The 71,415-nt window shown below is 42.6% G+C and overlaps 3 protein-coding genes and 1 long non-coding RNA gene across 6 annotated transcripts; 3 read left to right on the forward strand and 1 right to left on the reverse strand.

The window, feature by feature from the left end:
- Positions 1 to 563: 563 nt before the first annotated feature.
- LOC135932183 (uncharacterized) lies at positions 564 to 9,884 on the reverse strand. 2 transcript variants are annotated; one of them, XR_010573315.1, is made up of 3 exons: positions 9,703 to 9,884; positions 9,462 to 9,583; positions 564 to 1,061 (listed from the first exon to the last, which is right to left on the reverse strand). It is a non-coding gene; the product is annotated as an uncharacterized LOC135932183 (long non-coding RNA). The 2 variants fall into 2 exon arrangements; XR_010573314.1 differs by having other exon boundaries at positions 9,462 to 9,586.
- A 12,238-nt stretch (positions 9,885 to 22,122) lies between these two features.
- Positions 22,123 to 30,195, forward strand: LOC134616385 (zinc finger protein 32-like). Its single transcript, XM_063461244.1, has 3 exons — positions 22,123 to 22,313; positions 22,420 to 22,769; positions 26,769 to 30,195. The coding sequence occupies exons 2-3, from the start codon at positions 22,598 to 22,600 to the stop codon at positions 27,794 to 27,796; spliced, it is 1,200 nt and encodes a 399-aa protein (XP_063317314.1). The 5' UTR covers positions 22,123 to 22,313; positions 22,420 to 22,597; the 3' UTR covers positions 27,797 to 30,195.
- Positions 30,196 to 30,613: 418 nt separating this feature from the next.
- Positions 30,614 to 35,303, forward strand: LOC134616390 (zinc finger protein ZFP2-like). The gene is made up of 3 exons (XM_063461253.1): positions 30,614 to 31,057; positions 32,372 to 32,685; positions 33,516 to 35,303. Exons 2-3 carry the CDS (start codon positions 32,514 to 32,516, stop codon positions 34,424 to 34,426), a joined length of 1,083 nt encoding a protein of 360 aa, XP_063317323.1. The 5' UTR covers positions 30,614 to 31,057; positions 32,372 to 32,513; the 3' UTR covers positions 34,427 to 35,303.
- An 18,557-nt stretch (positions 35,304 to 53,860) lies between these two features.
- On the forward strand, positions 53,861 to 58,908 carry LOC134616381 (zinc finger protein with KRAB and SCAN domains 8-like). 2 transcript variants are annotated; one of them, XM_063461241.1, is made up of 4 exons: positions 53,861 to 54,120; positions 55,217 to 55,483; positions 55,565 to 55,630; positions 56,539 to 58,908. In XM_063461241.1, exons 1-4 carry the CDS (start codon positions 53,949 to 53,951, stop codon positions 57,282 to 57,284), a joined length of 1,251 nt encoding a protein of 416 aa, XP_063317311.1. In that variant the 5' UTR covers positions 53,861 to 53,948; the 3' UTR covers positions 57,285 to 58,908. The 2 variants fall into 2 exon arrangements, with proteins under 2 accessions (XP_063317311.1, XP_063317310.1); XM_063461240.1 differs by having other exon boundaries at positions 55,217 to 55,630.
- The last annotated feature ends 12,507 nt before the right edge of the window (positions 58,909 to 71,415 follow it).

Here is a 71,415-nt window from a genome sequence, read left to right on the forward strand (position 1 = left end):
ATGCGCTCTGAGATCATAGCACAAACTTAGAACAAACATGCAGAACTACGTTCTATTTGTAGAGTTGCTATTTGCCATTATTGCAGCAAACCAGCCTATGAAATGAATGAAACAAATCCTGACTGGGTTCCAACACTACACATGGGGCACTACGAAATCCCTGCTTCAAACTACATGCTACATAACACCATGCAAATCAGATTACTTCTTCCATGTGTGGGTAAAAAGGTGACCCTCCTGGATAAGATGGCAAAGGTTTGCTGCGTTTTGGTGAACATGTGCCCCAGTGTGGTAGTAAAACCAGGGAAAAATGCTCTTGTTAAAAACTCTTAAGTCTTGTGCTGTTTATGTAGTGATAAGTTTTCAAAAGAGACAGTAAATTACAGAATGCTAGTAGTGGGTGATATTATTTAAATGCTGTCATGATTTTATGTGAACATTTTGTCATTTGTAAACTATACATAACATTGATTCTACATTGTAACTGATTTGATGTTCTACAAAGTGCTTTTAATTAAAAATAGGCAAACATTTGCTTGTTTCTTTATTCAACTTTTGAACAGTGGTACTTAGTAAGTACATATTCAGTAAATGCAAAGTATTTACATGGCCCCCTAAATTAAAACATTATGGGTTATTCAGAACAGAACTATGCTTGGAAAAATATTGTCCCATCAGTTGATCCAACTCCTCCACAGTAGCAGGTGGAACTTTTCTTTTTTGAGGACGGCTTCTTTTACCTGTCACAACGAATGGTCTGTTTGTTTTGATCAAGAACCTTTTTTTGGGCAGCTGAAGAGGAGAAGTCTATCTTATAGCCAACCTCTGGCTGTATCTTGGTCATATTACCAGGCAAAACCCAGTATGCAGGTTCATCTGTAACAGTCCTTGTGCCACAGATCCGCACTGTTGCTTCTACATTAAACTGAAGAGCAGCGACATGAGTGCAGGTCTCCACGACTCCGGCCATACAGGTGCAGTGGGCGGCTTCAACCTTCCCTGTGATGCTCACAATGACCTGTGGCTGCAATGCTGCAATTCAGTCTTTAAGAGTGCAGTACCTGAAACACACACAGACAAAGTTCATTTAAAGACAAGAACTTTAATAAGCCAAGGCCGACACAAATGTGTTTTATCTACTTTCAAATCCATTTATCATAAATGTAACAAATAAAGTGTTTTTATGTATCCATCTATAGAACGCTGCATGTTATATTCTAAATCTGCCTGTTTCTTTTTAGAGACTGTATAGGAATTTCTTTCACTTATGTATTAATCACATTATTTTATTGTAATGCCTTGGTGCCACTGGATTTTAACATGTCTGACACCCATACTGTAAGACAAATGGTGGGGGTCTAGTTAGGAAGTTGGGGGAAGCAGACAACTCCACAGGAAGAGTCTTTTGTCTCTTCCAGGGAGTGGTGAATCTTAAGGTGTGAAACAGCTGTGTACTGCCTTTTGTTCATGGAGAAAGTATTTAACTGAGAGACACACTACTCTCAGTGAGACTCTGCTGACCCTGCCCCGTGGTCATGCAGGCTCTCCATCAAGCTTGGTTGTCCGTTGTCTTTGTGTGTCCGGATTAAAGAATGTTAGCTACCGCTCACCGCTCGTCTGCAGGCCTTATTTAAGTGGAAAAACTTCCACAACAGAATGGCGCTGCGAGCAGGGTGGTCCGTGTGGTCGCTGAACAACGGTTCCGTGGATGGGCTGATCACCCCTGAGGGAAAAGGTACCTTTGTCCTACCAGCTGTTGAAGCTAAGGAAATGGAGGAGTCATGGAGCCGTGTGTTTCAGTCACCACCGAGACCATCAACTTTGAGGGGACTCCTGCAGATGGGTGAGTGATAGCTAACTTGTAACAAGTCATGAGAGTTTTTGTGTATGGCCGAGGAGGTGAGTGTTTTGCAGCCTTCGGAGAGCTCAAGAAGGTAAAAGTGATACGACCTTCCAGGGCAAGAGCTCCGAGGGAGTCTTCGTGTAGAATCACGGAGTGACATCTCTAGCGTCTTCTAAAAGATCCTAACTTCTTCAAAGGAGACTGGGGGTGGCGGTGTTCGTTCCTTGGTCCGTAGAAGGCAAGGAACCTCACGGGGGATGCCTCGTGCAGTAATAGAGAATCTAGATTCCAGGGGCAGTCAGCGGAGCCGGATTAGTGGCTCGAGAGGCGACTGTGGCAAGCGCTCCACCGGGCGGCCAGGGCAAAACTCAATGTGTGACTGTATGTTAAGAACTGAGTAAATGTGTGGTGTGCAAGATTGCAGAGAATGGATGTGTGGGAAAAGTTGTTGTGTGTGGAAGGAAAAAAAAAAAACAGAGAAAAATGGGGTTCAAAATTTTGAAAATGGGGAACAAAACAAGAAAAGAAAAAAAAAGAGAGGAGTGTAGAAATGTGTGTAAAAGCTGTTTCCAACCAGCGGGAGAGGGTGGTACTGCAGACCACCAGCTCCCCTAGTGTGGACACACAAGAAAATTCTTTTTAGCAGAATTGTTGATAAAAAATAAGCAATAAAAATAGGAAGAGGGTTTGGTGGTTTTCAATGTAGAACAACTACAATCTTTCTGGGTTTTTAGGAAAGGGGAGTTCAGAACCACAGAGGGGAGATGTGTTTCTTTAAGCAGTGATAAGAATGATCAAAATGTCTCAGTGTGTCACTTGCAGGTGAAGAGCAGACCCAGATCAATTTTCCACGTTCAGCAGTTGGGAAAAATTATAGGTCAACACCATTAGAAACACTCAAACCAAGTTTTGGCTGAATTGCTTTACAGCTTAACTTCCATGTGTTTGTCACCCTGAGAACACAAGCTCCAAGAATCTCTCCCTGAAGACAAGAAATGCAGTTCCAGAACAACGAGATGGATATCAAGAGCTCACAGCAGTGTCCTGAGCAGTGAAGAAAAGGTCCAGCAGCAGCAGCTCTGCAAGACAGCGACAGCAAGGAGAAAAATGGCATCATCATGACTGGATGGATGGATGTGCATTTCCAACGAGCTGCAACTTCACTGTGTGTGAATGGACTTTTGAAAAGACTGTCTGAGTTGGACAGTTGCCAATTTTGGAGCAAAATGGCAAAATGAGACAGTGGAAAACACAGGACAAAGCTGAAAGACAACTGACTCTCACTGGACTGCTGCAAGGGGGGAGAGATGAGATGAGACCACAGTGGAAGGAGCAGGGGAGAACATGGCTGTTTTAGTGTGGGAAATGAAAATTGGGTTTAGGAAACTGGGAAGAAAAACGACTGCCTTGCGTGGAGAATTGAAAAGTGTCTGGAGCACCGCCAAGAGGAGAAGTACACAAAAATTACACAAACAGAAAAATGCATTAATCCTACTAACACAAACACACACAATGAAGCTCATGAAGACCGAATAGCATTTTAAGCATGCATTGCTGTTACCATCATCTTGTCCGGTTCACTTAGTAGGTTAAGAAGTGATACATAGACTAGTGAACTAGTATTATTTTGGGGAAGGATGATTGAATCATTGCAGGGGTGAACAGAATGCTGCAGGGGGGTCAGATGAGTGGAGACTAATAGATTATTGAGTTTCTTGTTTCTGATGTGTGGGGGAGGTCTTATCATGACACACGTCTGGGTACATGGGGGAAAACAAAAACTCATTATCTAATAGAATATTGTTGTGTGAGGTGTGACTGGTGGATGAAAGTTTTTTTTTGTTTAGCAATTTTCTCTTCTTCAACCAGGCCTGCAAAATCGGGATCGAAAGCGCTACACAACATGTTGAACAATCGCAAGTGAGTTTCTCCAAAAATTAAAATGGGCTCGGGAGAAAGCCACTTATTTGGGACAATCAGAAAACAAGTCCCTGCCAAAAAGGATTCAGCAAGGTAATCCAGTCTAAATTATTTTTCTTTTTTTGAAATGACGTCATTGCTGGCAGTAGAAACTTATTGCGTCACGAAAGGTTCTACTGTCAGCAAATAAAAAAATGGGGACTGACTGGACTGACAAAAGCTTTGACTGACTTGACACCAGTATGCAAGACTGCACCTCCACCTTGACCTGACAAAAGGGTGGATGTATGTATGTTTCTTTTTACAGGAGCAGAAAAGTGACAGCAACAGGTTGCATGGGCTTTTGGGCCGTGCTGACTTAACCTTTTAATCGCCACTTTCTGTGTCTTTGAATTTACCAGCGGTGTGTTTTCATGACCTTGTATTGTTTACAGTGCAGAGGTCACTGTGGGAAAGTGTGCATACAGATGCGCTGCGCTAACATCTATTTTTCCACAGCAGAGGGCTAATCATATGATCCAATCACATGATTTACAGCAGGACACACCACTGGCTGATGTTTTACCTTTTCTTAAGACAGGGCCTGGAGTGAAACTACTCCAGGGGAGAATCCCTGGGAATTTTTAAGAGACAATGCACAACTTCGTTGTGGATGTCTAATTGTGCTAAGCTGACATAGGGCAAAAGAGGGTTTTCCGTGGAAGCTTTCATTTTTAAATTGCAGAGACCGTGACATGAGGGATATGGAAGGATTGACGCAGATACAGACCACGAGAAAGAACGCTTCAACAGGACCAGTGAGAAGCACGGACCATCTGCAGGACAGCAGACAAACGACAGTGGGCTGCACCACTGGGCTTCCAAAGGATTGTCACGAGGAGATTTTGAACAGCAAAATCTTAAAATAAAATGAAAGACTTTTGCCGTTGACGTTGAGGAAGACAACTAAGGTGTACGACGTGCTCTGCCTTAAATCTACAGCCGCGTTGGAATGGAAATCGAGGGATGGAGAGAGCATGCCAAGCTCCAAAGGTGACAGCACAGAAGGAGATCAGCGTGGGAATTAGGACTCTGTCAATGGTACAGACACCAGGAGCCATGACAGGAACTGAGAATGACCATCTAATGCTTTTCACTTTGCCATGCAAAGTACTTTGACACTCTGGAGAAGACCTTTCCTCTGTATCATTGTTGTTGCCATTAGCATGTGAGAGCTTAGATTGGGGGGAAGATTAAAGATGAACAAAGGGTGGTGGGAGAACAGTGAAGTGAGGATACACAGTGTGAAACTCCTTTAAGTGTAAAATAATGTTGATGTAATATACAGAATGTTGGGAAAGAAATTCTGGTTTTAATGTGATTCTTGATTTGAGAATCAAAGGGTGGGATTGTATAGGAATTTCTTTCACTTATGTATTAATCACATTATTTTATTGTAATGCCTTGGTGCCACTGGATTTTAACATGTCTGACACCCATACTGTAAGACAAATGGTGGGGGTCTAGTTAGGAAGTTGGGGGAAGCAGACAACTCCACAGGAAGAGTCTTTTGTCTCTTCCAGGGAGTGGTGAATCTTAAGGTGTGAAACAGCTGTGTACTGCCTTTTGTTCATGGAGAAAGTATTTAACTGAGAGACACACTACTCTCAGTGAGACTCTGCTGACCCTGCCCCGTGGTCATGCAGGCTCTCCATCAAGCTTGGTTGTCCGTTGTCTTTGTGTGTCCGGTGTTAGAGTGAATTGTTAAATGTTTGTCATTTTTATGCTTACCATCCATTTCTACATTGTAAAGCAATTCCACAGTCCCCCTCCCCAGATTCTTGAGTTTTTGGGTGAGGGGCTGTAGGTTTGATTACAGACACATCCTATCTGGAAGGTCTGTTTGATGTAAGCTTCCTGCCCAGCAGGAGGTCTCTCTCACACACACACACACACACACACACACACACACACACACACACACACACAGTGCCTCGTCTTTGTAACCAAGGGGGGTTAAGAGGGGAGGTACGTGTATTGTGTGAACTGTAACAGTTTGTCAATAAATAGCTGCGAGGGAAGCTGCTCTTTGAAGGACTTTGGGCTGGAGACAGGTTAGGAGCGTGAGCTCCAAGAGCTGGTTCTTGACCAAAGGCCTCCCTTGCGCAAGTAATCGATCGAACGCTGTTGCCTTGTTTTCTTTCATGATAAATAAGTCTCTAGAACTAGCGGGGTTTGTGGGAACAGACCCAACATCCGGATTAAAGAATGTTAGCTACCGCTCACCGCTCGTCTGCAGGCCTTATTTAAGTGGAAAAACTTCCACAACAAAACCTATCAGCAGAAAATGAACCTAAAGTATGTAATGCAAGGATGTAATCACTTTCAAGAGGGAGAAAACATAATGTTCGACTTTAACACTAGAAGTCCCAGGCTTTTCTAACCCTCTGTCAGCCAAGTGGAAGCTAACTTGGCTAGTCTGTTAGCATCAATTCATATGTAAATTGGGTCGTTACCTGAGAATTGTGGAGGGGAGTGGGGGGGTGTGAATGATTGCGGATTTCTAACTGCAAACTGCCTCTTTGTTTGTGTGTGGGGAGGGGGAACTGCTAAAAGCTGTGAACTTCATTTTGTGTTCGTCTTGATGCATTCTCAATCGTCCAGGAAAATAAATCTCCAAAAGATTTATTGATAAAAACAGTACAAAAAAACCAAAAAATATTTCTACAAAAACAACCATTTGTACACATATTTACAGATAATAATAAAAAGTGAGTGAGTACATTTCAATCACTCACAATCCTGGCACTGCTATGGTATCTGTAGTCTGCATTTACCACATGTGTATCTGTAGCAGTGAACACATCGCACAGTGGCATGATTGTTCTTGCATTTGTGTTTGACCTGACACGTGGCTCTTTTTCCAGGGCTAGGTGTGGAGGGTTGTGTCCGAAGCAACTGTTCTTTTCTTGCCTTCTTCCCAGCCATATGAGAGTTAGCCAACTCTCTTGCAAACTCCACCAGGAAGTCCACCCGTCTTTCCTGCGTCCCGGTGCATGCTTGATACAGCACATGTGCATTCAGTGCTGCCATGTCAATCATGTTATAGGACCGTGTACTCCCGCACCATTTGGTCCATCACATCCACGCCACACTTTGTGGTGTTGTAAAGGGTGACAGTGTTTGGCTTCCTTTTGGTGGTGTTATCAGTCTGAACCACGCTGTGCATGCTGCTAAGAATATAGACTGTCTTCTTCCGTTTGGCCGCATACGTCGTCAGCGTGGCAGCAGAGGTTGAAAACACCTAAGAAATAAGATAAATTGTTATTTCCATAGCACTTTTACACACAATGAAACACATAAACATAGAACCACAAAAGACCTGCAGCCTACCTGAGTGGTGAATTCATTGCGATTTGTGTATCTAGCGGATTGAGGAATTTCCCGGCGAATCTTGCTGACTGTGCCGAGGATGGTGGTTTTCCGTCTAAGACGTTTTTGCGCAAGTGAAAGTGATGTGAAGAAATTGTCCGTGGTAACATTTCTGCCCTTGTCTAGGAATGGTTCCATCAGCCTCATCACTACATTTTCAGACAGTCTCTCCCCACTGGGACGATTGGGGTCCTTGCCAAGATATAGGAGGACATTGCAAATGTACTTGGATTTTAGGTCGCAGGCCACCCAAAACTTGATCCCAAACTTGTCAGGTTTACTTGCAATATACTGCAGGAAACAGCACCGAGTCTTTGATCTTGATCTTGATCAAAGATCTTGATCTTGCGGGGGGTTACTAGGGTTCCATGACTACGTGACTGCTGGTCAGCAAACCTGGGAAACCCACAGATCATTGGAACTATGCCGCGTAACCGCTTCCAAGACATCATGCAACACCTACGCTTTGATGACAGGTCCACCCGCAGTGATCGAGCAAAGACTGATAAGTTCGCTGCAGTTTCCAGTGTGTGGGGATCATTTGTCACCAACTGCATCACGTGCTACAACCCTGGTCTACATATCACCGTTGATGAACAGCTCTTCCCATCAAAGACTCGGTGCTGTTTCCTGCAGTATATTGCAAGTAAACCTGACAAGTTTGGGATCAAGTTTTGGGTGGCCTGCGACCTAAAATCCAAGTACATTTGCAATGTCCTCCTATATCTTGGCAAGGACCCCAATCGTCCCAGTGGGGAGAGACTGTCTGAAAATGTAGTGATGAGGCTGATGGAACCATTCCTAGACAAGGGCAGAAATGTTACCACGGACAATTTCTTCACATCACTTTCACTTGCGCAAAAACTTCTTAGACGGAAAACCACCATCCTCGGCACAGTCAGCAAGATTCGCCGGGAAATTCCTCAATCCGCTAGATACACAAATCGCAATGAATTCACCACTCAGGTAGGCTGCAGGTCTTTTGTGGTTCTATGTTTATGTGTTTCATTGTGTGTAAAAGTGCTATGGAAATAACAATTTATCTTATTTCTTAGGTGTTTTCAACCTCTGCTGCCACGCTGACGGCGTATGCGGCCAAACGGAAGAAGACAGTCTATATTCTTAGCAGCATGCACAGCGTGGTTCAGACTGATAACACCACCAAAAGGAAGCCAAACACTGTCACCCTTTACAACACCACAAAGTGTGGCGTGGATGTGATGGACCAGATGGTGCGGGAGTACACGGTCCTATAACATGATTGACATGGCAGCACTGAATGCACATGTGCTGTATCAAGCATGCACCGGGACGCAGGAAAGACGGGTGGACTTCCTGGTGGAGTTTGCAAAAGAGTTGGCTAACTCTCATATAGCTGGGAAGAAGGCAAGAAAAGAACAGTTGCTTCGGACACAACCCTCCACACCTAGCCCTGGAAAAAGAGCCACGTGTCAGGTCAAACACAAATGCAAGAACAATCATGCCACTGTGCGATGTGTTCACTGCTACAGATACACATGTGGTAAATGCAGACTACAGATACCATAGCAGTGCCAGGATTGTGAGTGATTGCTGAAAATGTTGAAATGTACTCACTCACTTTTTATTGTTATTTGTAAATATGTGTACAAATGGTTGTTTTTTTATTTTTGTTTTTTTGTACTGTTTTATCAATAAATCTCAGCAACAAAGGAAATACACCCATGTGTGTTGATTTCTCCCTAAGGCAAACTGAAACACAAGTTTCCTTGTGGCTCAGGAAACTAACCACTCCAAGTGGTTCAGCATGGCCCCACCTTATTTACATAACAAAAGCAGCTGTTCACAGGTGATTAAGGATATTAGCTAAAAGCCTACCAGCCATTTGGCTCGACGGTGGGTTTTATAGGTAGAAAAGCCAAATGGCTCTTCTCTGGGACTTCTAGTGTTAAGTGACAATTATGGACACCTAATATGATAAGGAGATTCTGCAGGTCATTAATCAATGTATAAAACTAAAACAGAATGTATTTTTAGTGACACAGGACACAAACAAGGAAGCAAGATGTATAATTAGGATTATTTATAATAAATATGAATTAATTAGGGCAATTTCTTTAACCATAAAGAATAACTAAATCCTTCAGGACAATGTCACATCAATGCACTGAACTCACTATGTTATCCCTCTAACAGCCTCTACATGTTCTCACTGTAATTTCCCCTCATGAATGAATTTATGCTGCACTAATTTGAATGTTCGGGGGGAATCAAACGCATTTTACTCGCAGTACTCAAGCTGACTTACCTTTGCTTGAATGACGGCGTATTCACAACGTGGAGGCTTAAAAATAGCCAAATCTTGTGCCCAGTGTTCCAGATCAACTGGCGTTGGTCGAACAGATGTGTGGCAGTCTTGCGTTTCAGGAGCTGCTACCGACAAACCAGCAAAAAAACGCCAAATGTGTTATCGGTGACACTTGTAAGGTTATCTCAAACACACTCCGTCAGTCTTGATGCTGTTGAACAACAAAATGTCGCGAGTTTACCTGGTGATATCCTCATGCGTGACGCGAAAACAGCAAACAATTAACACCACGCCGATGTTGTTCACAGGACAGCAAGAGTAAACGATCGGGAGACTCTTGTCGTTGTTATCGTTCCCCTCGCACGTTTTATTTTTCCGGTTTCAGCGTTTTTGCTTCACAACTAAAGCGTGCAGTTTACTTTGTGTGCACTAACATGGACTCGAGTCAACCAGCGCCACCTCTGGCTAAGTGCCACAGCCTACAGCCAGATCAACTTGTGACACACATCTGCACGACGTTTGAATTCGTTTCATGCACAACACATTTGTACCTTTCAATTGTGTCTGTCTGTGCGTCATGCAAATAAACCTTTGAAAAGAATGAAATGATATCTTATATTCATTATTGGCTTACATTTGTACAAAATTCCAAATTATATACACAAAGTCATAGAAATCACCACTCCAATTGGTCATCATGATTTTAATATTCTCTTTTTCCATAACAATGAAATACCCCTTGGACAAATATGACACATCAATATTTCATTAGTGTTGTCACATCACATCCTGCAGAGTCTGTCTGTCTTTTCTCTGGAAATGAATATTTCCAGCCAATATAGGCAATCCATCAACATGGCTGGAGAGTTGGTTTTTATATACAGTCTGTATAAGTGTGGTTAATCTAATGGACATTTGTAAGGAGATGACAGTTACTGTGAATTCACAGCAGTTACACAGTGATTAGTAACAAACAGAGCCAGTGAGAGTGAGTGGATTTAAGAAAGTCAGTGACTCAGGTGTGTCGATTGGTTTGTCATCTGTTTTTGAGTCTGGAGGAGACGTAGAAATCTTTTGTTTTAAATCTAAGTTAGGAAGATTCCTGTTTTAAAACAAGCACTTTTTGTGAGAAATGCAAGAAGTACATCTGCAGAAATCACACAGTTACATTCTGTCCATCATGTGGACAAAATTGAAAATGTTGAACATTGAAAAACTGAGAACGTTGGGCAAGTTCAAAAGAAATGTGTTTGTAAGAACGAAAAACCTTTACCAAATTGTTCCTAAAATAGTTATGGAAAGTCTAACTGTTGTATGTCTGTGTTCTACATGTTTATCTCATGGGAAATACAGTTGCTATTGTTTTATTGCAGTTTCTTGACAATTCTGAGTGGATTTACACAGTACGGGTCAAAATGACCCACAACAAAATCAATGTCAATTTTTTGTTTTTCAACATAATACAAGGGTTAATTTCCAAAACTTGCATATGATCTTCAATTTGTAGCAGCTTCACTATCACATAGCAGCTGGAGCAGTCTCCAATGGAGGTGAGTCCACTGCTGCCACCTGTGGCCAAGTACCATAGCCTACTACTAGATTAACTTGTGACACATCTGCACCTGCTGCTATGATCACATTGAGTAGAGGCTGAGTGGCTGCACTTACCCCTGGTACATCCAATCTACCCACAAATATGTTGAAAGATGCAATCCCAGCAATGTGGATTGTCAACACTAAAAACAATCAGTAAGCAAAGACAACACGGATCAATTTTTTTCTGTTTATTTAGCACCCACAACATTTGTAGTCGCCTTCTGCACAGGGGAAGTCCACACACACTGTGTGGTACCACTTTCCGCAGAAGGTGCAATCTGCAAGAATAATTAGATTGTCAGAGTCATTCATCTGAAGTCAGGCTCTTGAGTAAAGCAACTAAACATGTTACAGTGTGCAGATATTGCATATTTCTGTGCAACAGTCTTATCTGTGTATCACTTGATGTTTCCATGCATCCTTTAGGTGCTCTAGTGTCTTTAAAGTGCAAAGGCATGCAGGTCACCTGAACTATAATTCCACTGTTGGTGCATCAAAGTGACATGTCACCCAGTGATTTTGAAGTAACCCAGTCAATGTGCTTCCATCTGAGGTATTGATTTCGTTATCTTACCCATGCTAATGACATGTGATGTTACAACACTGGTGAAATATTAGTGTGTCTATATTTGTTCACGACATTTTTCTTATGGGCAAAAGTATTGGAATCATGATGAACAAGGGTGGTGATTCTTATGACTTTGTGTATATAATTTGGCATTTTGTACAAATGTAGGCTGATAATACATGATATCATTTCATTCATTTCAAAGGTTTATTTGCATGACGCACAGACAGACACAATTGAAAGGTACAAATGTGTTGTGCATGAAACGAATTCAAACGTGGTGCAGATGTGTGTCACAAGTTGATCTGGCTGTAAGCTGTGGCACTTGGCCAGAGGTGGCGCTGGTTGACTCGAGTCCATGTTAGTGCACACAAAGTGAACTGCACGCTTTAGTTGTGCAGCATAAACGCTGAAACCGGAAAAATAAAACGTGCGAGGGGAGCGATAACGACGACAAGAGTCTCCCGATCGTTTACTCTTGCTGCCCTGTGAACAACATCGGCGTGGTGTTAATTGTTTGCTGTTTTCGCGATCGCGTCACGCATGAGGATATCACCAGGTAAACTCGCGACATTTTTAAACATTTTGTTGTTCAACAGCATCAAGACTGACGGAGTGTGTTTGAGATAACCTTACAAGTGTCACAGATGACACATTTGGCGTTTTTTTTGCTGGTTTGTCGGTAGCAGCTCCTGAAACGCAAGACTGCCACACATCTGTTCGACCAACGCCAGTTGATCTAAACGCCAGTAGATCTGGAACACCCAGTCCTTGGTGAATTGGATGTGCGCCTCCAGAGATTTATAATTGCGAAATTGGTGCGCCGTGTATGCGCTGACTCCACAGACAAGATACAAGAGTAGATCATGCTAAGTCAATAGCGGTTTGGTCTTCAGGGTTTCTACTCAACGGCTGTATTTCATACGGGTCCACATTTCAACAATCAAGTACCGTCTCTTTGCATCTGGACACAATCTGTCTCTATACCGTCATTTTTCTTTTGAGCTACGTTTCTATGGAGGACCACAAGAGCCACGCGCATCGAAATAAAAATTTCTGTGCTTAAATAATGAATTGTAGAATAAATTCTGCAATTGTAAATTCATTTTTGAATTCCAATTTAATAAACTGCATTTCAAAATCCTTTTTTCAGTTGCACTTTAATAAACTGCATCTCAAAATCCTTTTTCCAATTGCAATTTAATAAACTGCAGTTCAAAATCCTTTTTCCACTTGCAATTTAATAAACTGCATCTCAAAATCCTTTTTCCAATTGCACTTTAATAAACTGCAGTTCAAAATCCTTTTTTCAGTTGCACTTTAATAAACTGCAGTTCAAAATCCATTTCCCTTTCCTGTTCGCTCCGGGATTAGGTGCTGGATTAGCTCCTGGATTAGCTGCTAGATTAGCTCTTCGATTAACAATTTGCTGGAGGCTATTCAAATTAGCCACACCGTGGGATGTAAGGAGCTCTCTGATTGGTTGGTCAGACACAGGCTGTCTGCCAGCCTGGATTTTTCTAGCTCATAGCTTCGCCCTGCTAAGAAGCCTGTGTGCTTGTACAAAGGCCGTTCAGCCTCGGGATTTACACTCGGCTCGACACAGATATGTGAAGAATGAAGGGACCCTGCAGCGAAACGGAGAGCCCAACCTCTGACTGAGTGCCTGTTTACTCAGTCTGACCACCTGTTGAAGGTAACGTGCTAACGTGGCTAACGCTAGCATCACCACACGTAGCCCCGTTATTTTATATAGCTGTACGAGCTAGCTACGTGTTTTGTAAGCTGCTGTGCTCTTCACAAATAAAGCTGGAAGCAGCTCAGACTGTTAGAACCAGCACTGAGGCCTGTTACATTTATACAGTGTTAGAGCAATGGCTGCAACCTACAGCCTTTAAACTAGCGATTAAAATGCTGACAGTAAACTCGTCAGTCCAGATGTTACCGCATTACTTTGTGATACTTAGAGTTAAAACAACTGAGACAGGCTGATTAAAATAACAGCTGTCAGTTCTCTCATTCCTTATATCAAGACTGGAGATCACACTACTGATTTCAGTTCATTTAATATGTGAGTGCACAGATTCATTCTCAACTGGACATAAATGATGATCAAAGGTTGTATATATGATGAATTCATCAAATCCCAGCCTCTAACACAGTGCGCTGAATCTTAGCTTTGAATGTCCAGTATATTCTAATCAGTGCAATGTAAGCATTCACTGAAACCCAAAGTAATTGAAATTGATTTAATAAACTGCAGTTCAAAATCCTGATCAAACTGAATCAAAATTGATTCAGTTTAGTACTTTTCTCTGTATGCTCTGTGATTATAAAGGCCTTAAATTCTGTGATATACATTGTAAATGATTTTCACAGAGGTCTTAAAGTAGTTAAATCACTGCTGATAGTCTGGTTGTTTATATTTTCACGTTTTTGTGTCTGTAGGGCTGTGTGATGACGATTTGGACTCCTCTGGGAGACGAGGACACACCCACATCTGTTCCATACTGCAGCCATGGATGGTGTTACAGCTCTGAGTCAGCTTTAGGTCATCAGACGCACACACTGGAAAACCAGCACCTGGACTTCATGCAGGAGAGACGGCCTCAGTGATTTAGGTTCATAAGCGAGGTCAAACATTTCTGGCCTCTTATCACTTAGATTCCTTAATCTCAAAAGTGAATGCATTTAAAGCAGGAACTGCACAACTAGCTGTCAAAAGTTTGGCAGCATGAGTAAAGTTTTGTAGGGTCCTTGTTAAAAATTCCACAAGCACCACATTTGTCATATATAGTTCATTTTGTACAGTACATTGTTGAAATTATAAACTATATATCCTAGTTATCCACTTGTCAGTAATTTTTGAGTAAATGGATGGCAGTGATAAATCAGTGGTGATTCACCTGCAAATGTTTTTAACAAACTTTGTTTTTTGTAGAATTCATCAGCAGCTGTGAAGAGATGCATTTGAATATCTTCTGTTCCACTTTTCCTAACCTGGAAGCTGAGGATGGCTGATTCCTGACAAGGAAACACACCTCAGCGCTTATCATGGGTGGTAGAATAATCCTTTAATTGTCCCACAAGGGGAAATTTGGTTGTAACAGCAGCAAAAAGACACATATACAAACAAACAGTACACAGGACACAGAACAGAAACATACACAATTTTTCTTAAATATTTACATTAAGGACAATGGTTACTATATACGGAGTATTGTACAGTTATTAAATTAAATAAAAATAACTACAGATAAGAGGCAAACCAGGTTGTAGTGCAACTCGGTTAATTAACTTATTGCAGTTACAGTGCTGATGTAAACATCTATGTTTGTTGGGAGCAGTTCTGATTGTACAGTCTGACAGCTGCAGGGAGGAAGGACCTGCGGAAACGCTCCTTCATGCATCTAGGATGCAGCAGTCTGTCACTGAAGGAGCTCTGCAGTTCAGCAACATTTACATGCATGGGGTGGGAGACTCTGTCCATCAGAGATGTTATTTTGGCCAGAGTCCTTCTGTCTCCCACCACCTGCACTGGGTCCAGGGTGCATCCCAGAACAGAGCTGGCCTTCCTGATGAGTTTATCCAACCTCTTCCTTTCAGCTGCCGATAAACCGCTGCTCCAACATACCACACTGTAAAAAATGACAGATGCCACCACAGAGTCATAGAAGGTCTTTAAAAGCGCTCCCTGGACTCCAAATGACCTCAGCCGCCTCAGCAGGTAGAGTCTGCTCTGACCCTTCCTGTAAAGAGCATCAGTGTTGTGGCTCCAGTCCAGTTTATTATTCAGGTGAACACCCAGGTACCTATAAGAGTCCACTATCTCAATGTCCACTCCCTGGATGTTCACCGGTGTCAGTGTGGTGGGTCTGCGTCTCCGGAAGTCCACCACCAACTCCTTGGTTTTCCCGGCGTTGATCAGCAGCTGGTTCTGCTGACACCAGTCCACAAAGTCCAGAGTCCACTGTCTATACTCTGAGTCGTTCTCACCTGTGATGAGGCCGACTATGGCAGAGTCGTCAGAGAACTTCTGTAGGTGGCAGCGTGGGGAGTTGATGGAGAAGTCTGCAGTGTAGAGGGTGAAGAGGAACGGTGCCAACACAGTTCCCTGTGGGGCCCCCGTACTGCAGACCAGCGTGTCAGAGACACAGCCCTGTGACCTCACATACTGTGGACGTTCTGTGAGGTAGTCCAGTATCCACTGGGACATGTGGTGGTCCACTCCCGATAGCTCCAGCTTGTCCCTCAGAAGTCGTGGCTGGATGGTGTTGAAAGCACTGGAGAAATCAAAGAACATGATCCTCACAGTGCTTCCAGGCTTCTCCAGGTGAGTCAGAGCTCGGTGCAGGAGGTAGATGATGGCGTCCTCCACCCCAATGCCAGGCTGGTAAGCAAACTGCAGCGGATCCAATGAAGACCTCACCAGGGGGCGCAGATGGTTTAGAACCAACCTCTCGAGGGTCTTCATCAGATGCGATGTGAGGGCTACCGGCCTGTAGCTGCTGAGGTCCTTGGGATGGGAGGTCTTTGGTACCGGTACCACACAGGAGGTCTTCCACAGCTGTGGTACTTTCCCCAGTGACAGGCTCAGGTTGAACAGATAACCTAGGATGCCACACAGTTCATCTGCGCAGCACCTCAGGAGCCTGGAGCTGACGCCATCTGGACCTGCAGCCTTCTGCACCTTGATCTTGCGAAGCTCGTTCCTCACTTGAAGTGCTGAGATGGAGAGAGGGGGTTTTGGGGGAGGGGTGTGTATGTTGGAGTCCACAGAAGCCGGGGGTGGGTGTAATGACTGGGAGCTGGGAGGTGTGAAGCTGAGAGGTGTGAAGTCCTGAGATGAAGGACAGGCAGTCCCTGAAGATGAAGGAGATTGCAGCAGGGGAGACGATGCTGTGGGAGGGGTGGGTGGTTGATCAAACCTATTAAAATATTTATTTAGGTCATTCACCCACCCCCAGTCTCCTGCAGCCTGGGGGGTTGGTTTTTGTCCTGAGATTGTCTTCAGGCTGTTCCAAACCCCTCTGATGTTGTCCTGTTGCAGCTGCTCTTCCATCTTCCTCCTGTAGTTTTCCTTCCCCTGCCTTATCTTCCATTTCAGCTTCTTCTGAACAACTCTCAGCTCCTGTTTGTCTCCAGCTCTAAAGACTCTCTTCTTCTCCTTGAGGAGAGCCTTAATTTCAGGATTTATCCATGGCTTGTTGTTAGAAAAACACCGCACCTTTTTGATGGGTACGGTGTTGTCCACACAGAAGTTCATGTAATCCGTAATGCAGTCTGTGATGCTGTTGAGGTCATCCTCCAGGGGGCTGCAGAGGTTGTCCCACACAGTAGAACGGAAACAGTCCCTCAGGGCCTCTTCAGTCTCTGCCGACCATTTCCTAACTGTGCGTTTCACTACTGGTTCTCTGTGTACTAGAGGTTTATACACAGGATGGAGATGAACCAGATTGTGATCTGAGCCCCCCAGGGGAGGGAGAGGTGGTGAGCCGTATGCCTCCTTGGTGTTGGCATACAATAAGTCCAATGTTTTATTGTCTCTGGTGTGGCAGGTAACATACTGGGTGAAGGTGGGGAGAGTGGAGGACAGGGAGATGTGATTAAAGTCCCCAGAGATCAGGAAAAGGGCCTGAGGGTGCTGTGTTTGGAGTCTGCTGGTTACAGTGTGCAGGACCTCACAGGCTGCTGCAGCACTAGCAGAGGGCGGGACATACACAGCTATCATAATCACGTGTGTAAACTCTCGCGGTAGATAGTACGGTCTCATGCTAACCGCTAGCAGCTCAATGTCCTTACAGCATAGCGTCTCTTTGATAGATAAATGCCCAGAGTTACACCATCTATCGTTCACAAACACAGCCAGACCCCCTCCTCTCTTCTTACCGCTCTCCGTTGTTCTGTCGGCCCGGATCAGATGAAAACCATCCATGTTTACGTGTGAGTCTGGAGTTAGCGCAGTTAGCCACGACTCTGTGAAGCACATCAGGCTGCACTCCCTGTAGCTCCTCTGATGTCGGGTAAGGGCTGCCAGTTCGTCTACTTTTTTGGGGAGAGATCTCACATTCCCCATAATAATAGATGGAATCGCTGGCTGGTACCTCCTAACTTTACTGCGATGCCCGATCCCGGCCCGAGTACCGCGTCTCTTCCTCCTCACTTCGCGGGGGATGTTAGCTTGCTCGGCGGTAGGCATGGCAGCAGAGGCTCCGAGGGCTAACAGCTGATCCCTGCTGTAAACAATGGGAGGTCGGACCTCCACGCGCTCTCCGGACAAAGACGCCGTAAAAAATGTAATAAAGAACACCATTGTCCATAGAATTCTGAGCTCCATTGTGGGGGACAGCACTCCACAATAGAAAAACAAAAACAAAAAACACAATACAACAGAGAAACATATATTAAAGAGAAAAAGGGACTCGGTCAGGTCGGAGCTGCTGATACTGGCTGCCAGCTCGGAGCAGCGCCGGAAGTGGTACATCCTCCGTGCAGCAATTCCAGAGAAAACGAGAGAGCAACAACCACTCATTAAGACCAGACAGAAATCTGTCCCTTTCTGGCAGCTGTGGAAACTTCCAATAAGAAAGTTTACATTATTAGAACAATGCTGGGTCATGTGTGATGTGTCGTATGAGGATGTTACATTTTGACTTAATTCTGCTCAATTAAGTGTTTTGATCGTTGATCCAATATGGCAGCTTTGTGTTGTGCAGCAAGGTAAAACTCACTGTCCTCATGAGCACAGCATCTAACAACTCTCCTTAAAAAAACCGAATGACTTTAACTGGACACAATGGTTTCCAGTGGGAGATACATTCATCACTCATCCGTGACACTGGAGAAGTCACCTGGATGAGTGATAAAACAATTTTCCATGGAAAATCCAGAGGAACTAAACTTTGTTGTTGTTTCTCTGGGCTCAATTTCAGCCTCAGGAGCATCTCTCAGAAGAAAACATTTTGCCAATAATCAGAAAGATTGTTGAACCAGGTGGTATTCTCTGGAGTTTAAGACCAAAACTGAACTCAGTGAATTGACATTAGACTGGAATTCATAAGATGAATAGAAATACTGCTGAAGCTGAATGATTCATTCATGTGTATATATATATGACTTTTTCCCCAATTCACCAGGTCTGTAAAGTTCAATATGACTGTGGTACATGATACAAAAGAATAAATACAGAAGAATAAAGACTTTATGTGAATAACTTTACTCTTCTTAAAAATAACTCATAAAACAAGTAAAAGTACAAATGTGTACAAGTTAGAGACTTCCTCAGTAAGTGTACACTCTTTTGGAGTGATTTTAATTATGTGTTAAAGAAGAAAGAGATTAGGAGGTAAAGTAGAGGATGCAGAGTCCATCACTGAGGCCGTCTCTCCTGCATGAAGTCCAGGTGCTGGTTTTCCAGTGTGTGCGTCTGATGGCCTAAAGCTGACTCAGAGCTGTAACACCATCCATGGCTCCAGTATGGAACAGATGTGGGTGTGTCCTCATCTCCCAGAGGAGTCCAAATCGTCATCAAACAGCCCTACAGACACAAAAACGTGAAAATATAAACAACCAGACTATCAGCAGTGATTTAACTACTTTAAGACCTCTGTGAAAATCATTTACAGTGTATATCACAGAATTTAAGGCCTTTATAATCACAGAGCATACAGAGAAAAGTACTAAACTGAATCAATCAGTAGTGTGATCTCCAGTCTTGATATAAGGAATGAGAGAACTGACAGCTGTTATTTTAATCAGCCTGTCTCAGTTGCTTTAACTCTAAGTATCACAAAGTAATGCGGTAACATCTGGACTGACGAGTTTACTGTCAGCATTTTAATCGCTAGTTTAAAGGCTGTAGGTTGCAGCCATTGCTCTAACACTGTATAAATGTAACAGGCCTCAGTGCTGGTTCTAACAGTCTGAGCTGCTTCCAGCTTTATTTGTGAAGAGCACAGCAGCTTACAAAACACGTAGCGAGCTCGTACAGCTGCGACGTAAAATTTTCATAAGCTAAGATGTCCTTAAAATAACGGGGCTACGTGTGGTGATGCTAGCGTTAGCCACGTTAGCACGTTACCTTCAACAGGTGGTCAGACTGAGTAAACAGGCACTCAGTCAGAGGTTGGCTCTCCGTTTCGCTGCAGGGTCCCTTCATTCTTCACATATCCGTGTCGAGCCGAGTGTAAATCCCGAGGCTGAACGGCCTTTGTACAAGCACACAGGCTTCTTAGCAGGACGAAGCTATGAGCTAGAAAAATCCAGGTTGGCAGACAGCCTGTGTCTGACCAACCAATCAGAGAGCTCCTTACATCCCACGGTGTGGCTAATTTGAATAGCCTCCAGCAAATTGTTAATCGAAGAGCTAATCCAGGAGCTAATCCAGCACCTAATCCCGGAGCGAACAGGAAAGGGAAATGGATTTTGAACTGCAGTTTATTACAGTGCAAGTGGAAAAAGGATTTTGAACTGCAGTTTATTAAAGTGCAATTGGAAAAAGGATTTTGAAATGCAGTTTATTAAATTGCAAGTGGAAAAAGGAATTTGAACTGCAGTTTATTACAGTGCAAGTGGAAAAAGGATTTTGAACTGCAGTTTATTAAATTGGAAGTGGAAAAAGGATTTTGAACTGCAGTTTATTAAAGTGCAAGTGGAAAAAGGATTTTAAAATGCAGTTTATTAAAGTGCAATTGGAAAAAGGATTTTGAACTGCAGTTTATTAAAGTGCAATTGGAAAAAGGATTTTGAACTGCAGTTTATTAAAGTGCAAGTGGAAAAAGGATTTTGAACTGCAGTTTATTAAATTGGAAGTGGAAAAAGGATTTTGAACTGCAGTTTATTAAAGTGCAAGTGGAAAAAGGATTTTAAAATGCAGTTTATTAAATTGCAAGTGGAAAAAGGAATTTGAACTGCAGTTTATTACAGTGCAAGTGGAAAAAGGATTTTGAACTGCAGTTTATTAAATTGGAAGTGGAAAAAGGATTTTAAAATGCAGTTTATTAAAGTGCAATTGGAAAAAGGATTTTGAACTGCAGTTTATTAAAGTGCAAGTGGAAAAAGGATTTTAAAATGCAGTTTATTAAAGTGCAATTGGAAAAAGGATTTTGAACTGCAGTTTATTAAATTGCAAGTGGAAAAAGGATTTTGAACTGCAGTTTATTAAATTGGAAGTGGAAAAAGGATTTTGAACTGCAGTTTATTAAATTGCAAGTGGAAAAAGGATTTTGAACTGCAGTTTATTAAAGTGCAATTGGAAAAAGGATTTTGAAATGCAATTGGAAAAAGGATTTTGAAATGCAGTTTATTAAATTGGAATTCAAAAATGAATTTACAATTGCAGAATTTATTCTACAATTCATTATTAAAGCACAGAAATTTTTATTTCGATGCGCGTGGCTCTTGTGGTCCTCCATACTTGTGGTCCTCCATACAGTGGCGGTAAGGAAGAGGTTTCCCAGTGTGTCCAGAAGGGCTTTGAGGATTGCAGTGAAAGCTGAGGGAACTGAGACTGCTGGAAAAGGAAAAGAAATTACATTTGAAGTATGTTGACTTATGTTCATACAATCACACACACACATATACATATATACACATATACATATATACACATACATATATATACACACAATATATATACACACAATATATATATACACACACACACACACATACATATATGTGTATGTGTGTGTGTGTTTCTTTTAGAATGTTTAAGTATGTAATGAGAATAAAATTATAAAATGAATATTCCTTGCTTGATTGATATGCTATATGTATGTTTTAAACATCAAATAAAGATTTCTTTCAGCTGTTACATGTGAATGTGTTTTCTTAGAAATATATGAAGGGGTAAATTTATATATTTTTGAATGATTTTAAATAAGTTTAAATTGTATTTTGAAATATATTTTATAAATATATTTCAAAATATAAAAAACCAGCCAAAAAATATATGCGTTAAAACACATTTCAAAATATATTATAAATATATTTTGAAATATATTTTGAAATATACAAAAAATGGCCAAAAAATATATGTGCTAAAATACATTTCAAAATATATAAATATATTTTAAAATGTATTTTAGCACATATATTTTTTGGCCATTTTTTGTATATTTCGAAATATATTTTAAAATATATTTTTTTACTGTATGGGTTACAACAGCCGCCCCCATATTTCTGGTGAGAAATATATTAAAAGGATCAGTCTTTCTTTTTCAGGAAGCGAGGGCAGCAGATCGTGACGTCAGCTGGAAAAGCAACAATTATTTTTCACAAAGTGATTTTTCATGTATTTCACGGAGGCTTTGTGTGCTTTCCAGTAGCACACTTGAAAAATGTCAGAGGACATAATAAACAGAGCAAATTGATATGAATGATATCACTTTGCAGGATTTACTGTAAACATGGCCACAGCGCTCATTCTGGGGTGCACGATGCTCTGTGCTGAGTCTGGGGGATGGAGTGGCAGGGGGATTCTCCAGGGTCCGTACTTTAAGTCCTGGTGATTTGGTGGAATGATGCTTCTCATCTTATCTGCTTTGTCACAAATAGTTCTTTTACTTCTTTAATGACTGAGCCTGAGCCGTGATGTTTATCCAGCTGACTTGAGGTTGTAAATATGAAAAGAGGACAAACAGCATATAGCGTGCATGATTGTGATTGGGAGCTGAGCCCCCCTAAAGGTTTGAACCTGAGAAATAACGTTTAAAATGTATAATTGGTGAGACTCTTGTTTTTAATGCGAGTGATATTTAGAACATGACGCGATCGAAATAACTTGTTTTTCAGACGGAGATGTAAAAGGAGGAAAGAAAAGTAACTGTCCTCCTCTGGCGGAGGGTCGCCGTGCGGCACCAGGCGGAAGTAAACCAGGAAAAGGCGGAAGTGCCGTTAGCTTTATTGACTGAGCAGGAAGTGTGTTGTGTTGTTGGTGTGTGAGCTGAGTGTGTGAGCTGTGGCAGTAACAATGCCTTCAGTTCAGTCTCTGAGAGAGTTTATCAACGAGCGACTAACTGCTGCTGCTGAACAAATATTCTTGGAGTTTGAAAAAACGATCGTCCAGTACGAGGAAGAGATCGACCGTCAGCGCAGACTGCTGGATATCACCTGGAAACCCCAAATCAAGCTGCACAGGACAGGTGAGTGTCCCTCTGAGGGAGGATCCTAATCACAGCTCTGCGGGACATTTATGATTGTGAGGACCTTTTGGAGATGTGAGCTAACAAAGAGCAAACAGAGGACAGGACTGCACTGTGCTCCATGCAAACAGCTGGCGGTGGATTTGAGGCTTTTCTCTGACCTGAATCACTCAATCAGTTTCTTTATGTTTGCTGACAAAGTTGGAAAACATCGAAAATCGAGGTTCAGAGTACATCATTTATTCCAGATGGATTTTATACATATAAATATGACGTTTATATAAATGTATGTTTCCTGTTGCACTTGTGAAAGTTGCAAACAAATGTTGGAAACATAAAGTCGCTGTGCAATAATAAAATATCTAATGTGACTGATCTACAGGCTGTTTCTCGTCCTCAGCGCTGTGATCTGCTGCTGTGCTGAGGACTGTTTGAAACCAGTTCCACTTTATCTTAATCTAAACACACCTATTCTGTCTGTGTGTTACTCAGCAGCTTTTTGTGGTGCTGGAGGGGTTTGTGTACCTGTACCAGGCCCTATCCTGGAGCCGGGCCTGGAGTGAGTGTCTGGGGGCCACAGCCCATAAAAAGCTGCATGAGGGGCTTTAGGGGTTCTGTTCTTTGTGCCTCGAGCAGTTTAATCTCTGACCAGTCTGACCACAGAGGTGAGGAAAGTCACTTCTCTGGTGGACGAGCGATACCAGCGTGATGTAGTCGGGTTTGCCAAAACACACAGCTCGTGTTATAAAACGAGTCAGCTGGAGACGAGCTGCACTCTGGCCTGGATTTGCCTTCTGTGAGCCGGGCACTCGTATCCCCTCTGTGGGTGTTTCCACACAGGGTTACTTTCCTGTGCCTTTGGGTTGGGGAACAGGTCCCGACTGTTGTTTGGATTTATGCACTGTATACAGAGTACCCAGCATGTTTCAGTCCTTTACTGTACCCTTTAAAACCCAACAGTTAATGCCTGACTGTGGCCACGCTGAATGCTGATTGGTTGACAAGCTGGCTGAAACAGATGGAAAAAGTATGAAAAAACATAGAAGATCAACAAAAGGACGAGCTGTGTCTGCAGTGGACATTGTTCACTGCTTTGGACACTCGGTTGGACTTCAGCTCGTTCTATGTTAGAACCTCTCTTCTCTGCAGCTGGCTGATGAAAACAACAGAAGCAAAGGAGCCACAGGCTGGGTGCACTTTGGACGCTGCCTCGATGCTCTGTGCAGGTAGTCTGTAGCTCCCACGGTCTGCCACCAGGCTGCCAACGGAGAATCACAGTGAGCCCAGAACACAACTGTGGGGCCGTCACTGTGGCTGAGATCACTAAAGCAGACACACGGTAAGGTTTGAACAAATATATCGACCATCGATGATAGGCTGAGCCTTTCGCCGAACAAGAGCGATTTATTTATTTATTTGCCCATGAGTAAGTTTGCTAGTAATGTTGGTTGAAGCTAAGAGAAGCAGTCAAGGGAAAAATAATAGCGCTGTTTTAACGGCAGCGATTCATCTACTCAAACTCATAACAGAAAGAACGGCAGTAGCCTATGTTCAGAAAAAAAAATACTTTATTTAAATAAGAAAAAAAACACAACGGTGGGGAGACGAAGAGAAACTGGCTCTGTTTGTTTTTTTCATCCGTTGTTCCCGCTGGTGCAGCGTCCGCTCTTCGGCAAAGGTTTCTCCATTTGGTTCTGTCCTCAGGTGATGCGTTGACGGTCTTAGTGTCTTCCTTGATTTTGTCCATCCACCGTTTCTTCGGTCTGCCTCGAGGCCGGCGTCCTTCTGGGTTGATCCTCTTAGCCGTTTATGCTACCGAGTTCTCATCGCTTCGAATCACGTGTCCATTCCACGGCCCAAACCCTCGGGGTGTCCTGTGGGGAGTGTTTTGGGAGTCTGGGATGGACAGTTTGGTCCTTGTGTAAATGCAGGTAGAGCTTGGTTCACACTGTTGTCAGAAAGCAGACCCGCTGACTCTGCTCAGAGCTTTTATGGACACAATTTGAGCTGCAGCCAAAAGGCAGAGCGTTTCTGTTTCTGTGGACTTGGGCTCATTAATAATAACAATAATAATAATAATAATACATTTTATTTGAGGGCGCCTTTCAGAAACCCAAGGTCACCTTACAAAAAACACAATTAATAAAAGGAACAGTAGTCATAAAATACATAAAATAGGTTAAAATGACAAAACAGCGTGACAACAGATAAAATCAGCATTAAAGCGAATAAGCCAGTTTAAACAGATGTGTTTTGAGCTGTGTCTTAAATACGGAGAGGGAGTCAATATTTCTTAGTGCAGGAGGAAGAGAGTTCCAGAGCCGGGGAGCAGAGCGACTGAAAGCTCTGTTCCCCACAGTAATAAGGCGTGAGGACGGAACAGTAAGTTGAATAGCAGATGAGGATCTGAGAGGGCGGGAAACAGTGGTGATATGGAGCAGGTCACACAAATATGAAGGAGCAGTGTCCTTCATATCAAAAAAGTGTTTTTCAACCTTTTTTGAGTCGTGGCACATTCTATAGATTAAAAATATCCCGCGGCACACCACCAACCAAGCTTGTTCCAAAATGACACCCTGTAGCCTAATGCAGTACATATAATGGCAAGTTAGTCCTCAGTGTGAAAGCTGGTCCTGACTAGCAGGAATTGAAGACCCAAAAGTTTTGATGAAGTTCAAGATGACGTTTAAGCCTGCTTGGGACCGCGGCACTGTTTGAGAGCTTCTCCCCAAACACAACAGAGTCGGTACAGTCGCATCTCCACTGAAAGTAAATCCAAACGAAAGATAACTTTCACTGTATTGCCTCAAACTCACCGTTTTTGCTTTCTTTTGACCACCGCTCGTCTTCTGGATTAGAATTTTGTCCACGGCCCAGTTTGGAGTCTGCAGTTTTTCTTTTCAAATATTTATCCATCTTTGTTGTACGTCTTGCAACTACCACGTAGCGTGCGCGTCACTAATTCTATTGGCTTAATTCAACAAGGTCATATTGCACTACCCACTGATATGAAAGAGTAGTTACTCTACCAGTCACCTCATTGAAAGCACAGATGCCCAGAAATGATTTTATTATTTCCAGTAATTATTAAATTATATTTTTTGGACCAATTAATTGAAATTAAATAATTTCTCACAGCACACCTTTGTGCCGCGGCACAGTGGATGGGAAACACTGCATTAGACGGTGACTTTTAGCTAGTTCACAGCTGAGTGTGAAGCAGCAGGAAAAAGATCTGAGCTCAGTCGACAAGGGGAGGAACGACCCCTCCAGGTCAGGGAGTTCAAGTTCCAGCCTCAAGCTGAGGTCTGTCAGTGTTTATCTTAATGCCTTGTGCACGAGTTAGGGAATGGAGCAGGAGATGGACAGATCTGCAGCGATGCAGATGTTGTACTGTCTGCCTGTCTGTCTGTCTGTCTGTGGTGCTGAGGAGAGAACTGAGTGTGAAAGCAGAACTACAAAGAACAGCCGGTCAGTCCCTCCTATGTCTAATAACGAGCTGGTCCGCACAGTGGCAGGTCAAACAGTCACACACAAGCACGTTGTTTGCATGGAAGCAATTCTAAAGTGAACCTCGGGGGGAGGGGGAGCACCAAGAAAGCATTCTTAACAACAAACGTAATCAGACACCAAGTCGTCCGACCCAGCTGAACATTTTAAAGACGCTAACGAAGCCAAAGTGGCTAAAGCTCTCCGCAGCTCAGAGTCGATTTCCTGTTGTCTGGTGTTCCAAACATGCAGCAACATGATGGAAACACCTGACATTTGTGTTGTTCAAGCTGCTTTTATTTGGTGAAGAAAAATATGTCAGCAGCAAGGAAATTGTTTGCCTTGAAAAGTGATTTTTGTTTGTATATGAACTCATCGGCAAAGTAAAATGCAGTCGGTGCTTCTCCAGTGGTAATCGGTGCTGACTGAGGCGTCTGTCATGTTCACACTGTGGCTCAGGTGGATGTATCTGACAACTTTTTGTTTGTGTGTCTCCATTTGTACCTTCAGACCTCCAACAGCAACATGTCTGTGAGGAGCAGGAGGAGGAGGAGGAGGAGGAGGAGGAGGAGGTTCAGCAGAGGAACCAAACACAGTCTCTACAGATTAAAGAGGAACAGGAGGAGCTGTGCATCAGTCAGGACGGGGAGCAGCGTGCACTGAAGGAGGAGACTGATACCTTTATGGTCACTGTAACTTATGACGACAGCGATCTCAGTGAACCTGACCTGGACAGCGACCAGCTCGGCTCTCGCAGCTCTCTTCTATACGAAAGCCGAGATCAGGAAGGAAGCGAGAGTTTCGATTCTACTTCAACTGCCACTAGAAACATAAGTCAGAGTAGCAACGCAGAAATCTTTCCCACATCAGAGAGTCAGTGTAACACCGACACAGTCACCAAATCTCTAAAATGCAATGTTTGTGGAAAGGTCTTTAAGCCTTTTAGTGACCCGTTAGCATTTAAGAGACACATGGCAGTCCACTCGGGTGAAAAGCCGTACTCCTGCAAAACATGCGGGAAAAGTTTCACTAAAAATAGTACTTTACTGGGCCACATGAGAGTTCACACAGGGGAGAAGCTGTATTCTTGTGAAACGTGTGGGAACAGTTTTACTCGAAAAGGTAGTCTGCTGGTGCACATGAGAATCCACTCGGGTGAGAAGCCGTACGTTTGTAACGCCTGCGGCGAACGGTTTTGTTACTTATCGGCGCTTAAAAAGCACAAGGCGGTGCACACGGGCGAGAAGCCGTATTCCTGCGAAACGTGTGGGAAAGGTTTTACGGAGCGCGGCAGTTTGTTGGTCCACATGAGAATCCACTCGGGCGAGAGACCGTATACTTGTAAAACCTGTGGGAAAAGTTTCACTAAAAAATGTACTCTGTTGGTGCACATGAGAATTCACACCGGCGAGAAACCGTATTCATGTAAAATCTGCGGGATGAGTTTCAGTAAAAATGGTGGTTTGTTGGTCCACATGAAAACTCACACAGCTGAGATGCCGAAGTCGGACATTTCTGTGGGAAAAGACTCTCTGTGAGGTCGGCTTCGTGTCACCTTCTCTCCGTTGTTTTCTCTGTTCGTACCGGTGACCACGCTAATGTATTTATTTAAAGATGTAGTTACGTGGGCCAACCAGCTAGGTGGCGCACTTTACAGCTTTAACACAGACTCTAGACGCTGACCTGTGTTTGTTTCAGAAATGGGAAGATATGAAATCGAGAGAGGCAGCAGGAGTTTGTTTCGTATTGTCAGCATGAAGAGAAAGATGTGTACTCGTTACCAGCACTGAATCAGATATAACTGTGATGTGCGATATGACCAGAATCTCCTGATAGAAGACGATAAATATCACAAAACAGTGCTTTTTCTGTAAACTCTGTGAATCTCGGGCAGCTCGACCTGTGGGAAGTGTTTCCAGCTGGGCGTTGAGTGTTTTGACCGTGTTAGATAGAAGTTGTTTCTTTGAGTATTTATTAGACGGCGTGCTGCAGGGAAAAGCCTGTTCTGACGTTTGAGTCTAAGGTTCATTGTGAACTCCCGACGGCTCGTTTTTGCTTCTCGTCCGTAAACTCTGTCCACACTCTGTCACGTGATTCTTGTGGGTGGTTGAAGAGGTTTGCTGTGTTTGAGTCTGAGGTCTGGACCAGTTTGCACTATAATTTGCATAGTACAGTTTTCCGGTCCATGTCAGATGTTTCATAACCAAACCATGTCCATGTTACAGAGGCGGCCCAAGGTTTAGGAGTAAGGTCCTGGATTTGTTTGGACTGGTCCTTCTGTTTGAGCTGCCTGGTTCTGCCTCGTCTTCTCTGGTCATGCTGGGATTCTCTGTGCATCCACGTGGTGGCCAAACCATGGAAACATATCACCATAAACTGTGGATTTTACTGCAGTATTATGAATATACAAAACAAACAATAGCGTATATAATAATATCTCAACGTCCGATATATTTCGTCATATCGCACAGCCCTAACTATGATTTAGTCTGAACATTTGCTTCGTTCTTGACTTGATATCTCTGCAGGCTCTGCCATCTTGTTTTTGTATGTGGTTAAAAACAGTAACATTAGGTGAGTGATGTCAGGACAGAGTGTAAGATTTAAGTTATCATGTGTTCCCCACTTTAACCTACAAAACCCAGACTCACAGCTGAAGATCAAAACAAACATCTGTTTTTAATATTTTACATTTCTGGGCCAGTCGTGCTGCCTGTACAGCCACAAAGAGCTCGTTATTTCCCAGCTGTGCTCTCTCTGAAACAAACACGCTGTTTGGGTTACATCACAGTCTGCAGCAGACCTCAGCCAAATGTAACATGACTGTTAGCGTTACTTGTTTCATATACTAATAGTTCAGATTGTATTTATTAGAGAAACAGCTGCGGTGCTGTCAGTGTGCCAGCACAGACACTACATGCTGTAAATATTTCAAACCACAGAAAAAGTCTCCACGTTTCTCTTTGTGTCTGCTCAGATTACTGCTCAGCAGTAGCTGTGTCTCACAGTTTTCATGTTTGCGTTTGTTGTGAGTCGCTGTGCGTCAGTGGATGTGCTGACAGGTGTCACTGAACTAGTTTTAGCTGAAAGCTGCTTTAAGCCACCAGTGGAAATGACTGTATTTATTCATTAGTTTGCTATAAAAGCTGTTTTGAGGTTTTTCTGTGAGACCCTGCCTGCTTTGTGCACAGATGTAACTTATATAATATCCATATGATAAAACTGTAAGTGTTTCCTGTTTGTGCGTTTCTGCAGCTTCTGTGGTGTCCTCACTGCTACATTAATGTTTAATCGTGCAAATCTAAAAACAGGACAGGTGGAGAACACAGACGTGAGGTCTTCCATCAGTTCGTGTCACATTCTCATGTTTGACTGAAGTCTGTGTTGTTGTCTCGGTTATTTGTGGATTGAGCGTCAAAGCTGAGGAGCCCTCTCGTGCTCGCGGCTTCTGTTTGAAGGACGTTTTGTGTTCACACTACATCTTCAGAGGTGACACTAACGAGATGAAGACCATGTTCAACATGCTGTTGTAAAAAGCTCTTCAGAAATAAACATTGTTTTGACCTAAAGTGTTGATAACTCGAGTAACCATCAGGATGTGGAGCAGAAGACACTTCACAAAAACAGAGGGCACAGTGTAGCAGGTTTGTGTGCTGCCTCTTAAGCCTCCTACAGGCTTCTCAGACTTTGTTCTGCTGCATTAAATGTTTGTATGTTTGTGATCTGCATCCTCAGAGGTAAACTCAAAATACAGGCATGAAAAATGTTTTTGTGCGATGATTTAAAGCAGCTCTGCTCTTCTGGCTGCTGCTGTAGGAATGATAACGTGCTGTCTCAGGTGGACGAGGTGTTGCCTCCAAAACTCGCCATCACAGCTGTGCCAGACGAGGGAAGAGAAGCTAGACTCTACCTGACAGACCAGAGAGGTTTAACAGTGTGTGGCTCCCTCTAGTGGATGTTGTGGAGTATTCTGTTCTCTTTGCTCCAAAGGTTTTTGTACAGAGTTTTGGTGTTTCCTGTCACTGTGGGCCTCACAGCACAGTAGTACACAGCAGAGTCAGACAGTTGAAGCTTCTGGATCTTCAGAGGAACTGATTTCTTGTTGACTTTAGCATCAAATCTGTTCTTTGGAAACTCCTGAGCGTTATCTGCTGTTCCCGAAGTGCCACGCAGTAAAACATACTTTGGAAAGTCATTTATTTCTTGTTTGTACCAGAACAAATATGGATATGGATCAGATGTTTCAAAAGTACATCCAAGTGTAACTGTGTCTCCTTCAGCAGCAATGACATCTCCTTGTTCCTGGATCACTTTGTCTTCTCCTTTACACTCTGAGGAAGAACAGAACATGCAGAGGAAGAGATGGATCAATAAACATGGTTAAAAACTCACCATTAATCAGACTTACACATTTATTTAAACAGAGGAAACATGTTGATGTTTGTATCTTACCAAAGAAAAGAGCAGCAAGAATAATCCACAGCCAATGTTCCATCTGTACAACAAGGTTTAAATCAACAGGAGAAACTAGCTGATGTTCAACATTCAGTCTGAGAATTGTTCTCTTCACAGCAGCACTTATTATTGACACAATGGTTGAACACAGTGCAGAAGGAGAGCACCGCCTACTGGATGATGTCGCCCTCTGTCTCCTCTTTGAGCTGGATGTTCACTTCTCTCACTTCCTCTTCCTCCTGGTTCACAGACTGTTAGCAGCATTTGAATGACTGTGAGGAGGGAGGATGGAGCACTTTTCTCTGTGTGCAAACACAGCGACCCAAATGTTCTCCATCACTGAGGTCATTAATGCTTCTCATGCTTAAAGTGAGACTCAGGGTCAGATATTTTTTAGATTATTTGAGGTTTAAGCGTGACGTCCTCAGAAGGCTCCAGAACATGTGACTTGTCATGTTTTACAGTTGTTTTTGTCAAAGCAAAGAAAATGTATTTAAGTGAGTTTTGCACGTTTTTACAGCACAAATTCAAAGCAACACTAACATTGAGAAATATCATTTTTAAGACGAGGAGCACCAAAAACATCACACAACAGATTCAAAGTAGCTGATCTTTCTAATTCTGTCTTCAGCACGTGAGCTCAAACTTAAAGAGTATTCTGAAGTTTAGGTTGAAAATGAATTGATGATGGTCAAGTTACTGTTTAGTGTTTGATGTGTAGAATAAATATTCCTTCCTACTGGAAATTGTTTGTAATATCTGGAGACATTTAAAAGATGTGGAAGCAAACGTCACTGTTTTAAAGTACAGAAATGCCTCCACAGATCAGAGGAGAGCAGGAAGTCTGCAGGGTCATGGACACTTTAAACCACTCTGGGAAAAGAGGATGGATATAAAGCTTTGTATGGACTGTGACTCAGAAGGTGTCAGAGCAGCTTAAACATCAGTGAACAGCAGCTTTATCAGGAATACATCCTGATGCCACAGTGTTAGAAAAGAAGGACAGCTTTTACTTTAAACTGGCACACAGTACATAGAGGCATGCAGATCAGTCAAACCAGGGTTGTGTTCATTGTTCCTGAGGTTCATATTAACATACAGGGAAGGATCAAGGATGGATGATCATTATACACCAGAGACACTCACAAGACTGTTACCTGTTCAATATACTGAAGATACAAGTCAGCAGACGTCCTGACAGAGAGCCAACAAACACAACAGAATCATTCTGTAAATAAGGAATGAAGCAGTAGATCAGCCTGCAAAGCATCAGCTTCAGACACACAGATGAAGCATGATGAAGCAGAAACGATGCAAAAGCAGTGGGTGGAGGAAAAGGAAGGATGACGGTGTTACAGGACAGAGGAAAGCAGGAGAGAGGAGTCATCAGCACTTTGGACGCTGTGGTTTAAACAGCACAAGGTTCATAACAGGAAGTATTATTGTGCGATCTACTGTACAATATAAAGCGCCTTGAGGCGACTTCTGTTGTGATTTGGCGCTATAGAAATAAAATTGAATTGAATTGATTGATTGAATAGAAACAGGACACAGGGAAATGTGACAGCTGTGAAGAAACATCTTCTTTTCTCAGTGACGCGCTGGTCCACACTCCACACCAGCAGATGGCGCTAATGCACCATTTCCATGTTTTCCAGCCACCGGGAGAGCTTCCCTGTGACACGAGGCGGAAGTGAAGAGGAAACGCTGCCAGTATTGTTCGCTTTCCTCCGGGAGCTTTAGCAGGAAGACGGAGCTGTGGTCGTCTCTCCGCCGGATCTGTGAGCTGTCGGAGCCGCGATGTCGTCAGTTCGCTACCTGAGAGAGTTTATCAACGAGCGACTAACTGCTGCTGCCGAGGAAATCTTCCTGGAGTTTGAAAAAACGATCGTGCAGTACGAGGAAGTGATCGACCGGCAGCAGAGGCTGCTGAGCATCACCTGGAAACCCGAAACACAGCTTCACAAGACAGGTGAGCCTCAGCCTGACGCAGGGGGAGGAGCTTTTGTTCCCACCTGAGCAACTCAATGAATCAGAGCCAGAACACTTAATCAACCCCAACCTGATTTCTTATAGATGCTCAACTGTAATGTAAACACTAAAATTAGTTCCTCTGTTCAAGGTGCAGCATATGAAATGTTAAACAACACTGTTCATGATAAAAACGAGATATTAGAAGTGAAAAAGGTGTCACAGCGAGGAGGCGTAAAGCCCACTGCATGAGTACTTCCTGTGGAATGAGGCTCCTGCTGTGCAGCACGTCGTGGAGAGGAGGTGCAGTCAGTAACTTTGGCAGCGTCCTCCTTTCTGACGGGCTGTCAGACAGCCGGGCTCCACACCCACACCAGCCACACAGATCGGTGTGCTGAGTCTGTTGGTGTGTGCTGCCTCGGCGCAGAGGATGGCACCGACCACCACACACTCACCTCAGTCAGCGTGAGCACTGAACTGCAGGCCACATACTGTCACACAGATAGTCGACTATTCATGTGAGCGGCGAGGCATCCACCTGCACCGCTGTCACTTCACCACCCAGTAAAGCCGGCCCGATGGTGCTGAAGGCACTGGAAAAGTTCAGAAACAAGATTCTCACGCAGCTCGTCAGCTGTCTGTGTTTTCAGCACAGGTGTGAGGCGTGACCTTTGACCCTTTGCATGTTCAGACTCATCCTGAAGATGCAATAAAATACTCCACAGAGTGGGAGGGCAACATGTTCACTCTGTGGAGCCTCATTAGTGGTTAAAACAATATATTTGCTCTGAACTGTTTTGCTGGAATTCTCAGATTTCTTGTCTCTTTCAGTCCCTCCAGACGTCCCACAGCAGCATGTCTGTAAGGAGGAGGAGGAGGTTCTCCCTGAGCAGCAGGAGAGGAGCTCCAGTCTGGACCAGGGCGAACCAGAACCTCTGCAGATTAAAGAGGAACCCGAGGAACTGTGCAGCAGTCAGGAGGGAGAGCAGCTGGTGCTGAAGGAGGAGATTGATACTTTTATGGTGACTGAAACTTATGAGGAAAGCGAGCACAGCGAATCAGAGCCAGACAGCGATCAGCTCCTCTCTCACAGCTCTGCCGAGAGAACCGAGATCCGAGATCAGGAAGGAGTCGGGAGCGCAGATCCAGGAGCGTCTAGAAGTCACAGCAGCAACGCAGAAGACTCTCCCGTGTCAGAGAGTCAGTGTCACGCCACCACAGGGGAAAAGTCTTTAACGTGTGGCTTTTGTGGGAAAGCCTTTAAGAACAAGTACAAGATGATTGATCACCACAGAGTCCACACGGGTGAGAAGCCGTATTCTTGTGAAACGTGTGGGAGAAGTTTCACTCAGAGGGGAACGCTGACTGTCCACATGAGGACTCACACAGGCGAGAAGCCGTATTCCTGCAAAATATGTGGGAAAGGCTGCACCGTGAGGAGTAATCTGATGGTCCACATGAGAACGCACACGGGTGAGATGCCTTACCTGTGTAATACCTGCGGGGACAGATTTTCAGACTTGTCGACATACAAAAGACACACGACCGTCCACACGGGAGAGACGCCATATTCCTGCGAAACGTGTGGAAAGGCTTTCAACCGAGGCAGTAATCTGCTGCGCCACATGAGAACTCACACAGACGAGAGGCCTTATTCTTGTCAAACGTGCGGGAAAATGTTCACACGCAGTAATCATTTGTTGCGCCACATGAAAATTCACACGGGGGAGGAGTCCCAGTAGTGGTACTGTTAGTGGTGCTGCTCACGGGTACTTTAAAGCTGTCTTTATACGCAAAAAAGAAAGAAAACTGTAATCCTGTCATACCAGGATGCTCGAAGTATAACAATACAATATATTATTTTCCATTAAACTTTGTATCCAGTGTGTAAGAATGAAAACTTCCAGTTTGAACAGATATTCAGGAGTGACTGCAGCCTCTGAGTGACAGCTGGGAACCTGAAAGTGGGAATTTGGGATGCACAAACCCAACTAGTTAATAGTTTTTTATGGGATAATCCATCATTTGGATCACTGTGTGTGCTGCAGGCTGCTCACATATCTTACCCGGCGCACTGACAGATGACTGAAGTGTGACCACACCTGCGTGTTTATTCTCTATGACATCCTCACAAAGACCAAAGTCTGTGTTTGTATGTGTGAAACAGGAATAACACTTCCCACGTCTGCGAGTCCGTCAGGGTCTGCTCGAGTCCCAGTGACTTAACCAATCACAGCAGATGGCCCCGCCCCTCCCTGAGCCTGGTTCTGTCGGAGGTTTCTTCCTGTTAAAAGGGAGTTTTTTCTTCCCACTGTCGCCACAGTGCTTGCTCATAGGGGGTCATATGATTGTTGGGTTTCTCTCTGTATGTATTATTGTAGGGTCTACCTTACAGTATAAAGCGCCCTGAGGCGACTGTTGTTGTGATTTGGTGCTGTATAAATAAAACTGAATGAAATCTTCGGGCGCTTTTCACGAGTTACTGTGCAAACATCCACGTCCCTGCTGGGTTTTTGAGATTACCCCAGAGAAAGCTCTCTCCAGGATGGGGAACAGCAAAAACGCATCATTAATGTCTCAATAAGTAACAAAGTCGGTCAGATTAAATATAAAAGATAACATTTATGTACCCAGAACAAACCTTTGTTCTAAACCACAGAGCTCAGCGTCACACCGCAGCATGTTTCCCACAGTGAGAGGTCACAGTGACGTTCAGGCATCAAAGCCTTCAGTGACGCTTCGGTGTGATTTTAACTGTAAATGAATTATAACCTGATTTTCCTCAGTACCGCTGAATATCTGGAGACTGTTGATGCTTTAAAACAAACTGTAGGAGCTTGTTTTTTTAATAGATAGAAAAAGTTAAAAAATATATATGTTTGTTTAGGCTGTTTGATTTTTAGAGGGATGGATATTTAATCTTTTTGAGCTCATTTTTGTTCATTTACACGAGTTTATTGTTAGATTTGTTTTGGGGTTTTGTCAGAATCCACCCAAGGAGCAACAACAGAAGAAGCAGTGTTAAAGGTGGTGGGAGGTTAAATTTGAAGGATATTCTGAAAAGCTGAAGGCAAAACATTCATATTAAAACAATAACTCATGATCATTGTGACAGTAATAAAGTGTAAAGTCTGGAGGTGATGACTGTGTCCTTCAGACTCCCAGCCAGGACCTGGCTCCCGCTGCAGGACCTGGCTCTCGCAGCGGGACCTGGCTCCCGCTGCAGGACCTGGCTCCCGCGGCTCCCGCTGTGGGGACCTGGCTGGTGGTGTTTGCAGGGGTGTCTGGAGGCCTCTCCGAGGGGCCCACATGAGGCCCAGCCTGCTCCGTGGGCACCTGTCAGAGCCGAGGAAAGCTGAGTTTGGTTCATCTTTCCTCCAGCTTTAATTCATAAGCTCACAGGTGTGGATGAAAGCAGTGACTGTGACTTACTGCATTTATAGCTGTTGAATAGAGTCATTGATTTTATTGATTGTTGTTGTTTAACTCATGCATGCATCAAATAAAGTATTTAATCTGTAAAACTGGCCTCTGTTTGACTTCTTTAAACTGCCAGCAGCTCGTCCTCAGTCATGGACAGATACAGATCTGTGTCAGCTCCTTATTGGAAGCTTCTAAGCAGTTTTCTCTAAACACACATGAACATTTACTTAGCAGTAAAAGTTGACACACAGCCTGAAACCTGTGCAGGACCAAAGCTGTGTGCCAGTGAGATCAGAGCTGCAGTCAACCACAGTGGTGTATTTGGGGGTCGGCCTGTAGGGGGTGCTGGTGGTCAGTCTTGTACTGTTGTGTGTAGTCACGCCAGTATAATGTGAGGGCTAACCTGGGCTTCTGTACTGGATTGCCATGGCAACTCTCACCAAGATGAAATGAATAAACTGCACGCACACATTTTAGTGCCCAGGCTGCAGCAGTGGCCTTTGACCTTTAGCTGCTCACGGTCCGTCCTTCACCTTTAAAGGCTCCCACAGACTCTGTCAGGATCCACACATGCAGCAAGCTCACCATCGTCTGTGTCTGCAAAGTTTGATGAGGTTTGATCAGCTGAAGTTGGACTGATGTGTGATTATGACAAAATTTTCACATCTTTTGTAATAAAGTTGGTCTGTGTGGTCAGAATACCATCACCACGGAGGAATCCACACAGGTGAGACGCTGTGTCGTCCTGAAGCACGAGGGAAACGTTTCAGCCAAGTACAGATTCAAGAACTGCCTGGAAACATGTTTCAGTCTAAAAGCAGCTTCAGACTAATAAATACCAGAGTGTGAAGTTTTATTCAGATTCATGTCTTCTACAAATGCTATTTCTTTGTTAGTGTGTTTTATGTGCTTTTATGTTTGGTTTGTGGTTGATGTGGATTTGCTGCTCATGTGAATCCTCCCACAGTGTTTCATTAGCAGCTGTAACCACAGTGACTCTGATAAAACAGGAATTAGCAGAATCCATCTGATATGAAGCTGTGCTTTGAATACCACTTCCCTCCTCTTTGAAGAGTAGTCAGATATCTGTGTTCAGGTTTTTGTACAGCCTCTTCTACACTTTGTATCACTGTGTTTGTAGAGCACAGTAGTAGAGAGCTGTGTCTGCCAGGGTTAGGGCTGTTATGGTCAGATTAGTTGTTGTAGGAGATGTTTCAGATCCATATCGTTTATTAGGAATATATTCACCACTGCTGTCTTTTGCTCCTTTCGTTAGTATAAACTGAGGAGCCTGAAGGTCAGAATGATGTCTGTACCAATAAAGCCAAGGAGTATTGTCATCTGTCTGATAGCTACATGTGAGTGTGACAGATTCTCCTTCTGTTTTAGTGACTTCAGCTCGTTCAGGAGTGATTGAGTCTCCAGCTGTTAGTCCTGGAAAAAGAAAGAAGAAAAGTAGTGAAATGCAGTCTGTATATCTGCTTAATGCAGCAGCTTCAACTAAACTTTAATCCCTGTTCTTAAACTCACCTATAATGTGAGATAGAAGCAAAAAGAGGTGCAGCAACATGTCTTTGGAGTTATTAAAGCCAGACAGACAGCACATGAACAATGTTCTTCCACTGCAGCACAATGACCAACAAATAATGTCATTGGATGAGCTCAACTTCAGTGGGCGGGGCCAATTTAATAGCTGAGCCAATCAAATAGTTTTGTGCTTCCACAGCAGCTCTGTCTCTGTCTCTGATCTTTACTGCTTCATTTCTCTGTTGTCTTTGTCATCAGTCCAATGACACAAGAATCAGAGGTTTAACAGTGTGTGGCTCCCTCTAGTGGATGTTGTGGAGTATTCTGTTGTCTTTGCTCCAAAGGTTTTTGTACAGAGTTTTGGTGTTTCCTGTCACTGTGGGCCTCACAGCACAGTAGTACACAGCAGAGTCTGTCACTGCAGCAGAGGAGATTGATTGATTGATTGATTGAATCTTTATTTTGAACATGTTGAAAAAGTACAACAAAATAGAATTAAAAGAGACAAATGAACAAAACAAAACATAAGGAAAACAAGCAACCACAACTCCAAATAACTTTCATGTTCAAAAAGGAGCAGGAAGAAGCATAAGCTTATTTAATCCCACCCCTTTTCCACTATCTAGTATCAATAGACTACAGAAATACCTCCTTGCAATTACATTATGTCATGTGTATTTTTTCTTTTTTCTTTTTTCTTTTTTTTTTATATATACATATATGTTTCTATCTATCCATACATACGTATATACACATACGCACATATACACATTTTCACTAACCCCATTAACACCTGAAGGATACACAACCTACAAATATATATATATACCCATACCAATATACCCGTGCACCCGCACATACATGAAAATATTAGACAAGAACACCCTGTCAAATCTCTACCTCTTCCCTGTACCCTGTAAAAACCATATCCTTAAACCGCTTTTTAAACTGCGCCATGCTCGGACATTGCTTCATATCTTTACTTAGTCTGTTCCACAGCTTCACTCCACACACAGAGATGCAAAAACTTTTTGATGTTGTACGGATACGAGGATGTTTTAAATTTAATTCCCCCCTCAAATTGTATCCCAGTTTCCTTTTAGAAAACATTTTTAGAATATTGTCAGGAAGCAGGTTGTTTATTGCTTTATATATAATTTGTGCAGTGAGAAAATGAACCAGATCTGTGAATTTTAGAATTTTTGATTTTAAGAATAGTGGATTTGTATGATCTCTGTAACCAGTTTTATGGATTATCCTTATGGCCCTTTTTTGTAATATAAAGATTGATGATAGCGAACATTTGTAAGTATTGCCCCAAACCTCTGCACAGTAATTCAAATACGGTGCAATCAGGGAACAATAGAGAATGTGGAGTGATTTGTGGTCCAGAATGTGTTTTACTTTACTCAAGATTGAGATACTTCTTGAAATTTTGTTATGTATATGATTTATATGAGACTTCCAGTTTAATTTATCATCTACAATCACACCAAGAAACTTATGTTCAAGTACTCTTTCAATTTCCACACCATCTAACTGAATCTGCACTTGTGCATTTCTAAGGGAATTCCCAAATAAGATTATTTTAGTTTTACTTAGATTTAGCGATAGTTTGTTCCTGTTAAGCCATTTTTTAATTTTGCACATTTCTGAAGTAATTGTATCCTGCAGCTCCTTTAGATTCCCCCCAGAACAAAAAATATTTGTGTCATCTGCAAATAATACTAATTTTAATATATCAGATGCCTTACAAATATCATTTATATAAATAATAAATAATTTTGGACCCAGTACAGAGCCTTGTGGAACACCACAAGCAATGTCCAAGCATGATGAGGAATGGACACCCAGCTTCACAAATTGTTTCCTGTCACTTAAATAATTTTTCACCCACTGCAGTACAACCCCCCTGATCCCGTACCGTTCCAGTTTATTAACTAATATGTCATGATTGATTGTGTCGAATGCTTTCTTGAGATCCAGAAATACTCCAGCTGCATACTGTTTCTGATCTATAGCATTCGTAATCTCCTCAATTGATTCGATTAATGCCAGAGATGTTGATCTTTTTGATCTGAATCCATATTGACTGTCAGAGAGTAATTTATGTTTATCTAAGAATTTGTCTAATCGTTTATTAAACAGGTTTTCTAGTATTTTGGAGAATTGTGGTAGTAAAGAAACAGGCCTGTAATTTGTGAAGTGGTGTCTATCCCCAGTTTTATACAGCGGCACAACTTTAGCTATTTTCATTTTGTTTGGCACTTTTCCCGTCTGAAATGATAAGTTGCAAATATATGTTAGAGGTCCTACAATTCCTTCAATGACCTTCTTGACGATTTTCATGTCAATATCATTACAATCAGTAGATGTTTTATATTTACACATGTGTACAATGTCAATTATTTCTTTTTCCTCCACTGATGTGAGGAACATTGAGTTAGGGTTCCTATCAATCAGGCTTTCACTACAGTCCACTGATGGCAGTGACTCAGGAATTTGTTCTGCCAGTTTTGGTCCAATATTTACAAAATAATGATTAAAGCTGTTGACCACATCAGCAGTGTTTTCCATAATATTGCCATTGTCGATAAAGTATTGAGGATAACTTTGTTGTCCAGAATTATTTTTAATGATACCATTTAAAACATCCCATATTCCCTTCATATTATGTTTATTATTGTTCAATATTTTACTATAATACTCCTTTCTACATACACGTATAATATTGGTCAACTTATTTTTGTATTTTTTATATTTATTTTCAGCATCTTTTGTTCTTTGTTTTAGGAATTCCCTATAGAGTGTATTTTTCTTTTTACATGCATTTTGTAAACCCTTAGTGATCCATGGTCTATCTGAATATTTGTGCTTTCTGTTGTATTTTATTGTTGGACAGTTTTTATCGTACAACTCCATGAATATTCTTAAAAATATGCCATATGCAATATCAATATCAGTTTCTTTGTACACATTGTCCCAGTCCTGATTTAATAGATCGTTCTTAAGTGCATTCATAGTTTCTTCTGTCCTTACACGTCTGTATCTCAGTTGTTCTTCATGCTGATTTTTCTTATAATTAGTGTCATAAACTGCAAAAACTGGCAGGTGATCACTGATGTCATTAATTAATATTCCGCTCACAATGTTGTTTTCCATATTGTTAGTGAAAATATTGTCAAGTAAGGTGGCACAATGTGGTGTAATTCTGCTAGGCCTGGTTATTTTAGGATGTAAACTCAAACTGTACATAGTGTTTAGGAATTCGTCGGTCATTTTATGCTTTTTCGGATTCAACAGGTCAATATTAAAATCACCACAGATAAACATAACTTTTTGATTTGTTTTAGAGAATATTTCCACTATGAAATCATTAAATACTTGAATACTAGAGCCAGGTGTTCTATATATACAGCTAATTATTACATTTTTCTCTTTTTCCTTATAAATTTCAATTGTTATACATTCTAATAAATTATCAATTACAGTTGTCATACTTTCTACCACCTTGTAATTTAGGTTTTTATCCACATACACAGCCACTCCCCCTCCACTCTTGTTCTTTCTATTTACAAAATTCACATCATATCCCTCCAGTCCAAAGTCCAGTCCTTTCTCAGCATTGATCCATGTTTCAGAAATGGCAATGATTCCAAATGGATTTGTCAACTCATTTAGATATTCCTTTATATTGTTGAAGTTGGCATACAGACTTCTGCTATTAAAATGGATTATTGATAATTTATTTTCCGTGTTGATGGTGTGTTTAAACTGTTCATCAGTGAAGTAGCAGCAGTTACTGCTGATGTTGTAAAAGAAATTATTTTCCGGGTCTATATCCTTTTGTAAGTCTAGAGCATTATGGTCTGTGTATCGAAATGTTCTCAGTTCCATATTATCATAAAGAGAATTCCAATGAGTTATATTGATATTGTTGCCGGATGCAGATGAAGTTCTTTTGGACTGTGCCATGTGTTGTGTTGTGTGTCACGTCACATGTGTATTCATACCTCCAGAGTAAGTTGAACCTCAGTATTTGTCCAGCTCCTCCATATTTCTGATGACCAACACTTTGGCTTGTTCCGGTGTTCCATTGAGTTTAATGAATACTTTGCAGTTGGTGGTCCATGTATTTTGAATTTTTCCCTGTTTCTTCAAGTAACGTGCTTTCCTGGCAATGTCCGCATTTCTTTTTATCAGATGTTCATTCATGAAGACATCGGATCCTTTCAGTTTCCTTCCTTGTTTTAACAGTGCTGTTTTGTGTTTTCTGTTTGCAAATCTCACAATGATGGCTGGTTTGTCACTGTCATTTTTTCGGAGTAGAGGGTGGCAAGCCTCAATGTTGTTATAATCCACTTCCACACCTTTGGACCGTAGAAAGGTAACCACTTGATTCTCCGTGGAGTTGACATCTTCCTCTCCTGGCCCTCCTACATTGTCAGCGGCGACCGCCCGGGCGTATGACCGAGGTTTGATGCGAAGCCCCGTGATGATAACATCGTTCATCCGGGTGTACTGCTCCAAATCCGCCACTCTGTTCTCCAGGTACGCCAGCTGCCGATCCTTCTCGGCGTTCTGGATGCGGAGAGCCTTAACTTCCTCGACCAGGTCCAGGATGGCTTTCTGCTGCAGTTTGACAGTAGAAATCTCCTCTGTCATAAACTCCAGCGACTTCTTAATATCGTCACCTTCCTCGGCTGACAGAACTTTTTTCGGGCCCATGCTGAGAGACGCTCTTGTAGCGTTGCCGTGACGATCGGCTAGCTAGTTGATGCTAGCGTCCTTCCTCTCACTCACCGCTACGGTTCAAAAACATCAACTTCTGAGTTTTCGAGAGGTCGCAAATGATGAGCCACCACTTCTGGACGGTTTCCCACCCACGCTCTCAAGTTTAGTATCCACGGAGAGCTGCCGTTTTCAGGAGATATTTTAAGTTTGCCAACGTTTCTGCTCAGGGAACCTGTTGCTGACAGCTCGGTGTGTCACTTCCGGTCCCTTTGAATGTTGGCATTCTTCCCACTGATCTGAAGATCCAGATGGTTTTTTCCAGACAGTTTTGTGAAGAATCTTGCAGCTGATTTTAGAAACTCTGACGGTCTTGAAATATTCGTCCCTGATATGTAGATCAGGAACTCTGGAGGTTTTCCTGGATATTGTCGATACCAGAAAAAGTAATCATTAATTATAATATCTCTGGATAATCTGTAGGACAGAGTGAGAGTGTTTCCTTCTAAAGTGGACTCTTCATCCTTGACTGCAGTGAGTTGATCACAGCTGACACCTAAAGGAAGAGATAAATGTTGTTAAAGACGATGTTAAACTGTGAGCGCCTGTTCCAGTGATTTCTAGCAAACAGATCCTTTAAAGACATTTCTTCTTCCTGCTTTAACCGACCTGTTAGTGTGATCAGAAACAAAGGAAACATGAGCCAGTAATGCAGTGACAGCATCTTCCACACACTATCTGTTCTGTATGCTTTAGATATTGAATGTATCTGACAGTGGGAGTCCTTTTCTGCTCTGCTCTGTGACAGTGTTGCTCCTCCTTCAGCCTCTTCCTCCTCTCATATCACTGCATGTTACAAACACCAAAACCACACCTCAATACATGTTACAGCTTTCAGCACAAACTCAGAAACCTCCAGTGGTTTTAACCTTTGTGTTTAATACTTTTGGATTTCATCTTCCAGTAAATAAGCAAATGTGATCATCTGTGATCTATGATTTGAATTTCAATGCCTGAAAATGTTTTGTGAAACCTTTTTTCATTTTGATTAAAGTGTTAAAGAATTGATTAGTTAAACATTGTCTAATTGGATTTTTACCACTTCTGAGTCTAATGTTTTGTCTCTTATCTCTGAGGCTGAGATACTCAAACTCAAAGCCACAAACAGACAGCAGATCCCTCACAGTCTTACAGCTCACCCTCTCCTCCTCTCACAGTTCTCACAAACAGTATTTTTGTCTCTGCAGCTGCTATTATTGACTCAGTTATCTGTTGGCTGATCATCAGTCAGTAATCCATCAATTATTCTGTTCAGTAGAAGAGTTTCCGTCCTGTGTTTTTGTTGTTAACCTGGAAAGTGAAGCATTGTGTGTGTAGCATCCAGTCGAACTGAGAAGGCCAGAACTGATGGTTGTTGAATGACCTTTATTATTCCTTGCCGTGTATCAGACAACGAACCAACGTAAGAGCTAGACAAACAAATAAAACAATTACCATGTTATTAATGTAACACCATTTTAACCGCTCATTACGCTGGTCTAACCGTTTTCTATTAAACTATACAATACATGTCATGCGTTTCATATTACTCAAATTAAATCATGTACATTACAAACCTTGTTCCCCTGTCGACTGTAGCTAGAACCGTTCATTTTTATACCATTTAACCGTGTTTTTCTCTCCCTTTTCTCCGTTAGCAATAGTTTACCGTTTTTCTTCCGTCTTTTTGTACATCAAGCTAGTTACCCGTACATAGTTCACTTCCGGTCACACAGGAAGTTACCAAAATAAAAGCACAAATGTTTTATTACGTGCACATGAGCTAACTTTACATATCCGCCGTTACACTCCCACCAAATTATTTGCTGTTCTAAACAATATGAAATACAAATAATTTCCAAACAGGTAACTTAACGATGATAATACCTTTGTATATGCAACAACTAATTTTCATTGCACTGTAACTTCTTAGAACATCTTGCTTTTCACAACTTCACAACAGCAGAACCAACTTATGAACTGGGCGTTCTACTGTAGACATCTTATGTAAACGTTCACCCCTTTTACTAAGGTTTCTGTCTGCAAAGGTTACTTTGACCTTTCTCACAAGTCCATCTTCATCTGTCGTGGTGTCCACAACTCTACCAAGTCTCCATTGGGATCGTGGCAGTATTTCATCCTTGTCCATTACTATGTCACCTACTTGCATATTCCTTTTAGCAGCATGCCATCTCTGCCGAACCCTGATGTTGTGAAGATATTCTGTCTTCCATCTGCTCCAAAATTGTTCTGTTAGGTATTGCACCTGACGCCATTGCTTCCGAGCATACAGATCCTCTTTAACAAACTGTCCTGGAGGAGGCAAAGCTGTTGTGGTTTTCATAGTTAGGAGATGATTTGGAGTTATTGGTTTCAAACTGTTTGGATCATTGAGATTGTCTGTCGTCAACGGGCGGCTGTTTACTATTGCAGCTGCTTCATAGAGAAAGGTTCTGAGCGATGAATCAGTGAGTCGTCTCTTTGCGAGAGCAAGTGTGGCGTTGAGGACGTTTCTCACAGTCCGAATTTGTCGTTCCCATACTCCACCTGCGTGACTAGCATGGGGTGTGTTAAACACAAAATCACATTGTTTTTCAGATAGAAAGGTTGTCAGTTTTTCAGTGTCTATTTCATTCAGTGCTGCACACAGTTCATTTTTGGCACCTACAAAGTTAGTACCTCGATCACATTTTATTTGTCTGACAGAGCCTCTCAGAGCTATAAAGCACCTTAGTCCGTTAATGAAAGCGTCCGTAGTCAGGTCTTCTAACATTTCTACATGTACCGCTCATAAATAGAAACAAGTGAAAAGGAGAGCGTACCTTTTGTTTTCTTTTCTTGCTTGTTTGGTTAGGAATGGGCCGAAAACATCCATACCACAGTATGTGAAAGGCGGAGAGTGTTCGACTCTTTCTGTGGGGAGATCTTTCATTTTTTGTCCTTCTGGAGCTCTCCTTTGTCTCCGACATGTCACACACTGACGGATGTAGTCTGATACTGTTTGACTTAGCTTGGGAATCCAATAACCGCTGGACCGTATTTCGTTCATTGTGAAGCTCTTTCCCTGATGATTTGTTCTTTCGTGACAGTGAGCGATTATGAGTTTTGTAATATGATGGTCTCTTGGAATGACAGTTGGATGTTTGAACGTGTTAGGAAGCGATGAGTGCTGCAGCCTTCCTCCCACCTTGAGCACATTATCTTCGTTCAAGAAAGGATCCAAGTTGTACATTTTGTTGCTCTCATGTAGTGCCTTTCCTTTGCTTAATGTCTTTATCTCATCTGAAAATGTTAGTCCTTGTAAGTCTTTGATAATCACCATTTCAGCGTTTTGTCTTTCAGTTACAGTGCTGAGTGACTTTGATTTGTCTCTGAGTAGGAACCGTTTGAGACGTGCTATGGCACTGACAGCGTGTGACCAGGATGAGAACCTTGTGAGACGGTCACAGAGACTTCTGTGTTCGGTAGTTTGGCTGTTGAAAGTTTGCCCTTTTCTCACCTCTGGATCTCCCACCAAAAGTTCAACAGACTCTTTAGCTGGAAGATTTAACTTCTTTTCCCATAAGAATTGAGGGCCTGTGAGCCAGTTTGATGACAGCAGTTCCGCTACTGATGTGCCTCTTGATGCTATGTCAGCGGGGTTTTCACTTGTCGGCACATAGAACCATTGCTGTGGTGCAGTGTTGTTTCGTATTTTTTGCACTCTATTGGCAACGAATGTGTGGAAGCGTCTTGCTTCATTACTAATGTACCCCAGCGTGACCTTTGAGTCTCCAAAAGAACTCTTCCACATTGTCGTAGAGTAGCTCTTCCTTTAGCATGCTGCTTACCGTGATAGATACTGCAGCTGCGGTCAACTCTAGCCTCGGAATTGTGGTGACCTTTGTTGGAGAGACTCGAGCCTTGCCCATTACAAAACTACAGTGTACCTCTTTGTTTTTGTTTATCAGTCTTAGGTAAGTGCATTGTCCATATCCTGTCGTACTTGCATCAGAAAAGTGGTGCAGTTCTCTTTTTACCACATCTCCAAACGATGCAGGAACATAACATCTGTTTATTTGTAACCTTTTCAAGTTGTGCAGATCTTCTTTCCAGCACTGCCATTGCGGGTTGAGATGTTCAGGGAGTGGATCATCCCAGTCTGTACCTTGGCGGCACATTTCTTGTAAGATTCTTTTGCCGTTGAGAACGTACGGAGCAATGAAACCCAGGGGGTCAAAAATTGCTGCGACTGTGGACAGGATGCTGCGTCTGGTCGGGGGTTGGTCCTTTACAGCTATGTTGAATGTAAAACAATCCTTTTCAATGTTCCAATACATACCGAGTGCTCTTTCTGTTTGTGATTCACTGAATGTCAAGTCCTTTGTTTTTGTGTCTGTTGCATGTTCTGAAGTAGGAATGTCTTTGAGTGCAACACTGTTGTTAGACACAAACTTATGTAACCTTAATCCACCCTTGGCACATAGCTCACGTGCTTCTCTTGTGAGTTGCACAGCGTCTTCCACTGTCTCAACGCTTGTTACCCCGTCATCGACATAGAAGTCTCTGGTTATAAACTGTGCCGCTACGGGATACTTGGAGCTGTTCTCTTTGGCTAAGCGTTTAAATCCGTAATTTGCACAACCAGGTGACGAAACAGCGCCAAAGAGATGTACAGTCATTCGATAAGCTTGAGGTGGTTTGCTCATGTCTCCTCCTTTCCACCATAAAAAGCGCAAGTAGTCGCGATCGTTTGTGTTGACCTTGAATTGGTGGAACATCTTTTCGATGTCACACATTAGCGCCACCTGATGTTGTCGGAAGCGGACAAGCACACCAGTCAAGTTGTTTATCATGTCGGGGCCATTTAGTAAATGGTCATTAAGACATGTTCCCTTGTGTCTAGCTGAACAATCGAATACCACACGTAGCCGTTCTGGTTTCTTTGGGTGATAAATGCCATGGTGCGGTATGTACCATGTCTCACCTTCAGGTCCGTTATCATCAGTCTCTTCGGCATCACCCCTTTGTATGATGCCATTCATGTATGTGACATAGTCCCCTTTGTATTTTTCATCGCGCATTAGTTTACGTTTAAGCTGATTGAGTCTGCTCTCAGCAAGTTGTCTGTTATCTGGCATTTGTGGCCTTTCTTTAAATGGCAATGGCATTTCATAATGTCCCTTTTCTGTTTGTGTTATGCCTTGTTCAAGTTTCTCAAGAAACCTAAGGTCGTCTTGAGACACCATCTTTTCGTTTATTTCATTTTCTTTAAAGTCCTTTTCTAGTGCACGTATTGCATCTGCAGGAGTACATGGAGGCATTTCTTTAACCGTTATTCTGTGACAGAGACTCCTTGTTGTCTCTATTGAGTTGCATGGCACTGAGTTGCCAACTATGCTCCATCCTAAATCAGTTCGAATAGCATATGGCTCATTGTCTTTTCCTAAGAGTACTTGTCTGGGTGCCAGAGCTTGGGGACAAGTATAACCAATCAGGAGACTCACCTCGCAACTGAGGAGTGGTGGGATCTCATCTACAATGGACGACAGATGACTCCACAGTTTTGCCGTGTCACATGTTGGTATGTGTTCTCTATTTGCAGGTATGTAGTCCTTTGTGTAAGCAGTTGGGAGCCTTAGCACTGTTGCTGAATTGTAACCTCTCACTAGAAGATCACACACCTTTCCGCTGCTTACTACTGCGTTTTTACCCATCATTGTGGTTAGTCTGAGCTTTACAGGGCACACGTTTGCTTGCAGTTTCTGTGTTACATCCTGATCTATAAAAACAGTGTCGCTCTGTGTGTCTAGTAGCGCATAGACTAGTTTTTCCCTTTGTGGATTAGCAGCCGTTGAGACCCATACTGGGACTATCATGGAGGTACTGACTGTGTGTTCTGCTCTAGCGACATTTAACGCCATGGCTGTTGCACTTTCAGGTGAGTTCCCTTGTGTTGCGTTGTCTATACTCACTTGATCTTGCCTTTCTCTTTGCAGACCAATGCTGTAGTTCTCATCGTGAAGACAGGTCGGGTGTCTCTTAGTGCAGGTTTCACAAGTGAGGCGCCATCTGCAGTCCTTAGCACTATGACCTTGCTTTAAACAACCATAACAATGTTTATTATCCTTTACATGTTTCCTTTTCATTTCCAGGGTCATTTGCAGGAAGTTTGGGCACCTTATAAGTGGATGCGACTCTTGGCACAGTGTGCATGAAGAATTGTTGCGCATTTCAATCTTTGCATCTCGTTCGGTTGTGTTAATGTTGAATACACTTGCCTTGTTTCTTTTGACTTTTCTTGTGTTTCTTTTGTCATCATTTGTTTCCGTGGAGCGAAGTGCATGTATGGAAGTGACTGGGTTGCATGCTACTTCTGCTTCAAGTGAGAGAAAGGAGGCAAATTCACTGAAGCTGGGAAATTCGCAACCGTTCATGAGTATCTTTGTTACATGCCTGTTCCATCTTGTGTTTATCCAGTCTGGCAGTTTATGCAACAGTTTCTGATTTTCTTCACAGTCATTGAGTATTTGCAGTCCTTTCACATGAGGCATAGCAAGTGTGCATGCATTCACAAAATCAGCAAAGTTCCTTAGCCCATCAGCATCTCTCGACTGTATTTTAGGCCAACCAGATAACTTCTCTCTAAATGCCCTTTGTAGCACAAATGGCTGACCATACCTTTGGTTTAACTTTGCCCAAGCGTCGTTATACGCTTCTTCATCATTTCTGAAGAAAGTCCCTTCAAGGCACTTGCGAGCTGAGCCAGTTACATACCTTTTTAGATAGTACAGTTTATCTGCTGCTGACATGCCAGTTTGTTCAATAAGTGATATGAAAGTGGATTTCCATTCAATAAATTTTATTGGCTCACCACTAAACATTGTTGGTTCTGGCGTGGGGAGTCTGTTTATTCTTATGCTGTCTTGTACCGCCTGTGCAAGCTGGCTGACACTAGGAGGGGCTGTTGGCGCCGGTAAGGTGTATGATGGTACAGTGTGTTTGGGTGTGTGCTCTGGGTTCACCTTTTCCATCTTTACTGAATATGCATCATCAAGTTGTGATAACTCTCTGTTGTAGACGTCCAACCTGGCGCGAGCGGCTTCCACCTCCCTTTCAGCTTTCAGGCGTTCCAACTCTGATGTTTGAACTGCCATTTGTTTCTTATGCTCCTCTTCTAGAGCCTTTATCCTTTCCTTTTGTCTTTGTTCCTCTTGTACAATCTTGTACTCCGCTTCCTTCGCTGCTAGTTCTGCTGCTGCATCTGCTCATTTTGAAGCAAGATGTGAGGCTGAAGACAGTTGGCTACGTTTCGATGCTGCAGTTGAACCATAGATGGATTGGGCATAATCATGTTCTAATAGTCTGCGTAGACGTTTTCTTTCATATTCTGCATCAAAATCTCCATCTACACCGCTTATTCTTTCCAGGATGACCTTCACGATGTCGTGAGTAACTGCTTCACATGCATCGGTTTTTCTTCGTATGTCTGATGAAGGTGCAATGTGACTTCTCATTTCAGTGTACAACTTTAGCAGTTCATCCTTTCTTTGCTCTACATCATCTGCAAGATCTGCCATTTCTTTCTCTGAAATGTCCAACTTTAATCTTTCTCTTGTTTCTCGCACTCGTATTTTCCATTGTTCATAAAGAGTTAATAGTCTTTTTTCTTTTTTACTTATCTCTTCTCTCTGATAAGTTAGCATTTTTTCTGTTGGCACCTTGGCTCTTTCTGAACGCCTTGGAATCGCAGAGTCACTTTGAGCTTTATCTTGCAGTTCATTTAATATTTTTTCTTTGTTTGCAAACTGTTCATTAATGTCTTCTGAATCCTCCATTTTAACTTTATTTTCCTTATGCCTTTCACCGTTTTATTCTCTGACCTGCTTCTGCCATCTGCTGGACGTTGTGGGAATTGCCGTTAAACCTTGAGCCCTCGTGGTGTAGCAAAATGGCGGCGGTCAAGCTCTTACTGTAGCATCCAGTCGAACTGAGAAGGCCAGAACTGATGGTTGTTGAATGACCTTTATTATTCCTTGCCGTGTATCAGACAACGAACCAACGTAAGAGCTAGACAAACAAATAAAACAATTACCATGTTATTAATGTAACACCATTTTAACCGCTCATTACGCTGGTCTAACCGTTTTCTATTAAACTATACAATACATGTCATGCGTTTCATATTACTCAAATTAAATCATGTACATTACAAACCTTGTTCCCCTGTCGACTGTAGCTAGAACCGTTCATTTTTATACCATTTAACCGTGTTTTTCTCTCCCTTTTCTCCGTTAGCAATAGTTTACCGTTTTTCTTCCGTCTTTTTGTACATCAAGCTAGTTACCCGTACATAGTTCACTTCCGGTCACACAGGAAGTTACCAAAATAAAAGCACAAATGTTTTATTACGTGCACATGAGCTAACTTTACATATCCGCCGTTACAGTGTGTTCATGAGAAACTTGTTTAAAAAAGTTTGGATACTGATGATGAAACAGGAGTGCAACGACCACTTTTGTCTGTTTTTGTTATTTCTGTGTCAAGCACTTTGTGATTGTCACGGGCTGCGGTGGCAGACCGTGGAGTGGCAGTGAAAGTAGGGCCCAAACCCGAGACTCTTAGTGAAGGACAGTGGATTTATTTACAGGAGGTGAAAAACACACAACTATATACAAAAATCCAGGCACTGTGGTCCCGTGGTGATTCTCCCTGAATCCCACACAGTGCAGATGTCCGTGAAAGGTGAAAAGTTGCGACTCCAAAAAACTCCAATTCCCACACCGTGACTTTAAAGCACACTCCGCTCCAGATTCCTGGTAACACAAACAAACAGAAGGTTAGGAGGAAATCTATTAACTAGGAGGTTTAACAAAAGCCCACGGCGGTACTGACGAGTTCTGACTCAAGGATCCAGCGTCGGCCTCAGCTCAGCTGCAGTCTTAAATGCCGTTCCCTTGACGAGCGTAATCTGCTGCAGCTGGCAGAGGACGACGAGCGGCAGGTGCGGCTGTCTCTGGAGCAGAAACACTTCAGGGTTCGCAGTCTCCTCAGCGAGCCCACACCTCCCGAAGCTCACGGGGAGACACATGGAGAAACGGAGAGCAAACCAAAACACCACACGGAAAACATAAACATACACTGAAAATACATGAGCCCTGGGTCCCTAGACCCAGGCCATGACAGTGATCTTTTGTCTAGAAAGGTGCTGCATAAATAAAATGTTACTTTACTTACTGTGACTCATTTAAAGCTGACATTTATTTAAAATACTACAAAGAAATCACATGATATGGTTTCACTGGAGGTTCCAGTGCCCGGCCCGTCGGACCCACCTTCAAGGAGGAAGCAGCGCTCCTCACCACAGCCGGGATCCAGGATTTCCACTGAACAGCCGGCTGTGGTGAGTGACAGAAACAGTTTTTCTCTCACTTCGCCCGAGCTTGGAAAGATGAAGACTGTTCATTTTAAGGACATTTATTCGAATTCAGTGGATTCATCCTGCTCTTTCCGAGCCTGGAATTAAAACCACAGAGACTGTCTGCTGCTGCTCAGAGGACTTAAAGACAGTTTCAGCTGAGCTGGTCATTACAAAGTCTGTGTGTGAGGCTGCTAAATGGTGTTTTCAAGAGAGTAATACTTTCCCCGGGGCCTACCCAGAGGCTGAGCCCGTGCCCTCAGTCGCCTCTGGACACCCGGAGGTTTTGCAGCCAGCACAGCCCACCCAGCCTCCTTCCTCAGCTGGGAGCTCAGGAGAGCTTATTCAGCCAGCCATGGCTTCCACTGCCTGAGCCTGATAAGCTTCCAGCACAGACTGCAGTGGCTGCACAGCCCCAGCTGCTGCATCTTGAGCAATGCAGCTTCAGCTAGCTCTGGCTCAGCCAGAGGTTTCTGTACCTGCCGGGCCTCGTTCACCTCAGAGGTTTCCACAGCACACTGTCTGGTTCTGATCCTGTTTCCGCTGGGGGCTGTCTTGAGCCAGCTCGGGGTGGGGGGGACTCCATATCTGCTGTCGTGGTCTGTGGTCTGTGACACAGTGTGTTGTGTCTCTGCACCTCCCGTGTTCCTTGTGTCACATCTAGTCAAGTTATGTTTTCATGTCTGTTCTTCTTCGGTTCCAGAGTCAAGTCTTCGTCTCAGTCTGTGTCTCATCTTTCCTGTTTTATTTTGATAGTTTGTCTTGTGTGCAGAGTGTTCAGTTTCACTTCCTCTCGGTCTTGTTGTGTGTGATTACTTACAGAGGAAGGAGGAATAATCAGGACAGGGTGCCTGAGGAAGGGAGGAAATGTGCACTGGTACTCATTTTCAATGACAGGCTGATGTGCAGAGCTGTAGGACCACAGAGGGATAACACCATGAAGATACAGGAAAGCTCTGTTGAAGCTATGTTAAGAAGAGAGGTAATGATCAGTAAGCAGCAGTGTGGCTTCATCCACGATGTTTGCTTTGAGAGTGTTGATCAGATGATTGGCTGCTGAGAGAGGAGCTGTGGTACTGAATGAGGGAGTCTGTGAGGGTGAACATGCAAAGAGCAGAGGTAGTGAAGGTGGCTGAGTTACCTGGAATCAACCATGCAAACGGACAGTTCACAAGGGAGGTGAAGAAGAGAGTGGAGAGTGTCAGGGGTGATCTGTGACAAAAGGACAGCAGCAAGAGTGAAAGGGAAGGTTTAGAGGTGGAAGTGAGACCTGCTGTGATGGATGTTTGGAGACGGTGGCTCTGACACGAAGACATGAGGCCAAGCTGAAGATGATCACATGTTCACTGGGAGCGAGCAGCGTGGATCAGAAATGAGTCCATCAGAGGGACGGATCAGAGAGGAGAGGCTGAGAGGGTTTGGACACGTGCAGAGGAGGGAGGGTGGATATATCAGACAAAGGAGGATGAAGATGGAGCTGCCAGGCAGGAGGAAAAGAGGAAGACCTCAGAGGAGGTTCATGGGTGTAGTGAAGGAGGACATGCAGAGGGCTGGTGTGACAGAGGAGGATGCTGGGGTAGGAGGCTGATGATCATCTATGTGACTCCTAAAGGGAGCAAGCAGAAGAAGAAGAAGAAGAAGTTCATCATGAAAAGATTGAGAGAATCTACAGAAACCTGTACAGCAGACTGACTGTTGGAGATCTTCAGGCCCTCTCACAGGTTGTAGAACACCTTTAAAATGTCTGTAGTTTTATGGTTTAAGAGATTTTTGTTGTTTAATCAAAATGTATTTAAGCTGATGGACATTTCTAGCTGGGTTAATGGCGTCAGTTTAAAAAAGTAACCCTTTTATTCACTTATTCTATGTACCCTGTCTGTTTGTGGCTATTTATGTATAATATGAATTCTTTTATTATTGACAAATAAATAAATCATATCACCAACAGATGCTATGGTAAAGTCAGCTGAGAGAGAGGCGGAAAGAAAAGTTAACTGCCCTCCTCTGCCGGAAATTTACTGCGCGACAACAGGCGGAAGTAAACTAGGAAAAGGCGGAAGTAGCGTTAGCTTTTCCTCCGAGCAGAGAGTGTGTTGTTGTGTGTGAGCCGAGTGTGTGAGCTGAGTGTGTGAGCTGTGGCAGTAACAATGCCTTCAGTTCAGTCTCTGAGAGAGTTTATCAACGAGCGACTAACTGCTGCTGCTGAACAAATATTCTTGGAGTTTGAAAAAACGATCGTCCAGTACGAGGAAGAGATCGACCGTCAGCGCAGACTGCTGGATATCACCTGGAAACCCCAAATCAAGCTGCACAGGACAGGTGAGTGTCCCTCTGAGGGAGGATCCTGATCACAGCTCTGCGGGACATTTATGATTGTGAGGACTTTTTGGAGATGTGAGCTAACAAAGAGCAAACAGAGGACAGGACTGCACTGTGCTCCATTCAAACAGCAGGCGCTGAAACCAGCCTGGATTTTAGTGTTCTTTATGTAACAGCATAAAGTTAGAACTGTGAAGATATTACATTAAAAGTAAATCTATCGTTGAAAATGTAAAGTCTAAATATTCCGGTGTGTATGTGTTAAGATGCTGAAGTACAGAGTCAGAAGTCTCCCTGTGGGTCTTCTTATATTCTGATTAATCACACAATAAAATGGATGCGTCAGTGTGATTTCAGGTGCAGCTAATGATCGTTTTAATGACAGATATTATAATTTTCTATTATAACAGATATTCTGCTGATTGTGTTCTCAGTAGCTTGGTTTGTTCAGACGGTCTCAGCTTAGCTTTGCACTGCAGTGCAACATTCAGGTGGTTTCTTAGTTACAGGCATCATGACGTTGCAGCCCTCATCATGCATCAGTCAATATACAGTTGAGCAGCTCCAGGCAGGTCCACGTGTCACTGTCGGGTCTTTCATCCACGGGAACAACATCAGCACTGGCAGCACTCATACATCTATTTTTAAAAGACAACCTCTGGATATGACGCTGAGCACGTGCACTCAACTTCTTTGGTCGACCATGGCGACGTTTGTTCTGAGTGGAACCTGTCCTGTTAAACTGCTGTATGGTCTTGGCCACTGTGCTGCAGCTCAGTTTCAGGGTGTTGGCGATATTCTTAAAGCCTGGGACATCTTTATGTACAGTAGATTAACAAGTCTTTTTTTTTAGAGCCTCAGAGAATTCGTTGCCATGATGTGCGACTTTAGACTTCCAGTGACCAGTATGAGAGAGAGCAATAACACCAAATTCAACTGTCATATCTTCAATGTTGTCCCATGAAAAGATGTAACAAAATATTTACAAAAATGTGAGGAGTGTACTCACTTTTTTGAGATACTGTATGTACTTGCATGTGGTGTTCTGTCATCACCTTAGTTTTCACATTGCTTTTTTCTCAATTTGTCCCTCCAGATGTCCCACAGCAGCGTGTCTGTGAGGATAAGGAGGAGGAGGAGGTTCTCCCTGAGCAGCAGCTCTGGAATCAGGAGAGGAGCTCCAGTCTGGACCAGGAGGAACCAGAACCTCCACAGATTAAAGAGGAACAGGAGGAACTGTGCAGCAGTCAGGAGGGAGAGCAGCTGGGACTGAAGGAGGAGACTGATACCTTCATGGTGACTGCTGCTGAGGAAGGAGAGCACAGTGAACCAGGAGGAGACGGGGAGTGCTTCATCTCACAAGGTTCTGAGACCTTTATGCGTATTCAGTCCAAATCTAAAGAAATTTTAGAACTCATTAAGAATTCTCTTTGGTGCGAGGAAGAGATGGACTGTCAGCGCAGACTGCTGGATATCACCTGGAAACCCGAAGTCAAGCTGCACAGGACAGGTGAGTGTCCCTCTGAGGGAGGATCCTAATCACAGCTCTGCGGGACATTTATGATTGTGAGGACTTTTTGGAGATGTGAGTTAACAAAGAGCAAACAGAGGACAGGTGATGATGGGCTGCAGCCCTTTAGTGTATGCTGTCCTGTTTGGATGCTGAGGTGTAATCTCAGTATCGAATACTTTGTGTGTGATCTTTAAGCTTCAAAAATTCTAGATGGATATTTTCTTTTAAACATACATTCTTATAGATGGCAGCCACATACTGAGCAGTGTTAGCTCGTAGCACTGCTGCTGGTGCTTCAGTAGTATTGCTGACCTCTGCAGAGGTTGTGTAGACTCCATATCTGCACTCAGTGCTGCGTCACGGAGATTTCTTCTGTAAATTCATTTTTAAAGACGCTCAGCAGAGGTCTTCTCTTACTGGCCAGACAAAGAAAATATTGGGCTTCTGTTTACATTTAGGGTGAGGAGCTGGAATAGCTTCAATAATTCTTCTTAAGCGACAGACGCTCAGCAGCTGTATTATCTGGATGCTTGCTAACAGAGCTGCTAGCATTACCTAGCTTCTTATCCACTGACTCTGTGTAGCATTAGCTTCTGCTTTTTGCTCAGTTTTTGGTGTAACTGCAACGCTGGTAGTCTGTAACTCCAAGCTATTTATTGTAACTTCAGAAATGTCTCTACATTTAAAACACAGCTTTTCATGTTGATAGTAAGAAATGTGACGATTTCATTGTTGTCTGACTTAAATGATCAGATCTGTTAAATCTGAAATGTTTACCATGTGGGAGTGTTTTGTTATGGTCAGAAGTCTGAAATCCAATATTTCTGCTCATCACTTGTTATTTCTGTGAATTTGCTGTTATAATATTAGTTAAAAAAAATTGTGTCCTTCTTTCGTCCCTCCAGACGTCCCACAGCAGCCTGTATGTGAGGAGGAGGAGGAGGTTCTCCCTCCTCAGCATTTCTGGAACCAGGAGAGGAGCTCCAGTGTGGACCAGGAGGAACCAGAACCTCCACAGATTAAAGAGGAACAGGAGGAACCGTGCAGCAGTCAGGAGGGAGAGCAGCTGGGACTGAAGGAGGAGACTGATACCTTTATGGTGACTGCTGCTGAGGAAGGACAGCACAGACCAACCATGGAGCAGCTCCTCTCTCACAGCTCTGCTGTAGATCATGGAGAAAGCAGGAACGTTTATTCAACTAGAAATAAAGTGTTAGCACCAACGACACATCTTAGGAACAAAAGTCACAGTAAGGGTGTAGACCCCCACATGTCAGAGATCCAGTGCAACACCGACACAGTGAAAAAGCTCGTAACATGTGATGTTTGTGGCAAAGCCTTTAAGAGAAGGTCCCGAATGAAGGACCACTACAGAATCCACACAGGTGAGAAGCCTCATTCTTGCAAAACGTGTGGAAAAAGCTTCACTCAGAGGAGCGCTTTGACTGTCCACATGAGAATCCACACAGGCGAGAGACCGTATCCCTGTAAGACATGCGGGAAAATGTTCACGTACAGTAGCATTTTGTTGGGACACATAAGAACTCATACAGGTGAGAAGCCGTACCACTGTAAAATATGTGGGAAAGTGTTCACGTATAGCAGCCATTTGTGGCGCCACATGAAAAGTCACCCAGGTGAGAAGACGTAGTTTTCAAAGTTTATTAAAGGAAACTGTGAAAGTCAGGAAATTAAATATTAAGTGTTTGCTGTGTACGACTGGATTACTGTCAGCTACTGCTGAATCAGAGTTAGTGTATGAAAGTAGATTTTTATGTGTAGCAGCACAGGAGAAAGAAGTAATGCTTGTGTCAAACAGACATTGATGGTCCTCACAGAGCAGTTTTGACGGAGGAAGCCCAACTGAAGGAAGAGTTTTCACTCGTACTTTTTGGGGTTGGCCTGCAGGGGGTGCTCATGAGAAGGCAGCAGGGGAGGACTCAGCATCTGGATTGATGTTTTTCTAACTAGTCTTGTACTGTTGTGTAGTTAGTGAAGTTAATCACACCAGTATAATGTGAAGGCTGGGTTGCCATGGTAACACCAAGGTCAAGGTAACTTTATTTATACCCATAGGCAAGGTAAATTTGCTTTACAGAAAAATGATAGCATTTGGCATCCCTTCAAAAACACACATACCTAGTAAAAATATAAACCTCACTGTAGCATATAGTAATTTAATATTTTGATTCAAAAACAGTTCTTATTTAATTCAGTAACAGCAACGGGGACAAAGCTGTTTTTATAACGCTTTGTCCTGCATCTTGGAAATAGAAACCTCCGTCCTGAGGAAAGAAGCTGAAATTCACCCCTTAGTGGATGGGAACCATTTTTAAGGATTGATAAAGCCATCCTCTGTACCTGCTTAGAGTACAGGGAGGCTAAACAAGACTGTGGCTCACCTATCAGACGACTGGACCATCTCACTATCTGATTCAGTGAGTGTTTCTCTGTGACAGAGGTCTGACTGAACCATGCCACCAAACAAAAGGATAAAACAGACTCAATAAAAGAACGATAAAGTTAAAATTTTTCGGTCAATGTGGAAATGAGCAAGTTTCCTAAGGCAATAAAGGTGCTGGTGACCCTTTTTACAAACTGATTTGCAATTCTGATCAAAGTTCAGTTTTTCATTGATTATTGTCCCAAGATATTTATATGATTGTACTTGCTCTATTTTCTGACCTTTAATTAAAGTGACTCCGTGACCAGGATAAAATAAATAAGTAAACTTCACAGGTTTTGTTTGGACTTTCCCAGGGTGCATCAGGAGCTTTTTAATGAAAAGGTTGGATTTTAAGTTCTGACAAGTACCCGAAAAGTTAAATAAAAATAAAGCCGGCCTTGGACTGAAGGAACGAACCCTGATCCATGTTTGTTGGATGATCTGAGTGGGCTTTACCCATGACTACGCCATCACTCTGGTCAGGACTGGATCGATCGAGGCTGGCTGCCGGCGGAGCTCACGGGCACGTCACTGCAACCCCCCCTGGCTTCTGCTCCGCGGCTGCTGAGTGATCCCTCATCTGGGACTCTCCTCAGCTCTTTCTGGGACAGTGGCGCGGCTGCCCCTCTGTTGGTCTCTTGTGTTCTGGGGGCCTCTGGATGTCTGGAGTTTTGATCTCCTCCATACCTGCTTCATGCCGTGGAGGATGGGACTGTGGCCCCCCACACCCTCTAGCAGATCATTACATTAAGGAACCTTTTAAATACAAGCGCGCTCATGCTCACAGGTGTACACACAGGTGATCACACACACAAACTACACCCTTTTTGGCTCCTACCTCAAAGCACACTGTGCGCTGTCGATCTTACGTGCTGCACAATAATGTTTAATATTAAGTATTTAGTGTTATATTCCCATATATCATTGTGATGTTGTTTATTCTATTACTCTCGTTTTCTTCTGCTTGTTTTCTTTTTTCTTTCTCAACAGGTGATCCAGGTGATCGATATATGTATTTTTTGTCTGCTTATTTTGTTGGTTTTTGTTTTTTGCCCTTTATCCCCGTCCCTCTTCTCCGCTGTTTTTTTTTTTTTGTTTTGTTTTGTTTTGTTTTTTCCCCCCTCTTTCTTTCTCCCTTTTCTTTTCCCCTGTCCCGTATCTAGCAAGTAAAAAAAATAAAATAAAATAAAATAAAATAAACAATAAAAGGTAAATCAAATGGACCATTATGGCAAGGCTGGGATGGTCCATTTGGTAAAGTAAATCCGTTGGGCATCTTTCTTCGCCTTTAGACAATAATTCTGATGGCAAAAGAACCAAACGGGACAGGTTTAAAAAAAAAAGAAGAAAAAAAAAAAAAAAAAAGGACTGGATCGACAACATGTTCGGTGTCTTCGTCTGAAACTGGTTTATCATCAGATTTTAAGAGCTGGACTGAAAATCACTGATGACTGGAGAATGATAAAGTTTAAGAAGCTGATGGATCTGGACTGATGTGTGATTATCGTTCAAATAAACGAGGGAAACGTTTCAGCCAAACTACAGATTCAAGAACTGCTTGGAAACATGTTTCAGACTGAAAGCAGCTTCAGACTGTTCATGAAGAAGCTCAGAGTTTATTACATGTGATGTTTCTGAAACCAAAAGCGAAGCCGCGGTTCAAACAGCTGAGCTTTTTGCTGCTGGATGAACAGCTGTGAACTTTTACAACAGCTGGGTGTTTGTCCTCCTGTGTTAGTGACAGAGAGACAGGGCTGGACGTGGTGACTGTCAGTGAGTCTGAATTAGTGTCTTGTCACCAGTGGGAATGAGTTTCTGTGTTCTCTGTTAATATAAAAGCTGTTTTCTGTGTGTGTGTGTGTGTGTGTGTGTGTGTGTGTGTGTGTGTGTGTGTGTTTTAAGTTTAAAGTTTTGATCAGTTTGTGAAATATAAAAAAGCGTGAGTTTGGCCCGCTCGTATCATCCGTCTGTATCACATCAGCATCACACTGTCTAAGATGTAATGCTGCTATATTTAATATCTGAAGTGTTTTGCTGCAGAATCCTTTCATATTTGTACAAAACACACAAATATGTTAACCTACTGCAGTAGAATAGCAATAAAATAGTTAAAGAAATAAAATTCCTGCATGAATTCCTGTTGATAGAGGCCTGATTGTGCTCCTGGTCATCACTGTTAGGTTTTCTTCCACACAGTTGACCTCCTGGCCCGTCTGCTGAACGCTGCTGTGCTCTCACTTCATGTCTCATTCTCTCTGAATGCTGGATTTCATCTTTTAAACTGTGCCTCAGGCTTTTGTCACACTCAGATGTTGAGTTTAGTTTCTGCCCAGCTTGAGTCTTTTCTTATTTAATAGCACATTATTTAATGTACCATGAGAAAACTGAAGCAGATGTCCAGCTGGACATATGAAAGTCTCTGTGTAAATAAAGTTTTTAGAACATTTTCTGATGGCTGATTATTTAAAATTATGGATTAATTTATTTAATTTTATCGATTTTTCAGAGTAAAATAAAGTTTTTGGTGACTTCCTGTATGAATATGTACAAAATTACAATATAAACCAAGGAAAAATGTGCTGCCAGCTGCAGGCTGATGTGTTATGGCAGTGAAGGTTCAAAAATTTCTAAAGTTGTTTGTTGTGTTTGCTGTGAGGACATGAAGCTGCTCACTGGAAACTCTCCCTGCTGCTGCAGAAACATGTGAGGAGTCCTCAGTGTTTAGATCAGAGAGAGTCTGGACTCTTGTGGTGGTGGAGCAGGGCTGAAGAACCATGCTGAACATCTGGTATGGATGTGATGTGGAGCAGGACTGCTGATGACCTCAGTGGAAGGACCCACAGACTCTGGTCCTGATGAAAGGTGGAGGAGGGCTGCATCCATCTGACACTGAGAGGGGAAACACTTAAACATGAGAGCAGGACAATGATGTTTTCACCAGATCTGAAGGAGAGCATCATCATCTGATGTGATGAGTTCAAAGAGAATAAGCAGGAAATAATTTCATCAGATCTCTTCCAACTTATTAGTTTATACATATCAACTTCTCTTATTTTTCTGCTGCATTATGTTGAGGATTACTCCAGGTTTCCAAGGTTATTCTGTTTGTTTATTAGACTCCCCCCCCCCCCCCCCCCCCCCGTGTGTAGTTGCCTCTGTGTCCCCCCCGTGTAACTTTGTTTATTTGTGATGTTAGTTCTGGTGCTTTGTGTTCCGTGTTTTCCTCACCCGCTCATGTGCTGCGCCTTGTTCTCTCTCTCTCCCTCCAGGTTGCCTCTGTGTACGTCCTGTGTTGGGTTGAAGGTTCGTGTCTGGTGTCAGCATTTTCAATTTCCGTGTCTTTCCTGTCCTGTCATGTGTAATTATCCTCAGCTGTGTTCCCCGTGTGCTTCCACTTTCCTCGTTACCTTCTGTGTTTTTATGTCAGAGTCCCCCTCTGTTCCGTGTCACGTCGTCCCTCAGTGGTGTGTGTGGGCTCCCTGTGTTTCTTTATGAGGTTAGCTTTGCCCAGTTTAGTTTTGTACTTTGCATCTCCATGAATAAAGCCTTCATTTCCAGACTCTAACACAGCTAGAAAGTTCAGCAGTGCCTGCACCAAGACTGAAGCTATTTTCAATGGTGTGATAGCTCCACACTCAGTGGTAGTCACTTGTGAAGCTCTTAATGAAATCCGGTACTGTCATTTCTACAGACTGAAGTAACCATGGAGCAGAGAAAATATTCCCAGTCATAATTCAGTACTTTGACCGGAAGAATGTGAAGAACGGTGGCGTGCAAACAAAATTAATTGAGGTTAGAAACACGCCAAATGAGACCGCAGAAACCATTGCACAATACCTCAGTGAAACACAAAAAACAAAAAACAGATTGTCTGAAAAATGCGTTGTGTTTACTGGAGACAACTGCAACACAAATTCTGGAGGAATCTGACGTGATGAAGGAGGACAGAATCTGTTTGCCAATTTAAAGAGGTTACTTCAGAACAAGAATCTGATTGGTGTGGCCCAGCACAGCTTTTGAAAAACTGCGTTCATCATGGAGTAGGCACAATAGACAATGATGTTGAGAACATCATGTTATCAGTATTTCCACATTTACACACTGTGCACTGAGAACCTGAAGGAGTTCTGTGAATTTGTTGATACTGAATACAGAGCAATGCTTTCTCACAGCAAGAAAAGGTGGCTGTCATTGCTCAAGCAAAAGTCACCCATAGTGATCAAGACGTTTTCTGAAAATGACTTCAGTGAGATCTACCTCTGGCACATGCACTCACTCATGTCTGTGTTCCCATATAAAAAAAGAAGAAGAAAAGGGAAAGCTGTCCATTATGGAGGTTAAAAAAATGTTAAACAGTGTCCACACCATTCTTCTTGAACACAAGAGCAAAAACTTCATGTCCCTTAAAGTTAAGGGAATACTGGCACAAAGGTGTAAAGATGGACTTGGTAAGGACTGTGACCAGTTCTGTGCTGATGTTCAGGGCCTGTACAGTGAATGTCTGGAGTATCTTGAGAAGTGGATGGCTCCCATGGAAGAGCTTTCAACATTTAGGTGGATGGATCTGAGTGAGCCACCAGACTGGAATGATGATGAAGTCTGCATCAAGTACCTAGGAGAGAAGGGAGCAGCAGTTGATGATGTCAAGTGTTTTGACTGGGTCACCAATATGAAGAAATTCACAGAGAGGTGCAGCAGTGATGAGGACTTCAGTGGAGTACCAGTGAATCAGAAGGGGACCAAATATTTTGAGAAGGCCAAAAGCATCACATGTTGCTCAGAGTTACTGAAGATTGCACAGTTTGTCGTTGCACTTCCGTCACACAACGCAAATGTTGAAAGGGTTTTCTCACTAATGCAGAGTCAGTGGACTAAGGAGAGGAACCAGCTTTCTGTCGAGTCACTGAAGGGGATTCTGTTTGTGCAATATAATTTCAAAGACACTTCTTGCAAAGACTTTCATTCTTATTTGTTGAGCAACCAAAAACTGCTGAAAAAGATCTGCTCCAAAGACAAATATGGGTGGTCAGAAAAGGAGGAAGAAGAAAACAAATGACTTTTCTTGTTAAATAAATGTCATATGACTGCTGCTTTGTATTATTACTTTGAGAAGAAATAATAGAATACTTATGTTGAAAATATATTTCAGATTTTTGTTTGTTCAGTAAACCTTCAAAGGAGAGGAAAACATTTTGTTACTGGTAATTTTTCTTATACACACGAAGAATTATTTCTGTACCATTATTTAATCCCAGAGGTTTTTAAGTTATCTTTTTTTGCACTTGTTGACTTTTAAAAGCCTACGTGACATGTTTTATTTCACTATTCATTAACCCCACAGAGAAGGCGTCGGATAAATATGTTAAAATTTTCTTTAAGCAAACAGTTATTAAAGTTCTTCATGACTGGGCCAAGTGTCCTTTTTTGGAAATCAAAATATGGTCACCCTATAGTAAAATAATACTTTGGGTATCTGAATGCTTCTCATTCAGATGTTAAACATCTGCAAACCATGAAGAAGTAAACATGAGTGCAACATGGAATTACTTTTATTCCTAACACTTCACAAGGATAGTAAGTTGTTAGTTAGTGGAGCACCATTATTTTAACCAGTACTTCTGTCAACTTTAGCAGCTCCAGCTAACATCCATCTCACTGTTTTGGTGGGAGCTGAAAAGCTTTTGGAAGATTCTTGATTTATGACATTTTTTAAACAAATTTTATAAAACTGAGCTTCAATAGAGGGACCACTTTCTGCTGCTGATCAGGAGTGCATTGGGACACTTAAAAAAAAGTTATTCATAACACCATAACATTTCAAAGCAAAACTTCCTGTAGATCTCCAAAATAAAAGCTCCTCCTAGATCCAGCAGGAAGTGCAGAAACCAAAATAACTTCCATATCATTTATTGCATGTAACAATAAAGTGAAAATAAATCAAACAATAAATTCAAAATGAGGCAAATAATTCAGAAATTATTCCTCATTTGAAACCATTTCTTCAGCTGGGTTACATTTATGTTATGAGTGAAATTCATATAGACTGGACCAAAAAAAAATCTTGGAAACCCATAAAAGAGATCATTAAAGGGAACTGAACATGATTTCTTAATGTACAAAACTCAATTATGCTATTTGCTGATTGGATTCCGATGAACCATAATGGCAGACATGATCCCAGGAATCCCCCCCGGAGTTTAGACACTGGTAGTGGTGAAGACGAGATGGAGGCTTGGATAAAGTGAAGTATGTGAAGCACAGATTGGAAAAAGGTGCATTTGAAGTACGCAGAGTGGAGGCTGATCTGCTTGAAGAACGCAGGCAGAAAGCAATGATCTCGGTATTGAGTTTTAGAGCGTGGGAAAGTGAAAGTGATGTAAAGAATAGACAATCAGCCAAACACCTGGAAAAGCAGACATATGAGTGAAGAGAGACCTTTCTTGGGCACAAGCTTCATTTTAACAGTGTGTGGCTCCCTCTAGTGGATGTTGTGGAGTATTCTGTTGTCTTTGCTCCAAAGGTTTTTGTACAGAGTTTTGGTGTTTCCTGTCACTGTGGGCCTCACAGCACAGTAGTACACAGCAGAGTCTGTCACTGCAGCAGAGGAGATCTGAAGTTCCAGATGGTTTTCTCCAGACAGTTTTGTGGAGAATCTTGCAGCTGATTTTAGAAACTCTGACGGTCTTGAAATATTCATGCCTGATAAGTGGATGAGGAACTCCGGTGGTTTTCCTGGATATTGTCGATACCAGAAGAAGTCATCGCTCTTTGACACTTTGTAAGTGTAGGACAGAGTGAGAGTGTTTCCTTCTAAAGTGGACTCTTCATCCTTGACTGCAGTGAGTTGATCACAGCTGACACCTAAAGGAAGAGATAAATGTTGTTAAAGACGATGTTAAACTGTGAGCGCCTGTTCCAGTGATTTCTAGCAAACAGATCCTTTAAAGACATTTCTTCTTCCTGCTTTACCCGACCTGTTAGTGTGATCAGAAACAAAGGAAACATGAGCCAGTAATGCAGTGACAGCATCTTCCACACACTATCTGTTCTGTATGCTTTAGATATTGAATGTATCTGACAGTGGGAGTCCTTTTCTGCTCTGCTCTGTGACAGTGTTGCTCCTCCTTCAGCCTCTTCCTCCTCTCATATCACAAACACCAAAACCACACCTCAATACATGTTACAGCTTTCAGCACAAACTCAGAAACCTCCAGTGGATTTAACCTTTGTTTTTAACTCCTTTGAACATCTTCATCATATGTTAAGAAGCTGAAACTCTCAAACTGAAAGAATGGTTCAAATGTGGATACCCTCAAATGAATGCTGAGAGTCTCCACATTATGTCCATGTCGATTACAGAACGATAATGGGAATATCTTTTAGCAAATAGGTAAAAAAGCAAAACTTGTGTCATTGTCCAAATATATATGGTCCTAACTATACCCTTTCATATTTTGTATTTTTGTTTTTGTACTATTAAACATTAGACTAAATAAACGACTTGCTTTCTGTTCACTCTGCCTGCCTTGTGTCCAACATTTGGGTACCCACTTTGCACTCCAGCAGCCTGACAGATCTCTCCATATCAGAGAGTGTAAAATTGACACAGGAAAAAGTTACTGAAGCTGATGTTTGTGGAAAATCCTTTAAGAAAAACTATGAATGACTCTGTGTGGATGTTTCTGTATCCAGCTAAGAAAACATATTCTTACAGGATGTGGGAAAAGTTGCAGTAATCAGGTCAGCCGTTGACCTCAAGAATGACAGAAGAGTCTCTGACAGGTGCAGCCATTTATTTTTTTCATCAGGACAAATAGACTGATTCTGTGCACATCAACATGAAAACTACAAAATAAGGCAAAATTGCTCCTCACACAGTCCCTTTGTATTATTGTAACTTACATTTTACCAAAGACTTTATGCACCTCATTAATGTTGAGCGCACGACAGACTGCTCTCCACAAGTTACTGGGCATGCTTCCAAACGTGTTTGTCACTCACCTCACTGCGCACACAGCCCCAACAACTCCAGTAATGGCAAATTTATGAAACAGACCAGCAATTCATTCATAGTGTCATGAAGATCCAGACTAGAACACACACCGATGAGAAATTCTACATATGTAACACGCATAGAAAGAGATTTACTTATTTATCAGCAGTTAAGAGCCATCCAGTAATCCACACTTGTCAGACATTATATTCCTGCTAAACATAGTGGAAAATCTTCATCCATAGTTATTCCCTCAAAATAGAAGCCACACAGGTGTGAGACCTTACCCCTGTAAAAGGTGTTGGGAAAATATTTCTGTGTATATGATTTTTGATAAGCTCCCTGAGAATTGACACACTGGAGAAATTAGATTTTAACGAACCACGAGAATAGTATATCTGGCCCGGTCATGGGGAATGAGACAGGACACAGAAAATATTCTTTTTGTGGGTGTTTTATTCTCCAACTGTACTCAGAGGAGCACAGTTTTAATTCTATAGTTTTGAGTGATAACGCTAAAGTTTAACTATTCCACTGGCTCAGCCTAAAACTGTCTTTCAGGATCTGAGACGGCAGTAAATATCATATGTACATATTAAACTCAAACAGCATAGACAACAGTAGTGACCTGTCAAGAAACAAATACAAAAAAAGAGAACAAAACAAATAAACACATTGTTTACATCTGACAATTCACATTTCAACTGAAAGTAAAGTGCACTGTAAACTCCCTTTTGAACTCATACATTTTCAAGGGAGAACAACATATCTGACTTTGGTTTCACTGCAGAGCCGTTGTGCTGGGACAAGTACACACACAGGAATCATACAACAAGTGATCTCCCCTCTGAATCAAACAGAAATATGCAAAGTTTTACAAAGTGAATAACAGTGTAAACTTAACAACTTTTAAATCTGTTAGGACACTCTGTCATTACTTACACCAACCTGCTCACAGCACGTGACCATTAAAACATACACCCGTGGCAGGTTCAGAACTCGACCGGAACCAACACCGAGTCTCGAGAGTCCAAACAAAAAAAAACACACTGGCGCTCACAAACAGTCCAAAATATAGTTCTGGGAACTGGCCTGGGGCTGACAGCACAGCAGTCCATAGAGTTCAGGTGGCCAACTGGGAGGGTGGCAGCACAAAGACCCAAGCGTAAAGGGTTCAGGGGGCCCGCCACGCAGAAAGTGGCGGCAACTTAACAACTCAGGAAGCAGTCCACATGGCAGGGAGCAATAGCGTGAAAACAGATCAGGAGGCCGACCATGCAGAAGGCAGTGGCGGCAACACCATTCAGGAAGACCGTTTGGGAGGCCATTGTTACGGCCTTGGCCATTATGTGTCTTGGTGGCTGTTTCTTGTTCTGTCTGTGTCTTTAAGTCTCTGCAGGTCCCTGATTGGAGAAGCTGCCGGCTGCTGATTGGTCCCCTGATCATGTGGTTGCTTTCAAAATCCCTCACCAGCAGTTGTCCCGGGGCAGCCACTGACAGCAGCAGCAGACCTGACCCTGGCTTCCAAAACCTGTGACATTTATGTTTGAGATTCTCGTGACTTACCAAGCTTTGTATATAGTGTGTACATTAGTTTTAACTTCTAAATAGCACTGAAACAGAAGGGGTGAGCTGCCTTATTATTTTTCCTTGTACTGTTTTCTCCTGTTTATTTTAGTTAGGGAGTTAGGGTGTAGCGTTTGTCTTTTGTTTGGTTTTTGTTTCACATAGGGTTTCAGATAGCACCTCCTCACCTGACTTAGCTTGTTTTGTTTGTTATTTTGGCCTTTGTTCACCCCAGAGCTTCATCTTCAGTGTAGACAAATAAACCACCGTTCACTAAGAAATTGTTTTTTCTGTGTATGGTTTTGGGGCCCAGGGCGGGGTCACTTCCTTTTTTAACTCTTATGTTACGTTCCTGTACCACTAGACTGGGGCGTAACACCATCCACAACGTTTTTGAGAATTATACCACGGAGTCAGGTACTTCTGATTCGAGGCCTTAGTTTTCACCGGAGCTACAGTATCCAGAGTCGTATGTAGTGAGGAGGTAAACGTTTAGCTTCGTGTGTGTGTGTGTGTTCCGTGTTCAACCGAGAGAAAGTGTCCCTTCGCCCGGTTAAGCAAAAGTCAACAATCTTCGACCAACGTTGATGGCCTTGAAGGAGGGACAAAGAGTTCTGTCAACAATCCTGTTATCGTGGGAAGAATTTGTTGTTCCAATCAGCTTCGACCTTGGCAGGCCTTCAGCTGGCACCAGTGGGATAGCTGCATGAGTGAAGATGGTGAATGTTTGGATTTAGTGCGAACAACTGCATCCAATTTTTACAGTTGGTCTAATGTCCATCACTGGTCACCAATTCTCTCAATTCCCATTGTTCTTCTCCAAGATCTTATCCATATTGCGTTCAAAACACAGTCTGAGTACTCACAGCCCTGCCAATCGTCTATCATGTCAGCCAGCCTTGTGGGATTTTGAACAGCTGTAGCCGCTTCTTGTTCTTCGATAAGCCAGCTCCAATCAGCCCGACCTCTGTTATTGTGGTTCCGAATTGGTAGATGTCATTCAATGTTGTCCATCGAGAGTGTCACCAGACACAAGACGCAAGGGAGTCATACTGTTGTGATACTGGGGAGAAAAGGGTAAGGTGTGAGAGACTAAACCGTTACACATAAAACTTCAAAAACCTAAAGAGTGTATGAGAATGTTAGCTGTGTCGTTCAGCAATACACTTATCTACAATGTGTTAGTAAAGAGTGACTTCTGGCTTGTTAAGCAACGGTTTAACAAATTTCACTGCAAACTATAAAAGGAATCTGGATTTAAATAGAACATAGTAGTGTTGGATGTAAGTGCAGGAAACACTAGTATACAGTGTCTATGGAACAAAGCTCTTTCAACATTCACAATGACCAAAGTGAGGACTACAGGCATTTCTCTCAGTCAGCTGATTGTGTTTAGGGAAAAAGCAGCTAAATACACTGAGATTGCTCCACGCTGTTAGTGAGTTAACTCTGGATATCTGTGGGTTTTGTTAACTTTGGGTGAACAAAAGCAGAAAAACGGTAAAACATGCAGACAGGGAAAGTCTGGTTTATTTCATGAATACAATGAAACATTTTACAGTTTACAGAGGAAAGCAACATATATGATAAATAGATACACATAACACGGACAGTGAGAAGTAAAACTCATCGTCTTACCAGATGTTATATTCTTTAAAAATAACCCAGTGAAATACGAGTTTAGTGTTTTTAGTCATCCATTAAAAACACGAGTCAATACTTGCTCCTCCCAGCAGCATTACTGAAGTGACACTTTAACGATGCTTCATATCACAGTCTTTATGATGATAAAACATGTTCTCTCGTTAGCACGTGTCTGCGCTGTCACTTGTCATGAAAATGTCCAGAGCCAGGGTTCAAGCTTCCTCTTCAATCACCATTGTTCATTAATAGGACGCACAAAAGATTGGTCACATTATCCCCATAAACAACATGTTTTTATAGAAATCATTGTGACACAAATATTTAGATTCTTGTTTCACAACGTGCACGAACTCAAAATCTTTAGAGTTTCATATTTATAAAGTATCGAAAAGAAGACATTTATTCCAATGTATGAAATACACTTGTTGTAAAAAAAAAAAAAGCTCCTGCCATGGCCTTCCTTCTGTGAGTGCACACACACACACACACACACACACACACACACACACACACACACACACACACACACACACACACACACACACAGACACACACATGTCTGGTTTGCTATCCTCGTGGGGACATCCCATTGACATAATGCTTTCCCTAGCCCCTTACCCTAACCCTAACCATTAAAAATGAATGCCTAACCCTAACCCTTACCCTAAACCTAACCATAACCTAATTGTAACCCTGACAGTAAAACCGCATTTTGAGTGTGAAAATTGCTTTCAACCCCGAGGGGACCTGGATTTTGGTCCCCACGGTGCAGAAAGTCCCCACCAGGATAGTAAAAGTCAGATTTTGGTCCCCACCAGGATAGTACGAACCCGTACACACATACACACACACACACACACACACACACACACACACACACACACACACACACACACACACACACACACACACACAGATCATTAATACAAAGGATTGCAGCAGCTTTTGGATTTTCACTCTTTGTTGGATTTAACATGAACAGTCACATAAAATTCATTCCAATTTTTTGCCTTTGCTTCAATTAAGATGTGTCTTTTAATCTACGATACCTTTCTTGTTCAGAAAGTTTACTGACACAGTAAAGAAGTAGCTGGGAACTCAATAAGTATGAGCAGCAATAGCTCAGGGACACTTTCTGAAATAAAGAGGATTTCATCATCTGCAGTTTGTGAAAAAAAGTGCCACATTAAAAAACAAATCAGGTAGTAACCAGACCGAAAAGCAGCGCACATTTCGGTGCTTTATTTCGGTGCTTTATTTCGGTGCTTTTTTTCCTAAGCCAATTCTAGCCAATCATTTTACGTTTCCGAGGATAGTAGGCGGGTCCAGGTACGTACGTTCTTTTAGAGCAGAGCTACAGATTAAAAATGCCCAAGACGAAGCGGTCAAAAGTCTGGCTGTACTTCACAGCAAAAGATGCAAACTCAGCAGCCTGCAACAAGTGCTTTAAGGTCATACTGTGACACTGTGCAAAGGAGGTAACACCTCGAATCCGATGAAACACCTGGCAACGCATAGCGGGTTTTTTTAAGCCGAGAAATGCGCCGTGTTTGATAGCTTGCTGCGAGACCTCACACCGAGCACATCTACTGCGGGTGTGGTGCCTGTTATCAGACCTGGAGTTAGCAACATCCCCCAAAAACCCGAAGAGGAGAGTCGTGGCCCCTAGCCCTGCCAGTGTAGCAGAAATGATGAGGAAGATGATGGCAGCAGCAGCCGTTCTTCTCTGCGTGAGCACCTCAATGTTGTTCGTGTGTAATTTACGTTGAGTAGGCTAACCACGTTATTAAATTAATGCATGTAAGGTGAACTAGCAAACACCATCGTAGTTACATGCGGCTGTCTTCTTGTTTGATGGCAGATACTCCCTTCACCCTGGCCAAAAAGGCTAAAATGACCAAAGAAAAAGTGGAAAACAGCTAAACATGAGAGGTTTTTGGACAAACTTTGTGTTTTTTCCATTGTTTAAGCACTGCTTCCAGCCAAGAGTGATACCATATATGCCCCATAGCTGCAGAAAAGGCTAACATTGTTATCTTTTTACAAAAAACAGCTGAACATGAGAGGTTTTTGGACCAATTTTGTGTTCTCCATTCTTTAAGCACCGGTTTGAGCACCGTTTAAGCACCAGCA

Source organism: Pelmatolapia mariae, linkage group LG18 (genome assembly GCF_036321145.2).
Source record: "Pelmatolapia mariae isolate MD_Pm_ZW linkage group LG18, Pm_UMD_F_2, whole genome shotgun sequence".
Taxonomy (NCBI): Eukaryota; Metazoa; Chordata; class Actinopteri; order Cichliformes; family Cichlidae; genus Pelmatolapia; species Pelmatolapia mariae.

What these genes read in the sequence shown, in the direction of transcription:
- LOC134616385 (XM_063461244.1), top strand. Translation starts at nt 22,598, where the DNA reads ATGCCTTCAGTTCAGTCTCTGAGAGAGTTTATCAACGAGCGACTAACT. An exon ending in AATCAAGCTGCACAGGACAG is followed by an intron (nt 22,770 to 26,768) that starts GTGAGTGTCCCT and finishes TTGTACCTTCAG; the next exon opens with ACCTCCAACAGCAACATGTC.
- LOC134616390 (XM_063461253.1), top strand. Translation starts at nt 32,514, where the DNA reads ATGTCGTCAGTTCGCTACCTGAGAGAGTTTATCAACGAGCGACTAACT. An exon ending in AACACAGCTTCACAAGACAG is followed by an intron (nt 32,686 to 33,515) that starts GTGAGCCTCAGC and finishes TGTCTCTTTCAG; the next exon opens with TCCCTCCAGACGTCCCACAG.
- LOC134616381 (XM_063461240.1), top strand. Translation starts at nt 53,949, where the DNA reads ATGCCTTCAGTTCAGTCTCTGAGAGAGTTTATCAACGAGCGACTAACT. An exon ending in AATCAAGCTGCACAGGACAG is followed by an intron (nt 54,121 to 55,216) that starts GTGAGTGTCCCT and finishes TTGTCCCTCCAG; the next exon opens with ATGTCCCACAGCAGCGTGTC. An exon ending in AGTCAAGCTGCACAGGACAG is followed by an intron (nt 55,631 to 56,538) that starts GTGAGTGTCCCT and finishes TCGTCCCTCCAG; the next exon opens with ACGTCCCACAGCAGCCTGTA.